At 40.7% G+C, this 72089-nt stretch overlaps 1 long non-coding RNA gene across 1 annotated transcript; it reads right to left on the minus strand.

The window, feature by feature from the left end:
- Nucleotides 1-13585: 13585 nt before the first annotated feature.
- On the minus strand, nt 13586-51110 carry LOC130680404 (uncharacterized). The gene is made up of 3 exons (XR_008993401.1): nt 50925-51110; nt 42694-42775; nt 13586-13762 (listed from the first exon to the last, which is right to left on the minus strand). It is a non-coding gene; the product is annotated as an uncharacterized LOC130680404 (long non-coding RNA).
- Nucleotides 51111-72089: the final 20979 nt, after the last annotated feature.

Consider the following 72089-nt stretch of genomic DNA (forward strand, 5'->3'; position numbering starts at 1 on the left):
TTGTTTATGTCTCTGATGAGCATTCTCCTGTCTGCAGGCACATTGTCAATTGTCTATAAAACAACTCTATCTTTTGGACTTCAAATGACTGTTGGCAGTCTCCAGGGAGACCAAGGGCATAAGAGTGATTTGTGAATGACTGCACACAGGTAAGACATTACCACTATCATTCATGATGTTCTCTTAGGAATATTAACAGAAATACCCTGTAGACTTTCCAGACATCACGGAAGGTGTTTTTTTCTCCAGAGAAGGAGTGGAACACTGAAATACCAATTATAATCAGACTTTTCACAGTAAGTAAAATATCTGTGTATTTAATACCTAATGAGATATCTAAGTACATAACTCCTGATTTTTAAAAACACACTTGAGGAACTTGAAGAGATCTATTTGCTATCTGACCTTATATTTTAAAACCATGCATCAAAATATTTAGAAAGGAGATTGCAGGTAAGATGAGAACAGAGATGGGTGGTGGCCTTCCGTTCTGCATAAGTCAAGACATTAATATTGGAAGGAGAGAATGATGGTTCATATGACTGTGGCGAAAGAAGGAAGCGGTGAATTTGAATCTCCATGTTGACAGGTGAGGACATTTTATGGACCCAGTGGTAAAGCGGAGTGTTACTGGTGAACCAAAGAAACACTCTTCCGAAGGGTCCTGTTAAGTGATATTCCATGTAAATCCTGTGGCAGGACAGAGGCATTCATACTCTTCATTAACATTCCCCTTTGGTCTCAGTTTGCATCTCTCTATCCATTTTCTAGCTCTGAATGGAAGTTTCCTGGGAAACCTTTTCTATGAATGGAATGTGTGAGGTTTGTCCCATGAGAAAAAAATAAAAACACCCAACAAGAAACCACCACCCCAAAGTCCTTCCCCTGAAATGTCGCGGGCAGGAGTGGGTCATGCCTATCTTTTTTCAAGGCCAGGTGGAGATTTCAACGTGCTGGTTTTCAGTAATCCTAGGAACGTGGCTCCCTCCATTTAACGGCAGAACTTCCTTTCTTACAGATTGAAAAAATGAAAAGGGGTTTAAGTTACTTGGGTAAAAAGAACTATGCAGAGCTGGCTCAGCCACAGATAAGCATCAGCTCTTCCTGATCTACTCTATTGTCAGCTAAGTAATGGCTCAGTTTCTGCTTTGGTCTCTTTGGGCCAAACAGAAGAGAGAGTGAACTTTATCCACAGGCTCCTGTTACCAGCAGACACCCCCTGCTACAGAGGGGGGCTCTGCAGGACACAGCACATTCACCATCTAAAAGACGGGGGACAGCCAGCAATTACACACAGTATTGATAGACCCTGTTCTGGTAAACCTTGAGTTTTTGTCTGTGCCTTGTTGTCTAATTTAAGAAAAAAAAAGACAATGAGATACAGAAAATGAGAATACAGCTACCAAGCTGTGCTATAACAGAAAAATACTTGGAGGGTGGGCTGGGGACAACCAGTGACTAAATCTTTTATATGAAACTATTTTTCTGTAGCAGCTTCCTTACTAACTTAAGCATTCTATTCCTGAACTGCGGGAAGCATGGTTGTTGTTTTTTTGTTTTTAACAGCTTTATTGAGATATAACTTACAAACCATAAAATTCACCTGTGTGTGTCAGTCAGTGATTTTTATCTTCCTTATGGGTTTGTGCAACCATCACCATGATCTAATTTTAGAAGGTTTTCATGTGTCCAGAAGGACCTTTTTACTGTCACTCGCCCACCCTTCTCCCCCCACCGGCCCTCAGCAACACTGAATCTACTTTCTGTCTCTGTAGATTCATCTGTTGGATCTTTCCTACAGAAACATACAATGCATGCTCTTTGTGACTGCCTTCTTTCCCTTAGTGTAATGTTTTCAAGGTTCATCCATGCTGTAAAGGTACTTCCTTTCATTTTATTGCCAAATGCTGTTCCCCCTCTGTGGCTGTAGTGCATTTTATTTATCCATTCATCAGTTGATTGACGTTTGCATTATTCCTACTTTGGGGCTGTTGTGAATAATGCTGTGAATATACATGCACAAGTTTTGAAGTTGCCCTGTTTTCATTTCTGGTTGGTATTTACCTAGGAGTATGGTATGGTCATAAGGTAACTTTATGTTTCATGTTTTGAGGAACTCTCAAACTGTCTTCCAAAATCTTTGAGCCATTTTACATCTCTACTAGCTATGTGTGAGGGTGAAACCTGTCTTTTTGCGGTTTCCTCCTGTTTATAGGATTCTAAAGCTCTGTGAAAGATTACACAGATTATGCTGTAGCAGGCAGTTCATTTTGACACTTATTTAAGAAGCCTCCTTTTTCACCTCAAACTACAAACATTTCTGTTGTCTAATGAGCAGGTGCTACTGACTAATGAAGCAGGAACACTGATTTCTTATTTATTTGTAATCATCTCCAATAATAATTACAGAAGAATCTTCATGCATTTAGCTCTCTGTGTATGTGTGTTCTAGAACACTAACATTCCTTTCTTCTCTTTCAAATTCACATTCTTCACAGCTTTGCTATTTACTGATTTGTACCTTGATTACAGGTCATAAATGCCTGTTTAAAAAACAGGTCCATATCTGGATTTCAAGACGTATCTGTTATTTCTTACTGATTCATAGCAATTGGATTCTTCATTCATAGAAACATTTAGGCCAAGATATAAAACAGCTATTTTAAACCATCTAAGTTCCCAGAATTGAAGCATTTGTATCCTTCATTTATACCTGACCTGCAAGTGTTAGGTATGAAATGAATTTTAGTGACTCAAATGTTCCTCTATTTGCAAAAGTCTTACCTTACAAACATACTGTGTAATGTTTATAAGATAAACCTGATTTTAAGAGAAATAAATTTGTCCATAAACCTAGGCTTTTTTCTCTATTGTGCTTACTTAATGTGAAGGATATTTCATGAATTAATTTTTTCTTGTTGTGGACGTTCATTGGCATTTTCTCTTTACTTTCAGCATTTGCAAATAAGTTATGGACCCAGCTAATTTGCACAGACCAATTTGGAGCAGTATCCTTGCTGAATAGTGAGCTTTCTCCTTCTCTAGATACTCTCACCTCTGCCACTTGAAACCAAGGCTTTTAATGACATGTGCTGAAGGACAAGGCTTGATTTCAGGTTTCCCTTTGGTCTGTTTCATATCCATTTGCTGACCCTGAATTATGCAGATAATATATTTTAGTAATCTGGGCCCCTGTGCCAGACCTTAGCTGTCATACCACATTATAACCGATGGTTCAAATGCTTCTTTCACATAAGGACTGCTTGTTTCCCAGGGATCCCTCTAAGATGTACATGGCTAGCTAAAAATACTGCTGAATCCCATTCTCAAGTAGAGTTTCAAGGTTAACATGAAAACTGTTATCACTTGCTTATGCTGCATAAAAATCTGTTTTATCTTTGTAACCATCCTTTTATTAAAAAACATTGCAGTTCCTCTGCTACACTAGTGTTTGCTCAGATACCAAGCAGACTATAGTTTGCTGGCAAGAAAACCAATTGTGATTATTTATACGCTAGTATGCGTTTGGTTCCATCTAGAATTACAAACAATTAATTTATGATAATCAAATGTAACAGCAAAAAGAATTCCTATCCCACTGGTCTATATTTCGAGCAACAGAGAAACACAGGTAATTTTGATAATTCCTTGTGTGTCCAGTGAAGTAATTTCCCTATTACTGGCTTCTTGCAACAATTTATAATTAAATCAAAGAGAAAAAACACTGGTAGCCAACACTGTGTCACTTTTATTTCAAGTACAATTCCCAAAATTTCACACGTGGTCACTTGGGCATTGAAAAAGTACAAAGATTACAGAGCAGAAATGAGGCCGTGAGGGGTTATGTTCACTTTCCTGCCTCAGCAAAGTAAATTCCAAAAAATATGGTTAAGGAAATTTCTCTGTGTATATTATATATGTTTATATTTATTTATGTACAATCTATGTCACTCATTAATGATTTGCAAACAAAAATTTATCCAGTTCCTTCTTTTCCATGTCTACATATATGCCCTTTTGAAAAGTTACCAGCAGAAAGGATAAGCATTAACAGTGTGACAAATTTAAAGGGATTAAGAGACACAAACTTCCAGCTATAAAACAAATAAGACAGGAGGATGCAATCTTCAGCATGGAGAACAGTTAAAAATATCGTAGCAACTTCATATGGTGACAAAAGGGAACTAGATTTATGGCGGTGATCACTTTGTAATGTACATAAATGTTGAATCGCTTTGTTGTACACCTGAAACTAATATTAAATGTCAACTACACTTCAATTAAAAAAACAAAACAAAACAGTGTTTTACAGCAAATGGGTTAAGACTTTAGGAAACCGTCTTTTAAGGCTGCAAATGAATGCCTGCTTTTCACTTGGAAGAGCAATGATCTTTCCATCACCTAGAAATACTGAGCCACTCCACAGAGTGTCTACTGGGGTGCACTCCTGTCCTCATTATAACGTGGCCTGCGGCTTGGAGCTAAACATTTTTCTGGAACATAATGAGCTGTGTACTGTAATGAAGGTGTTTGAAATTGATTTGACTGTTACTTAGTATAAAAAGTCCCAGATCAAAGACCCTAGCCAGCCCACAGACACACAGGTGTTCCCAGACAAAGGACCTTGTATGATGGTCAACAGGCAAATGGAGAGGTGTGGTGGCCTAAGCTCAGTGAAGGAATCTATCAAGCAGTTACCTGATTGTTTTTCTTTTAAGTTACCGTACGTCACTCACAAACTGCCATACGGCACTAGATGGTTCTGAGGATCATTTTGACAAATATTATAAAACCTGAATTAATTTCTGTCTTGTTTCCTAGTATTTTTGCATTCCTCCTGTGTCATAGTCATGGACGACCTCCCAAGCTAATTTGTAAAATGAATTTTACTGAATGCCATTTAGTCTTATTGCCATAGTTACAAACCAAGAAATCGAAGATTGCTAGGCTGAGCTGAAAATAGCTGACTTGATACAAGGAAGAAGACTAATTCTTATGCAAAGCTCTATACTCACAGGCAATCTCTGATTCAAAGGACAATGGAAAATTTGATCCTTGAAAACCCAACCTTCTGATGCCTTTCATTCTCCAACCCAGAGCAGCCAGAGGTTTGAATGAAATGTGTGCAAACTAAAGGTGAGGCCTGCTTTGCGGCCTGCGGTTTTAGCTGCTGTGTTACTATTGCAGTGAGTTCATGGTGCAACTGGCTTGATATTTTCACAGGCAATACTGGGCATTTTATAACCACTTGCAGATTATAAAGCTAGGAATCCATGTCATGTTTTAAATTTAAGAAAGTCTTAAATTATCTCTGAACATTACTATTTACAAATGACAAATCTTTGTATGTCTAGCTATCTTCTATTGCTCCGTAATCATAAAGTAAACTCATAACCTGGGTTAACACATGCACTTCATCAGGATAGGATATCTGAAAAGAAATTGAGCTGCTAAACACCAAAAGACCTATCTTTGGAGGTATATGTGTACCAAGATTACACACTCCTGTGCATATATAGAATATAAAGAGATAAAATATTATCAATGTAATTAAAATAAATACATTTGAAGGAGAGTTGTGTGATTGTTTGATAAGTGATCAGCTTTAAAGATTTTTCTCAACACGAGGCTACTTAAATATTTGAGGTACTAAAAATCCATTCTGTGTGCTAATGATTTGTCCACATCTAGTTTGCATTGTTCTTGGTCCTTAAAAATGATCAAGTCAGTTTCTTTGGACATCTGTGTCATTTCCTTGGGCCTCTGTTCCCTCACCTGTAAAATGAGGGGATTAAACCTCTGTGATGTTTATCAGGCAGAAAATCCTGATTTAATTATTCTTTAATTTCCACTAATTTAACCTGCAGTTTACCCAATTTAATGTAGATTATTTAGGCATTGGTGTCTTTGAATATAATTTTATGGTATTTGATCAACAATTCAAAAACAAACCTAGTCACTTAAAGATTCTGAGTAAATAGGAAGCACAGCATGTATTGAGGGAGTCAGCACAATGAGGTCCAGGGCACTTGCCAGGGCAGGAAGCCAGTAAGCCAGAGGCTGTATAGCCACTGCTACATAGTGCTTGCTGGCTGCTGGGGGATCTTCTGTGCACTCCCTTTTATATGCAAATATCGCTGGAGACCTTCAGGATTCCTGGGGAGCTGCTTGTTGAATGTGGGAGGGAGAGAGGATACCATGGTATTCTCTTTCTATACCCACCCCACCAAAAGAGGGTGTGTGCGCAGACTGCCCTCACACATGTAGCATAAGGAGGTTCCAAGTGAGGGTTTTGCAAAGGACATTCTAAGGGACCTTCTGTTATTTTTGAAAGTGTGGGAAATTCTTGGTTAATCAAAGGAAACAGGCTTCCTTACTGCAGGACTTCTCTGGGTTTTTAAAATGCCAGGCTGCCCAGACTGTAAGTCCCCAAACCACCCTATGTGGAAAATCCTGGAGATTCCAATAAAATTGCAGTTTGACTGAGTCTGAGACACTCTTGATAAGCTGAAAGTTGAATAACTGCCATGGAAGCTGTGTAGCTGGCTGCAGGCACAGTGGCTGGGACGCTGCTCAGTGGTTAGGGACCAATAGAACTGAAAGTCCCAGAGCCCAGGATACGCCACAGCACACACCTCCCAGGTCTGAGTCTTCATCCACCCAAGTACAGTCAATAAACCACTACGTGCACATAAGGGCATATTCGTCTGTTTATTACAGGAGAGGGATTATGTTGTGGGCTTTTTCTGAAAATCCTATTGAACACAACCTTATTAGCTTTTTGCTCACAGCAAAAAAAGAGTATTTCTTTTGCACTCTGTAAACTATAAAACATTTATTTAACTTCACTGAGAATGCGGTTACCACTAGCTGCATTCTTGTGAACATACATCATCACCTCCTATGCAGACCAATTGGACCACAGGCAAATATAACCCGAGGAAGTTCTGTTCATGTTAGCATCAGACCTACCGAGTTTTTGTTTATGCCATCTTCTATAATTCACCATAAAAAACGAGGTAGACATGGCTTGTTAAAGACAATGTAGACACATTTGAAATGTGAATGATCTGTGGCTGATGAATACTCAAAGGTTAGGGTTAAATTAATCTCCTCGATGTTTGTGAGAAGAACAGAGTATGATAAGAGTGGACAATCTGAACCAGACAAAAAGACAAGAGGAGCACCTTTGGACGAGCAGACTTGTGTGGGATCGCGGGTCGCAGAGGCTCTCGGAGCTCGTGCTGTCCTTCAGCTAGTGGGGGGCAGGCACACGGCAGCTGCTCGAGGGTACTCAGTACAGCTATGGATTGAAGACGAAGATGGCAGGCTGCTCCCTGTGAACTTTTTATCCAGAAAGGTTAACTCGATTTATGGAAATCGTTATCAAAATGTTGTTACTTAAGTCTCAGGTTCTGAGAGGCTTTGGATAGCATGGAAACTTTAATAGTCTGAGGAGAGCAATGTGTTAGGATTAATGACGTCTATGTTACTAATGTTTGGAATACTCCCACAGTTTAACTTTATGTGTTAGGTAGGTGCTACTTAAAAACAACAAATTATGTACTTCTATCTTTATTTCTAATTGTCTCTGTAGACATGTCTCTGTACATATCTATTACTTATCATCTATTTATCTGTTTTCCTAAATAGAGGAGCTGATCCACTTCCTTTGGGTTTGTTGAAGATAAAAGCAGGCACGATGCACACTACACCTAAAATATAAGTCAAATATGTTTTGAAGAAGTAAAAAAGCATCAAACTAAACAGGCATACCCGTCTTTAAAAATGTAGAAATCGTGGTTGTGAATGAATGTGGCTGAACAGGTCCTCTCTGTCCAGCCTACCTTTTTCTCTCTCTTTGACAGATATTAAAACAGAGATTGGGCTCCTATGTATGGCTTTCTGAGACAACCTCCAAGTGTTTTGGGGGAGATTCACTTGCGTCCCCCAGGCCTGGCTCACAGTAATCACGAGTTAAAGGAAGAGATTTTGAGCAGTGAATGTAAGGAAGATGGGAATGAAGCACATCAAGGATCTTGGCAGGCTTCTCTGCACTGTTGCCTTTGCAGGGTGTTACCTCCCATCCCTGAGCACTTAGTAGGTATGCGATAGATACCAGCGTAGTCTGGAAAAGCCAACTTCATAATGAGGTCAAAGATGATCTGGATTCAGCTATTTAATCTTTGTCAAAGCCTTTATTCCTGCATTTTTCTTTTCCTTAGAGCAAGCCATGAAAAGGCACAGTCTTACAAACACCTTACCATATGATGCTATGGTCTGGAATTTTCTAAAACATTTCCAGTTAAGAAATGTTGAAAGAATTATTACCCATAAAAAAATCAGTAGAAGTATACAGAACATTGTTTGAAAAGATGACTAATGAGCAAAACCAAATCTTTACCTCTTAATAAGTAATATAAAATGTTAAAAATACACCGTGCATTACCCAATGCAGGATCCAGACATGCCTTACGTTGACATTTGGCATTATTTTGACTTAAAAGAAAATAACTAAGAAAAAATTTTAAGCTCCTCTAAATGGCTCAAGCTGATGAACGAGTAATTTAAAAATGAGGCCAGGAAAAATAATGCCCCAGGAGGAAGACGAGAATGGAAGGAAATGAGCTTTGATTTTTTTTTTCCTTTAAAATGAGGCCAGCAAACCTAGCAAAAACCTTGGAGTGAGGCATATGGACAGGGCAGGAGTATCACAGTGAAACCTTGCTGAGCTTCCTCCTGAGGACCCTGCCATTGTACCACTCGACCTTCCTCTGTCCACATATCTTTAATATTCTAGACTCATTTAATCAGAGTCTTTCATTTGACAGTTTTTTGAATACTGCCTACGGTAGAACCCTTTCATCTGAACCATTGGGGACTGACAGTCGGTCAGTTAATTAAAAGTCAAAGCAGGGAATTACCCAAAAGAATCTTTCTTAACTTAAATATTTTATTTTAATCTGACATATAGAAACATAAATTCATTTACTAATCTTTGATATTGACCCATGGGGTGTTCATTGGCGTTCTGGGTAGCTTTTCTCATCTAACCTATACCATAATGCATGGTATGCATTTCCATTATCAGGGCTTGTTTTAAATGGAGCAAGAACTCATATATACATGCAAAGTAATTTTTTCCTCATTGTTCATATTCATGAACTTAAGGTCATTTTTTTCCTTATCAAGAAAAGAGTGAACTTAAAGCCCACAATGAACTTAAGATCGTTTTTTTCCTTTTCAAGAAAAAAGACCTTGTATCAACTTTATCCAAAGCATACATTTTATTTTCACAAGAACTGCAGCGACTTTTCTTGCCCCACTTTTATTTATTTAATAATCATAACAAATAAATTATAATTATTGGTAATTGTAGATTAATGATACCAAAATAAAAAATTATAATTATTAATTAATGATAAATAATGATAATAACTAAGGCATGCAATTGGCACAATTAGGTGCAGAGGGAACAAGTATACAGAAGTCCAGGAGGATCACCACCTGGATGGAGTATGCAGTATGTGCTGGCATGAGTCACTCGAGAGAACTTGGACTATGGTTGTGACAGGTGTGAGGGACTGAGAATACCAAGGGGAATGAGATACTATTGTGGCTTAGTGCAAGAGCCAGTTAAACATTGTATATTCAGAGACCTACAGAGCAGTACAAGAGTAAAGCATATTAATTTTGTCTACTCAAAAAGCTTTCCCTGATTAACATAGTTCACATTAACCCCTTTCTTCTCATATATTGTTACTTCAAATATGCACTGTATGAATGATGAGGAAGTGAATACACAGACAAAGGGGTCATGCACTTCTGTTAGATTTATGCTTATTAGCAAACTGTACATTAAAATTGTCCATTGCAAACACTGGGTATTACTGAAATACTCTGCTTTGGTAGAGCCGTTTCTGTTAGCAATGGGTACGTGAATCGCGTCTAAAAGAGTAGGGTGAGGGAAAAGCCATCTAGTAGACCACTTTAATGTGGAACTGGGAATGTTCTTAAAAATCTCTGACAGAGTGACTGCAAGTCTTTGATGTTTCCAACTACACTAAGTTTCACCAGACTACACTTGGCTCCAGAATATCTGTTCTATCAATGGTATGCTTGAATTGATGATTTTCTTTTTGATGACATTTCTAGGCCATAATAATGACTAATCGGGGAGGCAATCAATGGAATGTGCACAGCACATTTGATTCGGGAAGATTAGAGTAATTGCATAATGTAACCAGGGTACTTGTGACATTTAAAACGTTTAATTGAATTAAACCTATGGTGGTTCCATCTACTGGTTACTCTTATGGCCCAAACACCTATACTGACAAGCTAAAAATAGATTTGATCATAAAGACTAGACATCATTGTTGAGAAGCAAATCATGTTAATAGAAAATTTCTAAATCAGTAAGGTGAAAATATAACTTTTTTTTTTAGGTAGGATGCATTTGTTGGATAGCAAAATAGGTGAGAAAGAAACAAAATCTCCTTGGAATTTTTGTAACATTAGGACCTTATGTATAAAGCATTTCAATGTCTGTTATTCTTACAGTAAAGTTTTCTTTGGCAAAGGTTACCGTGCTAGTTAAAGATCGCACAACAGTGTCTTCAATAAATGGGAAATAAGACAGAAATTCAAATATTATTTGAAAATATTAGCACTTAGAAAAATAAGAGGAAATTACACCAGTTGCAGGGAAAAATAATCGTTCAACACAATACATGGTGGTTTTATTATGGAAAAAAAAAAGATATGTGATAAAAACTTTCAAATCGTTCACTGTCCCCCTGGTTGTCCGAAGGAACCTCTGTCCTTGATAGGACAAAGGCCAGCAGTTGGTGATGAACAATAACAAATGTCTGCACATGTATTTTTAGTGGCAAGCATACACATTAAAACTTGAACAAATCATTGCTAAGGCTTCAGTTCAGTTGTTGTACTTTGGAACAATAATATATGGATGTGTTGGAAGCCAGAGAATTAAACTTCGCTATTTGTTTTTGGAGGCACATTTTAATTTTGTACTTAAAAATAATGACTTCCATTTTCACACACATTCCCTATTGCCAGTTGTAAAATGTCTGTTACTATGTTTTGATTTCTGTGTGCTGTGAGAAAAATTCCCAGATGAGAAAAAGCTTCAGTAAGGCATTATTCCATAAGATGGAGAGTGCTGGACCTGGGTGTGCTAGGCTGGGAGCCAACATGATTAATAATTTTTATAGAGAAGATCCATTTTTCTCTGATATGTATATCTAAGCAATTCCAAGAAGGGGTCTTTTATCTAAAGGTTTATTTAAATGCAAAAAAGGATTGGTTGAAAAATGACTGCCCTTCTTTTTTGAAATAATAATAGATAACATTTATTGAGTGCTTAATGTGTACCAAGTTTTATAAATGTTACTTCTTTGACAGAGTGGCTACAAGTCTTTGATATTTCCAACTGTACTAGATAATCAATTTAGCTCTCTGAGATAGGTTTTGTTCTTATTTCTGTTAAAAATAACTTTCAAAAGGGTAAAATCATGGCTATCATATGGATATAAAAAAGAGTATATGTGAAAGATTTTATCCTACTTATTAATCAGTGAGAAAACCAGGCAGATGTTACAACTGATTCAGAAGAAAATCCCAAGAACAAACACATGTGTAGATCAGAGCTATTGAGGTGAATGTAAACATGGAGGCAAAACAATTATTTCACAGCAGAGTGAAGGAAGTTCATGGAACTTCTGTTTAACTGAACAGAATTTGCATGTTTACAGATGAAATCTATTTTGCATTGCTGTCAGTTATGTATGACTTACAGAGTTGTAAAATAGCTCCCTGGATGGACAGCCTCTAGATGTGCATAGCTTTCTACTTAAGCACGATTTTCTCCCACATCCCCATTTTGTAGATGGCAAAGCCAAGGTTCAGCGAGGACAGGTTTTTGCGCGGGTGATATTTATTAGTAGGGAAAGTCACTGTATGGTGGGAAGGAGGATGAGGTAGCAGGGGGGTTATGTGAGTGGTGTGGGATATGTAAACGAGCAAAGCCACTGAAAGATGCTTGCTCCTCCAGGACCATGTGGAGAAATGAAAAAGATGAGGACTGCTGAATGCTTCTCTGTGACTCAGCTGAAGTTTGGGCAGACGAGGTAAAGCACCCAAAGAAAATGCCTGTTCCTACCCCGCACAGATGCCTGGCAGTGGCACCCCCCCATCCAATCACATGACTTTCTAATAAAGAAAAAAGCACAGACTATACCAGTGGTGCTTTAAGCCATGCTCATTTTCTTCCTCATAGTTTCTCCCAGTATGGGAGGAGTCTGGGAGGGTCTGTGATGCCCATAGAGAGCCTGTAGGTGGGAGAGCCTCTGGGTATGGTGCAGGCCACACTGCTCGCTCCTCTGACTCCAGTGCAAGTCAAGATGATAGCACACTGTGTAGGTAACACGATTGTCATCACTGCCGAAGGGAAGCTGGGTGGGACAGAGATATGGCAGGGGCTCATTTTCCTGGGGCTCTTAGTAGGTTGTCTCAGGCTGGAGCAAGTGCTTCGATGGCTCTCATTCCTGCTGCTCAGCAGAATCTAGGAGGGTTAAGCCAACTCAGAAGAGGTAGTAAGAATAAAATAGCATAAATGACATACTGATGAACACAACACACTAAGAAGTGACAAAGCCCACAGTCAGCCACCAGTTTGTCTAACTCCAGACCTTGTTCCTAACTTCCCCACCACCCACACCGCTAACGCTGTGTGGCTGCCAGAGGCCCGCAGGGACTTCTGACTGCTCCGGGGAATGAGGTGTGCGTCAGCCTCCAGTGTCTTTTTTGCTGAGTCATTTGGTACGACGGACAGTGACTCTGATTGGTGACTATGATTGGTGAGAGGCCATCGTCTGTGGGATCGGCACTGACCATGATGGGCGATAGTCTCTGTTGTGTGCATTTACTAGGGGAGAGGGAGTTTTCATACTTAACAGCAAAGGGACTTCATGTAGAACATAAAGCAAAAGCAGATTTCTATGCCATGAGGCCAGGAAGGGTCCAGAATGGCATCATCAGACACCATCCACACTGTCTTGGGTCTTTCACACCACTTCACCCTTAGCATCACTTGGGAAATGTACGGGGTCCAAAAACGGCATTGAGTTGGAAGTCTTGGATATTGTCCCGGATCTTGAACATCATTTGCTTTTCTGTGTCTCCATTTTTCTCATTAATAATACAAGGATAATAGCATTTGCTCTATATAGCTTCTGTGCAATTGTTTCCATGAGAGACTTTCAGATGGGGAAAGTGTTTCACATATAAGAAGTGATGCTGTTGTCAGCCACAGAAATGTCTATAACCAAGCAGAGGGCAGAGTAAAGCTAAGGTAATCTGAGTATCAGATAATTCAGAGTGATCCTGCAAAAAAGAACCCTCCTGTCCAAGTGTGTTAGTTAGGATTCTTTCCATCGCGAGTGACCAAAACCCTAATTCAAATGGTTTCAAGCCAAAAAAGGGCTTTGTTTATTTATTTGGTTAGGATAGGACGGAGAAGCACAGGGGTGGAAGCAGTCTTTGGTTCTAAACCCACCTGGGCTGGGATCGGAGTCCCCTGCATTGATGCCATGTGGGTTGAAGCAGGGGAGGAGAATATCCACATGGTACTCTTGCCAGAAGAGCAAATGCTGGTAAGGCCAAAGTGGAGACATTCAGGGAGCATCTGTGACCCAAGTGAGCTTGTGTTGTCCGAGTTGATTAGCTGTGGCAGTCAACACTATAAAATAGGAAAAGTCCAGCAATTAAAAATTCATTCTTATTTTGCTGTGGAGACGGTAGAGAGATTGAGGTCTAGAAAAGAGGTCACTTCGAATTAGAGTAAAAGTTCCATCAGAAATATTTCTTGGGCTTATGGAATGACTAATCTGATTTTTAAAAAAATGTATTTGTCTAGTAAAATAATGGATTCTATAAATAGTGATATAAATGTGTCATTTACTGTTCTATCCTTGATATTCTGAACTATGGAATTTAGGTTAAAAACAATATGGACTCAATTTATCCTTTTTTTGAGAGAGAGATTTTCATGATGCTGGCTGTTTTATTCATTCATTCAATAATTATTTATGGAGATCTATGTACAAGGCACTGTATATTCGGGGAAAAATAATTCAGCCCTGGTCTTGCTATATTTTAGTATGTGTTTTCCTGATTTAAAAAAATGATATGAATTACATAAATAGTCAATTCACAGAGGATTAAATTTAGTTAGTATATGGAAAGTTGCTTAAACTCAATAGTAAATAGAGATACAAAAATTTAAATAAGATTCTCTTTTGGCTCATGAAATTGCCAAAAAACAAAAACTCTTTGATAATATGAAGGGAGGCAATGGTGAAATGAATTATATAGTCAATGTAGAGGGAAATTTAGTAATCTGTTGAAATTTAAAATATACACAAGGACTCACATAAAAGAATGCTTATTCTATTGTGATATTGTTTGTAATAGAAGAAAAGCTGTAAACAAGCTAAGATTCTATCAAAGGAAGAAAGATCAAAATGGTCAAATAGGCTACAGGAAATCCAGACGTAGGAATGTTACACAGCCCTGAAAAAGAATGAGGTATATATGCAAGCATATTGAGAGCGATAAAATACACTCACATTTAGTCTATATAGATGATAGTGTATCTATATACAAATGTGTTTCTAAGTGCATAGAAAAAAATATGAAGATATATATATCCAACCTATAATAGTGTTTCCCCTTTGCCCCCAGAAGATGCAGGAATGCAATTGGCTGATGAAGTAGAGTGCGGGGGGCTTGCTGATTATCTGCTTTGTTTGAAGAGCTTATAAGAATATTCTCCTCTACTACTTGTTTAATTAAAATCCAATTTGTTTTTAAATTGAGAAGACACATACAGCTTTAAGTACAATTCATATGGAGTTTCTATAGCAACCAGTTTATTATTGACTATCTATATAAAGGACTTTACACTTTGATGCAATTTTATTCCTTTCATAAATGTATTTAATTAAATATCATATAATTTTTATATCTCTGTCAGACCTATGTGACATAGGTTTGAAAAATCTGTTCTCTCCAATATAGTAGCCACAGATGACTGTTCAAACTTAAATTTAGATTAATTAAAATAATGTAGAACTAAATATTTATTTTCTCAGTTTCACTAGCCATATTTTATGTGCTTTGAAGCGGCATGTGATTAGGGGCTACTATATTGGACAACACAAATATAGAACATTTCCATCATTACAGAAAGTTCTATTGGATGGTGTTGGTCTGAACGATTTCATTTTTCAGGTTCTCTCCCTTCTTTTGAAACTGTGGGTTGCTTTGGAAAACATAAAATATATTAACTCTGACCAGTGAAATGGAAAAATCCATATATTTACATCTCACATCATCTAGCATTTCTAAAGTTAACCAGTGCTAAAGTAAATTGTTTTGAAAACTCTTGAAAAACTTAGAATTTGTAGATGCTCAGATTTCCAGTGTTGTTTGAGTCAAACCTTTCTTGAAAGTTGCCCCAGACTCCCGTAAGAGAGAAGAAGTCTGTGGTGCTCTGTGTGGATGAGGTGTAGTATTAGGGCTCACTTTGTGTCAGGATGGAGCTAGCCAACCTTTTGTACTTCATAAATATGGAAAGCACCAGCCCTCTGTGGGAGAGACTTGTCATCTTTGCTCTTGTAGTTAACACTAGGGAAAATGCAAATTTTCTGTGAATTGATTCATGTGTACTCTCCCACTGGAGCTTTGGGGTTTGTTATTTTTTATTATTGTGCATTTTCTAGGAGATTCTGTCTTTGCTGTGTTGTAACTCTTGTGAGTGCTGAGTGCAAATTCCTGGGTTAATATGTTCAACTCCAAGAGAGTCTGCAGGATAATGAGTGTAACCATGACTGATACGGTCATGTCAAGAAAGCAGTGCCCACTGCAGGGAGGAAGAGATTTGATACAGAATAAGGGACTAACATAGCCATTGCATGGGCGGGGAATTGGGAGGGGCATGGGTTAGGAAGGTTACTTTCGGGGAAATTTCAGGAAAGCCACCACCAGAGGTCTTGGTTATCTTCAGCTCCTGGAAAATGCTGGCAAACACCGGAGCCACCTTATCCCCTCATGTCCACACACCTGCCAGGAACTGCTATTGGGGAAATAGGGCTCCTTCACTTACTCATCCCTCCAAATTTTGTGTAACTGCCTGACAGTAACAGAATCGAGCTGGAGCCCCACTGGTTGGAAGTCTGGAAAATGTAATTTCCAAGCCTTCTGTTCCTGAGGGATAGGCCAGGGCTGCGGAGGCAGGGAAGACGCAGAGTGCCACAAACATCCAGGCGGCACAGCTCCCGCCTGACTGCCACTGCGGGCGTGGAAGTGGGAGCCCAGCAGTCATTTCTTCTGGAACGTATATTTCTGTGATCTGTTCAGTGTTTATGAAGACTAAAGATGAGAGTTTAGAGAATCAGAGAATTTTGAAGGCTCTCAAGGGTCGTTGTAGTTCAGCTGATTCCCAAACTTGCTGCCTGTCAGTGCCACTGAGAACAGTTCTATAAAAATCCAGATTGTTAGGCTTCCTTCAGAACTACTGAAGTGGAATCTTCACGGTGGGGGGTAGGGGTGGGGATCACCAGGAACGGAGGGTGCTGATCAGGTACCAGTTTGCATACCAGCATTTGGAAGACCGGTTAACACATTTTTTTTCTCCCATTTTCTGGAAGGCCATGCAGATTTGACTTAGAATGATGAGAATCTATCCTCTGCTACAGCTGTAAGTTTGGGTTTTAGAATAGAAAAGTCAGATGTAGTATATAGTCATATTCTTGGGGCTCCCAAAGGCTGTAAGTCCTGAGGTCAAATCATTAACCTGAATGTGGTCCCTGAGACAATGAAGACACCCCCAGAAATGAAATGTTGATTTCAAATGTTGACCCGAAGTGTTGGTCAAGTTTCATTTTGCTGGGAGAAGAAAAGGAGATCAAGTATTTTGAAACTGCTTATATCAGTAGTAACTATGTTTTCTCCATTGTTAAAAGGCTGACTGTAAATAAGTACTGTTGCGGTCGTTGCAAATAAAAGACAAGCGAAGCATGTACTGGGCTGATTACACTATCTTTTATTATTAGAATATGTATTATGCTAAGGCCAATTCTAAAACATAACTTGGGTCTGTGGAGGGTGCTCAGGAAGTTAGGAGCAAGCAAGTGTTGGTTGCACAGTATGGTAGGCACAGTAAAAATCCTTTTGTTTGTGTGATTAATTGGATGTTCCCTGGGAGCATGAAATATGAACTGATTTCTAATTTTTGTAAGGACTCTGGGTAATTTGTAGGGTGGCTGGAATATACGATTTGCTGTATTTCTCATAACTAAGGGGTAAGGGAGAGTGGTTGGTAAAGAAAACAAGGGATTGGTTCTGCCATATACTGTTTTACAGTTTAAATAAATTTGCAGAGCAAATGTGTGCTGGTTGGGAAATCTTGTACCCTCATCTTGGGCCACAGATTTTAAAAGTGAATTTTTGCCAGAAGAATGAAACTCTGTAAAAGTCATTCAGCCAGGTAAATTCTGAAGTCAGAAGTGCTGGAGCAATAAACTTGATAAATGATGCTATTTACAATTGGTGAAACTTCCTTTTTTGAATCTGTATTAAGAATGGAAAATCTGTGAACTTTAAACATACTTAAAATTGGCTGGCTTTGTAGCATGGGCTTTGAGCCACTGGAGTTTGAGGGTTTAAAAAATGCTCATTTCCTTCAGTGTCAAATAAAAGAAAATTCTAGACAGTGATGTAAACATGCATACATGAAGTGAAAGAGTTTGAACTCTTTACATGAGCAAAAAATGGTGGACATAAGCTAACACTGGAGCTACATGGAACATGGGGCTGTCTTGCCAATGGGGTTCAGTCCTGGGCAAGTTTGCTATGGATTCAATGTGACCAAAGAAAATGACAGCAAATGTTCTTTAGGGTAAAAAGGTTTATTACCCAGCTTGTTCTCCCAGCGGGAGGTTGAGCACTAGCGTCCTTACCTCCACCCAGAGCACTGGGCCGAGCTCTCTATATAGCACAATAATAGCTTATTGCCTAAAGGTGTGGAAGCGGTAGCCTAGCAACAGGCCAGTTACATCATCAGGTGCTTTAAGTTCAGTGAGGATCCTGGCCATAGGAACCCCAACTTCCCCACAGGGGGGAAGCAAACTGAAGATTAATCAAACTGGCAAAATTGTCTGATTTCAGATTTAGATTTCCATACCCACCATGTATCAAAGTTTGATTTTTAGATCTACTGCCTGCTAGAGGCATGGAAGAGTAAAATTTTGGCTAAGTGGCAGGAGAAAACAATTGGATTAACTGAGATAGTCTTCACGACTATAGTTGTAAAAATGCAATGTGACTTTTTTAAATAGGTGAAGGGGAAAAAATTAGTAAGAATGTTTGGTATCTTGATCTGGGTGGTGGTTACATGAGTATTGTGGGGAAAATTGAAGCTCCTGTGGCCAGGATCCTCACCTGAACCTAAACCACTTGATGATGTAACTGGCCTACTGCTAGGCTAATATTTCCACACCCATAGGCAATAAGCTTTTATTGACTGAATCTCTATACAAAGAGCTCTACTCAGTGCCCAGGGTGGAGGCAGAGACAAGGAGGATTACAGACCTACAAACTGTTGGATGCAGACATAATTCTATTGCTTCGTTGCTGGGAGAACAAACTGGTAATAAACCCTTTCACCCTAAGAATGTTCCATTGTCATTCCTCGGTCTCATTGAGTCCATAGTGAACTTGTCCAGGGCTGAAACCCATTGGCAAGACAAGTGTACCCACATGTCACAATTCGAGTTGCACACTAAGATTTGTGCATTTTATTGTAATTACCTAAAAACAAAAGTCATCTCAACTCCCCCCTTCCCAAAATCTTAGTATTAACTTTAACAAGTGGTTCTTGATTTTGGGGAGAGCCAATAACAGAATCTGAAAATCTTATGCACATTTTATTCATAAAAGTAAAGGTGTTTCATAAAATTCCACACATGATTCAGTAAGTTCACGGAAGTTCTCTGTTGTAAGTGGTTAGAAAATAAACAATCTTATTGTTAAGATGAAATTTAGCATTCAGCATTGTCCTGCCAGGGAGTGGGATTCTCCCTCTGTGAAAAATGATGAAAAGAGATGCTCTCAAATTAGGTGGGAGTGAAATATTTGTGTTCCAAATTCATATACTTCTGCTATTTTTAAAAATCAGAGTGTTTATCCCTATTCAAGATACAGAGTATTATTGAAGTTACCAGAGTTTGGACTTTGGGCTTAGGGAAACTCTGAAGTTGCAAATTGGCACCACAGGGTCTACTCCTATCAACCTCAGGTGGTGGTTCTTAAACGTGAATGTGCCTGAGAACTAACTGAGGAGGTTATTTCAGTTACAGAGTGTGACTCCATAGGTCGAGTGGATCCAACAGTCTGTGTTTTCACAGGTGCTCCAGGCAAGTTTCATGCTCCTCTGACCACATTCTGAGTAACTGAGTTGAGCCGGATGAATATTGGTCCTTTTTTCCCTCTGTACTCTCCTCTGTCTTTTAATTTGCCTCTAGTACTCTATTTATTTCTTTTCTACTTTAATGTATCTCTAAATGTTTGTAAGTGTAATTTTTCTTTTTCGTTATGCTTTCTTTATTCTCTATTGTCATCTTTGATTTTCTCTCCCTTCATTTTCTTTTCTCCTCTCTCTGATTTTTACCTTAACAGAGCTGTTCTATAAAATTTCTTATAAATTATACTTACTAAATACATGCCAGTTTAATGGTCTTTCCTTAATTTAAAACACAGATGGGTGAAACATTTTACATTTCTCTTTCTTTAAATATGAGAAAAGTGAAATTAGGTTGGCTTTTACGTGTTCATTTATTTGTTGTCTTTCTTTTCTCTTACAGAAATTTTTATGTCTCGAGGGATTACTGAAGAGGGAAACCAGGAAGAGCTCAAAATGCCTCTGAAGCAGGATTAAGGCTGGGCTACAGTCCTTTATAATTTGTTCCAGAGGAAGCTGGGCACATCTGCTGACAATTGACAGACTTCACTCCCTTTTCTTATCAAACAAAGAGTAAGAAAGTAGATTTGTTTCCTTTGAAACATCTGTAAACATTTTCATAGGAAATCAGATTACTGTCTTGTAAAAAAAAAAAAAAATCAGTTGACTCTAGTCTGTTTACAAAAAATCGGTACATAACAGACTGCCAATAAGAATTGGATGGAAAACTTCTGGCAAAATGTTTTTTCTGGTGTTTTGAATATGTGCCAAGTATTTGCTATGGATTTAATATATGCTGTCATATTTGACATATTTGCATACATGACATTTGAAGGAGACAGATGTAAAAGAAAGTGAGATTTGAAATACATCTGTATTAGTATATATTAACACCCACTCAAATGTCATCCTCATACACTTATGGACCCCAGGTTGGGAAGCTGCAAGGCCTAGTGGTTAGAACTTGGAGTCAAGTGAACCTGAGTTCAAATTCTAGGTCAGCCACTATGTAATGTGAGACCGGAGCAAGTTACTAGCCTCTCCCAGCTTCAGCTATTTCATCTGGGTAATGAGGGTGATGATAATCATGCCTCCATCACTGGCTTGTTTTGAGGACCCAGTGAGATGTGCGGATAAAGCATTTAGCCCTCTGCCTGGCACATCGCAGTATTAGATGTCTGAAGCTTTTATTATTCTTCCTGAACACAGAACCTTTGTTGGTTCCTAGAAAGTATGCTAAGGAAAGGAAACTATCAGCTTTTAAAATAATACCATTGCTTCTTATTTAAAAAAATTGTTTTTTAATAAAAATTTTTAATTAAAAGAATCATGTAATTAATAATGTTTATAATGCCTAGAATGCCTAAGCAAAACTATCAAGTAACTGTCTTTTTTTAACCAGAATATATACAAATGCAACCAAACTGTGTAAGTTCCACCAAGAATGCATATCTTTTAGTGGAAAGTACATGGACTCCAAAATTGCCACTCGCCATGTGGTCTTGGGTAAGTCACTCAAATTCTCTGAGCATCAAAATGAGAATGAAATCCTGTGTTGTAAGGTGGTTGCAGAGATGGAGACAGTAGGTGAAAGGTCTAGCAAACGGAAGTTGGAAATAGATAACTCTTGGTACCTTTTGCCAAAATCCCTGTAGCTCACAGCCCTTGGGGCCTCCCATTGAGAACCATGGGGCCTGAATGTCATGGGTGGACAGCTGATCCAAGCCAGACCAGTCAAACTCTCTCTTCTAGTCATTTATAATTGGGACACAGAGACTCTAGTTAGTTGCTCTTGGGCTCTGGAGGTGAAAGGTTAGTGGTCAGACAGGGATATGCTGGGCATTTTTTACCATTGCGGCCAGTTTTCACTAGTACAAAAAAAAACCATTGGGTAGAAAAAGGGCAAATCCAGGCAGTGCTCAGAGAAAAACAGCAATAAGAGCTTGTGAGCTGGAATCTAAGGAGAATCCTATTGTTTCTGGAACACCCACTTCTTGGAAGTAGTGCTTTACCAGGCCCTGCTCTGATACCTGCCTTTGGGTATTACAAGTACTTCCCCAACAGTGTTTTTGCTCAACTAGTATAGGTATGTTCTTTGTTGTTCTCATGATTAATTTCTGGAAGCAAGCACACCAAATGCTGGTTTTCCTTTGATTTACTTTAAAAGTTTCGTGAACTCATAATCAGGGCTGAAAAGGCATTAGTAATGTTATGCCATCACTACCACCCCCTCCCATTATACAGCATTTACAGGTGTGGAAACCAAGGCACAGAAGCATGTTTGCATGGCATATCTAGCGTTCGAATCCAAGTGTTCCAGCTACTGAACTACACGGCACAAGAACAGGTTTGTGTGGGGGTAGGAGAGGGAGGCAGGGGTTTACATTATTTTAAACTGAGACTTTTTTATATGACCTGCCCATATGAGTTTCAAGCTTTTAAACAGAGATGGAGTGCTTCATTTGAGATCAGTAGCCTCTCTATTGTCCTTGGTGAGATTGGCCAGTGGTTAGTTGAGCATGTTATCTTACATGGAAATACTCTGTGGCAATATATTTAGGATGTTTTAAATATAAATGGAATTAATTAATGAGGTTTAGCGTTTTTGATGAATGAATAAAGAAAGGCCCCTTACATGAAATGTTTTCAGTAATCAGGATTGGAATCACTGAGGAGTCTCTTTTCTTTAAGATTTCCAAACATTGGAGGCAAATTCCATACGAGAGCATCCTGTTTACCATGAAACCTAAAAACACAATTGAGTTGAGAAGTATTCATTCTTTAGGTGTGAAGAGGCTCAATTTTCTTGCATTTAAAGAACTAGACTGAAAATATTCCTGGCTATCTGGACATTTTGCTCTCTTTAACATTTGTTTTATTATTTTACTTTCTATTGTAAGGTTGAGAAACAACAGTGACATCCTGATGATATGGCAATATGGGTCTACTTTACTAAGCCTGGGAGATGACACCATGTATAGAAGAGGTAGGTGGGGTGTGGGAATGGAGTTCTAAGGGTCCTGAGCCCATTCCAGTCATGTCTGACCACTTTGGAAATGATTTCTCTGGTGACGTCCACAACCTGTGCTGACCTTTTAAATTGTATTTCTCTACTGAATTAGATTGAATTCCAAAAATCCTCATTGCTTATCTCTTGTCTTGAAAGAATAATGTTGGTAAGGGTTGGGGACTGAGCAATGTTCTATAGAAATGAACAATACATATTCTCCACTGTCAAGAGATTTATAACCTGGAAATTTACTCAGTGATGTTTCTGATCTAAACTTTTTTATGACCAGTGGTCCTCAACCTTGGATGCACTTGAGAATCACCTGGGGAGCTTTAAGGATGCCCAATGCCCCAGCTATGCTCCAGACAAATTAAGTCATAGTCTCTGGAAGTAATAGCCAAGCCCAGGAGTTTTCAGTGTTCTCCATATGATTTCAGTGGGCAGCTAATGAGTATTTCTTGACTGGGTGAAGTTAGGTCAAGACACCAACCTTATTAACTTTGGAGCAGTTGGGCAAAGCCAGGAATAGAGGGAGCCCACAGCCTGTCACCTCTGGCCATAAGCATCCTCCAAGCTTTTAAAATAACACTTTTGATATAGTATAACATGCAGAAGTTTGAATAACACAGAACTGCTTTGTTTCAACCTTATAATGGCACTGTAAGATGACCAACATCTATTTTCAGATTTTATAGATGGAATATTTAAAGCTTTGAGAACTGAAAATTGACTTCACTAAAATCACTGGGGAATTTACAAAGCCGATGTTTGGACCATACTTTTCTCACATGGCAGCTTCCTAGGTGTAGTACTATGCAGAATGTGAAGAGTTCTGTGGAGTGATGAGAATAAAACACTATAGGAACCCAGGGAAGCAGTCATTGATTCTGTCTAGTGTGACCAGGGAAGGCTTCCTGGATAATTTGTCATTTGAGTGGACCTTCAAGAATGTGTGGATTTCCAGAGGTAAAAATGCATGTTATCTTACATTTATATAATAAATAGTAATCTTATTTGGCTAGAAAATAAAACCTTAGGAGCTTATCTATTCTGGATCAATAGTAGAATCATTTGGGAGGTTTTTAAAAATATACTGATGCCAGCACCCCTCCCTAAGCCATTCAATCAGAGTACTGGGTGAGGACCCACTAGGGTAGTATGGGAGGAAACAGTGGAAAATAAACCTGGTTTGGGGTTAGATTGCAGAGAATGTAGAATGTGGGGCTTATCTGATTTATTACTTAGGTAATAGTAGGCCAGGGAATGCTTTCAAGCAGGTCAGTGATAAAGCAATCAACTTTGGAACTCTGTCCAACTCCCTGTTATCTTCTGTTTTGTTACTTATGTAGACAATATCAAGAATTTCCAATGGAAGGAGTTTTAAAGCCAGGAGCATATCAGGATTCCCTGCGAGGGCTGTTCAATTACACCCTCTTCCCTGGTTCTGGGACTATGCCAGAGTTTTGAGGAGGCCTGCATAGTTTCATAAACTATATTCAAAGACGGCCCCTTCTCTGGCCTGCCCCCACTTTAACATGTCCAATTAGGGAACATAGAATGTGAAGTTAGGGAACAACTTGCAAGACCACCCTCACCAGTTGTCTACACCTTGGACACCAATTTCAAATTTAGAGATTCCGCAAGACCTCCCTGCATTTTGATAATTCACTAGAAGGATTCATGGAATTCATCTATCACTCACAGCTCTGGTTCACTACAGTGAAAGATAAAAATAAGCTGAGGGGAGAGAAGCATGAGGCCCAGTCCAGGAGAGTTCCAGCATGGAGCTTCCCTTTTCCTCTCCCAGTGGAATGCTGAGGGAGGGGAACTTCCCTGTTGGGGCCTCTGGAGGGTGGAACAAATACCTACTGATTTTCTGTCTTCCTGCTTCTTGGCTCTGATGTGACCCAGTTTCAAAAATTGCACAGCAGTATAAATAAAGCACCAGCTTTCTCATAGACAGATTCAAAAGGGTGGCTTCAGTGATGTAGGTTAAATGGAAGTTTTTACCCAGAATTTCCTGCCTGGCCTCGGCCTATTTGCATACCAATGGATGTTTACCATGGCGGAGTCTCTAGTCAATCTGGGGTAGTGGGTGGAAAGCGGCGGCCATTCTCTCCTCCCCTCCATTCCTGATGTGTAATTGGTCTGGTGCCCACCAGTCACCAGGGATCCACCCCTGGAGTTCTTCCCAGAAGGGGTGAGCAGGGGCAGTGGGTGTGCCCTGAGGCTGGAGGGGCGGATGCTGCCGACTTGCAGGTTGCGGGCCAGAGAGGAAGGGCTTGGGAGCGCGCCAGGGTGAGCCGAGTGAGAGGGGGCAGAAAGCGCCAAGTGAGAGATTGAGCTGTGAGCAACAAGCCCCTTTCTCCCAACCTGCCCTTTCCCTTGTCATCCTTCGGTTTCTTCAGACTCAGAAAGAACCTGCCCTGGGTGGGCAATCCCCTTACTTTCAGAGCTACAAGGGAACCAAAGAGAACTGAAGGGAACTCAGAGTTTGAAGCTTGGGAAAGTGACTCCGTAAAGCTGTTGTGAGCTCAGGAGGTCACATTCCAAACCACACATGTCAATACTGAACCTGAAAAGGTAAACTGTAGACTTTGAAAGCTGAGTTCCAAGATAGAACACTGCTCATAGCCCAGGTTGGTTGCTGGATAGGTGACATATGCTAGATCCAAACAGCAGTACAAAGGCTTTGAAAATGGAACTGAACCAAAATTTTCAGAAAGCAGGTCATAACTTGAGCTTTGAATCTAGCCAAGTTGACTGTCTAGAAAACAAAGACTTCAACATTTAACATAGAATTTAGGTAAGATCAGGAATCTTATACTATAGTATTTGAAATTAAAAATTCCGCTAAAAATTATTTGGCACAGAAACAGCCAGGAAAATCTCAACTCTAGTGAGAAAAGGCAGTCAATAGATGTCAATGCCAAGGTAACACAGATGTTGGAATTACCTGACATAGACTTTGAAGCAGCTGTAATAAAAATGTAATAAAAATGTAATAAAAATAAAAAAGTTCACAGAAAAATCAGTGAACTTGAAGATAGATAAAATTATACAATCAGAACAGAAGAAAGAAATAGTATTTTAGAAGAATCATATTACCCAAGTTTAAGATTTACTCTAAAGATTCAGCATACAGATAATGTGGTATATATAAGGCAATAGGCTAGTGGAACAAAATAGGGAGTCTAGAAATAGACACATGCACAAATATGTCTAAATTTATGTTTGATAGAGGTGCTAAAGCAAATCAGTAGAGAAGACACAGCCTTTTGGTTTTGGACATACATATCCGAAAAAAAGCACTTTTATAAATCCCACATATTATTAAAAAATTAACAAGTGGAACAAACATGTAAATATAAAATATAAAACTATATAATGTTTGAAAGACAACATTAGAAATCTTTATGGCCTGGGATTAGACAAAGATTTCTTAAATATAATACCAAAAACAAATCCAGAGAAGAAAAAAACTGTTTAATTGGAATCTACCAAAATTAAAGTATTTTCCTCTATAAAATAACAGTGTTAAGAGAGTGAAAAGGCAAAGTACAGCCTGGGAGGAATTATTTGCAAATCACGTAGCCAACAAACAGCCTGCATCAAGAGTGTATAAAGAACTCTCAAGACTCAACATTAAGAAAACAACCCAGTTTAAGAGTGGGTCTGAGACTTGAAGAAGCACTTCACTGCAGAAGAAATATGGATGATAACTAAAACACATGAAAAGATATCTACCATCACTAGCCATTGGGAAAATGTAAGTTGAAATCATGGCACACCTGTTACAATGAAATTAAAAAATATACCTACTGATAATATCAAGTGCTAGTGAGGATGTGAAATAATAGGATATAAAAATGGTACAGCTATTCTGGAAAAGAGTTTAGCAGTTCCTTGTAAAGTTAAACATACACTTACCATCTGAGTCCTACATATCCAGCAGTCTACTCTTAGATGATTTCCCATGAACTGAAAACTAATGTTCACACAAAAACCTGTATGTGGATATTTATAGATGCTCTGTTTGTAGTCATTAATAACTGGAAACAAGTCAAATGTCCTTCAGTGGCGAATGGATAAACACACCATGATACATCATATAACGGAACACTGATAACTCAGCAATAAAAACAAAGGAACAATTGATGCAAATACAACTTGGATGGATTTCAAAGGCATTTTGCGTGGTGAACAAAGTTCACCTCAGAGATTATACACTGTATGATTCCATTTGTATGACATTCTCAAAAAGGCAACACAATAATGATAGACAACAGAACAGTGGTGTGTGTGTGTTAGGGTGGAGAGAATGTGACTGTGTAAAAGGCTAGCATGGAGAGGTTTTTTGGGTGATGGGATTGTTCTGTATCCTATAGCTTTTATTTTCATCACATAGGTTAAGTCACCGTAATGATGATTCCATAGTCAGAGTTTATCCTAGAAACAGGGCATAGGTTTTCTTATCTTCCAAAAATTAGATAAATGGATGGAAACCCACAGGCTTCAGGAAAATGCTCTTTTTCTATTAGGAAATTATTGTCCATGATATCTTAGGACAGAGGTCAACAATCTACAGCCCTCAGGCCAAATCCTGCATTCCACCAGTCTTTTTTAAGTCCAAGAGCTAAGAATGGTTTTTATACATTTAAATGGTAGGTAAAAAATCAAAACAAAAATATTGCATAGCACATGAAAAGTCTATGACATTCATATTTCAGTGCCCATAAGTAAAGTTTTATTAGGACATAGCCATGCTCATTCATTTACATACTGTCTATGGCTGCTTTTGAGCTATTATGGCAGCTTTGAGTAGTTGCAACAGAAACTTGTGTGGCCCATACAGCTTAAAATATTTATTGTTTAGCCCTTTGTGGAAAAAGTTTGCCAGTAATTGTTTTAGAATATTCCTTAGATAACATGCTTATTTTATTTACTAGAAATACCCCATGTAAATTATTAACTTTTGACAATTTTTTGAACAATTTTTTATAAAATTAAGGTTTACCTTTAAAATTCATAGTATTTCAGATATTGTCCCTTTTTTTCCCATCTTCAGGATTTCAGAGCTGATACGATTAAGCAAAGAAAGTTTAAAAGCACCAAAAAATGGGGAATCCATTATCATTTTTATTATCTGTGGGTGTTTATGGAATCTCTATATTAGTGGTTAATTATAGCAGCTCATTCCTGGGTGATGGGCTGTGAAACCAGAAGTTGTCAGAGATAAACACTGAAGAGTCTGATTTACTTGTTCATGAGTATACCATAAAATCCTCAGTTAAATCACATTTTATGACTATGGCCTCCAAGTTTTTAAATATAGCCTTTTGATTACTTCATAGTTGTAAAGGCTGGCTTTCTTTTTCCTGTGTGGCAGTGAGTAATTTATAATGTCTGTTAAGTGAACAGTATTTACCAAGTGCTATCAAACAAGATAAAGATATACTTCACTGTGTTTTTATAGTAGTGTAGATAGCTAGAGAAAATACATCTACTACTTAGGATTTTACTACATGGTATTTGGTTTCTAGGAAGTGCAAATCTGAAACAATTTTACTGCTATCCTACCTCTATTCATTCTTTGCTTAGTGTGTTTTTTAAGGCCATTTTGAATATCCTCTTTGAAAAGAAAAAAAGTGATATTATGAAATATGGTTTTCTTTAAATGCAGCTTAAAGGACTGTATTCTATGTGTTGGGGAGTTTATTTGCTGATCACATGAGGTATATTGAATCATGCCTTGACTTAGGTTCACCATGTGAGACTGTGTAACATAACAACTTGCATAAAAACTTGTATATTCATGGTCATTTCATAATTAAATGTAAAAATGAATGTGGAATTTATTGCAAAAATATGAAAGTATTAATTATAATTTATAGTTTCCCAAACATGTTGACATACATTACGGCAGTTGATTATAATAGCACAATATGAAATATACAAGGCAGGTTTAATCATCTTTATCTTACAAAGGAGGAAAATGAGGCTCACATTGGCTGAGCGACTTCCCTAATGGCACAGTTTATGAATGAGGGATTGAAGATTAGAACGGAGATATTCTAATTCCTCATCTGGAGACTATTCTGCTGTACCATGCCTGCCACCTTATTCCTTGTTAAGAAAAGGACTTGTTTGTCCTATAAATGGTAATGTTCTTTCCAAACCAAGGAATGACTTCCATAAGTTAAAAGTCAGGAGTGCAATTATTTTATTTTATTTAAGCGTTAGTATTCCCTTCATCCCTATGCTTCTCAATCTCTAGATCTCAGCTGTATAATGAGATTGATCTATATCTATATCTATGTGTATAATACATATATTTTTATATAATTTCCTGTCTGAACTTGGTGGAGGAAATATTAAATGAAAGTGTCATAGGGGAAGCGGAAACACGTAACTCCCATTGTGATGTTAGCACAAACTGCTTGGGGGGTTGATATTCATGCTGTGTGGTTAGGACTGTTTCTGTATTGATCTATGTTTTAGCAACGCTAAACTTCAGACAGTACAAACACGACTAAAGTTTTGCTTAATATCAGAGGCAAGGTAGATTTTCACGACTGACTCATGTAATGAACATTTTAGAATGTATTAAGGTGGCAAGTTATAATTTTTCACCTACCAACCTGTGAACATTAGATGCAGGCATACCTCAGAGATACTGTGGGCTCAGTTCCATGCCACCGCAGTATAACTAATATCCCAATAAATTAAGTCAAATGAATTGTTTTGGTTTCCCAGTGCATATAAAAGCCATGTTTACATAATGTTGTAGTCCATGAAGTGTGCAATAGGATGATGTCTAAAGAAACAGTGGACATATGTATAGTGTGTGGGTGGGCACGGGGAGGTCTGTGTAACACAGAGAAGATAAGTAGTGATTTTACAGCATCTTACTACGTTGATGGACAGTGACTGTGAAGGGGTATGTGGGGGGGACTTGGTGAAGGGGGGAGCCTAGTAAACATAATGTCCTTCATGTAATTGTAGATTAATGATACCAAAAAAAGAAACAGTGGACATGCCTTAATTAAAAATACCTTATTGCTGAGAAATGCTTACCATCATCTGAGCTTTCAGTGAGTTGTCATCTGCTGGCATGGGGTCTTGCTTCAATGCTGATGGTTGCTTACTAATCAGGGTGGTGGCTGCTGAAGGGTGGGCGGCTGTGGCAATTTCTTAAAATAAGACAGTGATGAAGTTGTAACCCAATCAGTTAACTCTTCCTTTCACAAACGATTTCCTTGTAGCATGTTATGCTGTTTGATAGCAATTTACCCACAGAACTTCTTTCAAAAGTGGAGTCAGTTCCCTCCAACCCTGTTGCTGCTTTATCCACTCAATTTATGTAATATTCTAAGTCCTTGACCTGCAGTCAATGTAATTAATATACATTTTCACGTAGTTACCTTTTTTTTTCCTTTGGTGACAAGTACACCTAAAATCTACTCTTTTAGCATATTTCCAGTGTTCAATAAAGTATTAATAACTATAGTCTTCATGTATGCACATTAGATCTCTGGAGTCTGGACATATTCATCCTATGTAACTTTTGACCAACATCTCCCCACTTCTCTGACCTCCTTAGACCTCCTGGTAAACAATGTTCTACTCTTTGCCTCTGTCACTTAAACCTATTTTTTTTTTTTTTTTAAGATTCCAGATATAAGTGAGAACATACAGTGTCTGTCTTTCTCTCTCTGGCTTACTTCGCTTCCATAATGTCCTCCAGATTCATCCATATGATTGCAAATGTCAGGATTTCCTTCTTTCTCATGGCTGAATAACATTCCATTGTGTTACATATCCACATCTCCTTTATCCATCCATCTATTGACAGACACTTAAGTTGTTTTCATGTCTTGATATTATGAATAACACTTCAATGAACTTGAGAGTATAGATGATTCTTTGATACACTGATTTCATTTCTTTCAGGTAAATACCCAGCAGTGAGATTGCTGGATCATATGGTAATTCTGTTTTTAATTTTTTAAGGAATCTTCATACTGTTTTCCATAGAGGCTGCACCATTTTGCATTCCCACCAACAGTGCACAAGGGTGCCCTTTTCTTCACATCCTCGCCAACACTTGTTATCATTGTCTATTTCATAATAGTCAGTCTGACAGGTATGAGGTGATATCTCATTGTGGTTTTGATTTGTACGTCCCTAATGATAGGATGTTGAGCACCATCTTTCTCATTTATCTCCTTCCAATCTCCTCCACTCACTTTTCTCCTGTTTCCTAAACTATGCAAAATGTACCTCAATTTCAGAGCCTTTTCATGTAACAGTTCTTCTTGGAATGTGTTTTACCTATATGTTCATGTATGTTTTTCTCACTTTATTCACTTCTTTGACCTTATTGAAAAGGACTTCCTTGACCACACTTTAAAAAATCAATCTCTCATCTCTCTCTTTCTCTTCCTACTTTGTTTTATTTTCTTCTTTAGCACTTAGCACTGCTTGGCATCATATAGTTATTGTCAGTCTTCCCTTACTAGAATGTATGTTTGACAAAAACAGCCTGTTTACTACTGGGCTAGTGACACAGTAGCTTCTTAATAAATAAGTGTTGAATAACTAAATGAATGAATGAATCTGCATACTCTCCTCAGAGGCTTTGGTAGTCTGGCCATTGGTACCACATATTCCACATTGTGAAACAGCTTTAGTCTGGGTTCCCTCCAAAGCAGAGCTGCAAATAAAGATTGTGTGTAGATAGATTATTGGAATGTGATCTTGGGAGAAAGATGAGGGATGGAGGAACTAAGCAGTGAAAGAGGGAAAGCCATTATAGGACAACTGAACCACTGCCCCCAGCCTCTGATGGGGCAGTCCCACAGGACCATCTGAGTAAGACCCTTCCCATCTGGTTTAGGTGGGTCCTCTGGGGCATCAGTTCCCCTGAACTTCTGGGTTGCTTACTTATGAGTGCCAAGAGACTAACAACCAGAGTTTCACTTGATGACATCAGAGAAGCCCTGAGGTAGGAAGCCAGAAGTACACGGCACTGGCCAAGGTGAGGGGCTGCCAAGTTGCTTATGTACAAAGTTGGACAAAATCCAGAACTAGTTGCTATAGCAATGGCTGGAATAAGAGATAAGACCTGGAGGCTATGAAGTGATACACAGCGGGCATTCAATACAGCCCCTTTCCTCAGGTCCACCATGCTCTACAAACATCCCTTCAAGTTGTAATCTATCTACACACAATCTTTATCTGCAGCTCTGCTTTGGAGGGAACCCAGACTAAAGCTGTTTCACAATGTGGAATATGTGGTACCAATGGCCAGACTACCAAAGCCTCTGAGGAGAGTATGCAGATACCAGGCACAGTATCTGCAGAGACTCTCTGCTCTTTCATGCCCATTCTGGATTTCCTTTGCTTTTGACCAGCAGTGTGGCTGATCTAGATTGTTTTCCTGTGGGCTGAGCCAGAACTTCATCCCTGAGAGTGTGAGACCTTGGCTGCCACGGCCTTGTCAGGCTGCGATCACTGAAGTGTCCGTGCACAGTCATTACCGGACGTCGTCCCAGAACAGCATCTTTGTTGCCTTCTATTGAATCTTAAAATTAGTGTCACACCTTTTTAGGTTTTGTTCTAACAGTATACCCTACCTCTAAGTACCACTATTTATATCATCCAACTTTTACAGCATTATAAACAACTACGGATCTACAGTAACAGGCACCAAGTGTTTATTTCTTGCTCACACATCTTTAGATCTGCTGGCGCCAGTTGGGACAGTTCTGCTCCGTGCATATTATTCTGGGACCTGCAAGTGAAGGGGCAGATAAGTGAGGTATTTTTTTTTTTTTTCTCATGGGAATGTCTGAAGCACAAGAGGGCAGATTTCAAGTTTCTGCTTGTGTCGTGTCTACAATATCCCAACTGGCAAACCAAGTCATGTGGCCAAGTTGAAAAATCAGTGTGAGAGAGGAGAGTCTGCCTGCCATGAGGACCAGCATGGATAATACCACACCACCGATACCAATAGTTCAGTCTACCACAGGGAGTAAAACAGAACAGGAGAGAAAGTCAGTGTAAGAATTTGTTCCTGAGTTAGGCTCAGCTACAGGCAGTTGGTGAGATTCCACAGGACCTCCTGAGCAATGCTGAAAGATGCTTAAACCATCTGTCAGGGGAAAGAAAGGGACAGGTCTCTATAGTCCCTTCTGGGTTGCACGTGTGTGAGGGCTGAGCAGGTCCCAGGGATGCTCCTTGCCGTGGTGGTACAGAGGCTCTTGGGCAGGAGGGAGCAGGCCAGTGTGTAGCCCTGCAGCAGCACGCTGTCACCTTTCACCTGTGTGGACTAGTCACATCATAAAGATTTGAAATGCACAGGGGCTTTTTGTTACTAGGCCACACCAGTATCTTTAATACTGGTGCATCTTTCCTGACCCCCTAGCCCCACATACCAGCGAACACTTAATTCTGGGTCTCATTTCAGTAGAATCTGGCTCCTAATGATGCTTTAATCTGATATATTAAATGCTGGTTGGCTGAGGCTTTGGGTGTTACCCTTCAGATATTTGTATTTTAAGAACGGGCACATTGCAGTGTGTGCTTCTGACTAGGGTCGATTTACAATCCTGCCTGAAACAACTGAAAAAATCCACAGAATATATCAGATGACAGTTTACAAAGCATTGGCTATCAAGCAAGGAAGGTACAGTGATACACTAGGGGAAAGAAACAGATGAGAGAAGTCTTACAATTGGCCCAACTCGCTGCCTGGAAAGAATTTAAAGGACACAGTGCCTGCCATGGAAACACATGTAGAGCCTGGTAGTCTTGTTTGGAGGAGACAGAGAGAGAAGTCCAGGGAGACCAAATCAGGTAGAGTTTGCAGGACAGAGTATGAGGTAGGAGAGAGCACTGCACAAAAAGAGACAGCTTTGGAGAACTGTTGAAGGTCCAACTTAATTCTTGAGCTGAGTATTAATCAGTGCAGGGAAAGAACCATGTGCAAGGAGCAGAGGGAAAATCTCAAGTACTCATGCAGGGCAAACGTGTATAGCTCCTCTTGCCACCAGCCAAAGTAGAAAATTTCATAATTCATGGGGCTTCAAGGTTGAGTACTTAGAAGAGGTTTGCCTTAGTAAAGGGACAAAAATTTTTCTAAACACTGCTCTATCTGGTCCTGCCCAAAATAGCTTAAAAGCAAGATCTGAAATGATTACAGTGTTTCTTAGAACAAAGCTGATGAGCATTTATGGGAAAACAAATGTTGTCTAACAACTAAAAACATGAAATTCTCAATTTATAGTATCCAGTCAAAAGTTACCAGGCAAGGAAAAAAAGCAAGAACATACAATCCATAATGAAGAGAAAAATCAGTCAATGAAACTTGGCTCAGATATGACAGAGATACTGGACTTACAGGCAAGGACTTTAAAGTCCTCTCTTCTCTATATTCAAAAGTTAAGGCCTGGAAGGTATATAAAAGACCAAAACTGAACTTCTAAATGAAAACTAGAATGTGTGAGATGAAAATTCTACTGGATATGATTAATGGAAGATAAACTTGCAGAAGGAAAGATTAATGAACTTGAACAAATTGTAACAGAGAGTATAGAAAATGGAGTGGAGAGGAAACAGGATGGAATAAAACTGAGCTATGAAACGACTTCAAGCCTCTGGCTCCTGCAGGGGGCATGGCTTCCCTGGTGCCCACCTTCGATGGTGTAGGTGCCTCCTACTGCAGGGAGCCCCTGAGGCAGGGCAGGCCTTCCTCACACCCGGCTCCTGCAGTAAGTGGCAGTCAGACGCTCTCTGTGGCCAGCAGCCTCTCCCCACTCCCTCTCAGTTCTATCATGGAGTAACTCTAATGACACATTTCCCCATGAACAGCGTTCCTTGGATGTTGGATTTCTATCGATTTTTACTGGTGTGTGCCGTAGTGACTAGTCTGTCATTGATGAGCCACACCATGCCTTCTACACCAAGGTCTGGATTACAGCCCTCGAGCAGGGGCGCGTCTTCCTTGAGTGCTCTGTGTCAGCCCTAGGGGTTGTGGTTGCTCCTAATATCTGTGATTCCTATTTTATTTAGACTTCGCTTCTTATAAGCCAGTACCTCATCCTCCAGTCCCCTGTTTAGTTCATCATTCTTTATATTAAACTTCCCTGTTTAAATTTCTATTTCCTCATTAGACCTTGACTAACATAGTTTCTAACTCATTCTCTGAGTCTAGAGTTGCTCTGATACCAAATGCCAAATAAAGACATTATAAGAAAACTACAAAATAACATCCCTCATGAATATAAATGCAAACTCTAATAAAAATTTTAGGAAATCACATATGTACAATATATGTAAAAAAGCGATACATTATGATGAGTAGAATTTATCCAAGGAATGAAAGGCCAGTCAACATTAAAAAAATTTCAAACTAAAAATGAAAAAAATCATGTGATAATCTAATTCAATAAATGCAGAAAAAGGAATTATCTAAATCTACCATCTCATACAGAAAATTCTCTAAGCAAACCAGAAATGTAAGCAAAATCCCTCTATGCTAAAACCATAGAGGCATCTTTGTTGAAAAATTTACAGCTAACATCATACTTAATTGTGAAAGACTGAGTGATTTCCCCTTTGATATCACTGACAAGACAAGGATGTCCACTCTTACCAGTTCTATTCAACATGTACCTGAAACTGGTCAGTGCATTCAGGCCAGGAAAAGAAACAAAAGGCATCTACATAGGAAATAAATAAATAAGCTATTCTTTATGTTCAGATGACATCTCAGTCTATGTGGAAAATCTGATGGAGGGGACCCAAAAGCTACTGGAGCTAATAATTGAGTCTAGCAAGATTGCAGAATACAAGACCAATATAGAAAATCAATTATATTTCTACATACTAGCAATGAACATCCAGAAATTGAAATTAGAAATACCATTTACAGTGGCATGAAAATATGAGGTAGTCAGGGATAAATCTGACAAAAGATATGAAAGACCTGTACCAAAATCTACAAAATATTGCTGAGGGAAAATGAAAGAAGATACACATAACTGGAGAGCTATACCACGTTCATCATTGGGAGACTCAATATTGTTAAGATGACTATCTATCCAAATTGATCTATTATCTAAATGCAATGCCAACCAAATCCCAGCAGGCTTTTTTATAGAAATTCACAGACCAATTTAAAATTCATGTGGAAATGCAAAGGATCTAGAATAGCAAGAACAACTTGGAAAATATCATTATGGAAATGCACATTACTTTTTTCAAAGAGGGGTTTCAAAAGGGCACATGGAATCTTTTCAGTGTTGGGTATGTTCATTATCTTAATGGTAGTGGTGGTTTGACAGATGCATACATATATTAAAATTTAACAGTTTATACACTTAAATATGCATAGCTTTTTGTATTTCGATTATGCCTCAATAAATCTACTTTTAGAAAGGAAGAGGTACATTAAGAAGTCTTTAAGATATGTTTAAGAGGCAGAGAAACTTCTAAAGATAGAAACTAGACACTGAGGCATATATGCGGGGTATGAGGAAGATGGAGATGCCTATTTTGGCCTCTTTGAATTGTGTCCTTTTATGGCTAATATCAATGTGGCTAGTCCTTTTGTGCTACCATTGATCACTTCTAGCCTTTTCCTTCCCATCTCCTCAGTTGTACTCATGAAAGAAAAAAAAAAAGTGGCAGGCCTGGGCAGGCTTGATGGATGAAAGGTGTGGATCATCATCGTCTTCTTGATGGAGATAAATGTGCTACTTTGTTCTTGTTCTTGAAGTCCCACTATGTGTACACCTCAGGTGAACACTAACCACTTTAGAGATTGACTTTAGGAGGAGAAAGCCTTGATGGATCATAAATATGCTTCATAGGAGGTCTCACACTAGCTTCTTTTCTTTTCCTCCCTTTGTCCCTCCATCCCTCTGTTCTTTGGTTCCCCCTTCTTCTCTTTCATCATTTCTTCCACCTTCCTTTATTTCTTTTTTCCTATAGTATAGCTTCATCATCTTTTCCTGAAAAGTCATGGACAGACTGGGGAATGAGAATGACTGTCTCTGTTTTTTAATTACTTTATTTAAAAATAACTTGTTCATGGATGAAATGTACTCAGCCATCAGTAGTGCAGATGCTTTTAAGGTAATAAACTAAAGATGAAAACTCAGACACTATGGAAGGAAGAAGTTGCCTCAGCATAAAAAGAACAGTTATGATGGATATTTGATGTTCAAGGTCAAGATTGTTGCTTGGTTTGAGTGAAAAACTAACCACAACAACACATTTTTTTAGCCTTTTTTCTTGCTTAGATTAAGAAAAGCAAACAAGTTCACTAAAAACTCCAAAAGGGAATAGTGAATGCAGCCTGAACCAATTCTAGGAAATCTGAACTTGAAATAACTTAAGTTCTGTCGCAGCATTAATATTTAGTATCTATGTAGCACTATATTGCCCAGAGGTTCATTATCATCCAAGTTATGCTCCTTCACAACTTTTAAGATTCCATGTATTCGTAGTCAAAATTCAAGTATCTTTGTTTAGTAACCAGTATTTCATTTTACTGATGATATTTTGATACTTGTAGAGAAAAAAACATCGTAGCCTCCTGAGCTATTTCTTAATAGGATTATGGGCTCTACTCCTATAGTTTAAGAAGCTGTATTTTTATGTCCATGCCACAGCTGTGCTAAGGCTTAAAATAAGAATTTAGCAACATGCTGACTCACCAAAGAGATTTTACAGTAGACACTGACTTGTAAGGAATTTGCACTCTGGTAAAATTAAATAGTAAATGAGTAAATGGATGTTTAGCATTGCCAGTGTTTCTGCCATAGGGCCTTGCATTTTATTCTGTATTAAGCACAGAAAGGTTGATTTGAGGCCCTGAGCAGTTCTATGAAGATGAAAGTCACCATCACTGACATTATTCATGAAAAAATATGAAAGGTCATCTGTCTCTCTTAAGGCTCATTTGGTGCAGTCTTAATGAGTGACAGATGAGCTGCAAGGGATTTGTAGCAGAGGGGCTGGGCCCTGTGAAAATTTGAATGGTGGCCTCTTCTCTGAAACACAGCCAAACATTTTCCCAGTCTTTCCCCATCATCCCACTGATGGTCCTCAGACCCTCTCATTTCCTTTGTTTCCTGGCATTTAAGAAATGTTATTTCTCTCAAGACTCTCTGCTAAGCCTTTTATTTCCACATTTTTTTTTTTGGTCACTTGAGGTAAATGATGGCTTCCTAAGGTTAAATGTATCCAAAAGACTATTGGTTAGGCCATGGTTTTGTTCATGTGCCCTTTTATGTAATCTACCTTGGTCTAACCTCTTAGCTGGATTAGCTGATTAGTCTCCCCTGTGTATATTTCTTGCTTTCTTTCATTCATGTCTTTTCCTAACACCTCCAGTCTGTTCTATATAAGGTCACCTGGCTCAGCCACACAGCCTTGTTTCCTATACATTTCCAAGGAATCTTGATTTACCTTCCTCCTCTAGTTTATTCTCTGTTTACTTGTAGAGGGACAGAGATGGGAAAGAGAGAGTCTTACATGGGACGGTCAAGAACTCTGCAAGATCAAGTCATTGTAAAGGGAGAGGAATCTGAAAACTGAGAAACCTGCCTGGAGGTGGCAGTGCTTTGACTGGGGGATCACGAGGGGGTGTGAACGGGGAAGGCAAGGTCCCTGAGAGGGGCCAAAGGGCCTCAGATCACTGAGATTGAAAGAAAGGAGTTGGGCATGGGATGTGCATTCAAAATAAATGACATTTAAGCATGAACCTGATTCATATGTCAGGTTCATATCAGGCTACCAGTGAAATGAGGCTTGAGCCTGATTTCATTTAAGCATGAACCTGATTCATATGTCAGATTCATATCAGGCTACCAGTGAAATGAGGCTTGAGAGACTGAGGTAGACTCATGGATACAATGCAGGCATGGAGAGCTGGCTTTCTGTCAGCTGCCAGTCCTCAACAGGGTTACTTGCTTCGGGCGGGCATGCTGCTAATTGCTGAATGTGGATGACTCACCTGCTCGTGGTGGGCAGGATCTAAAGCTCTTATTAGGGGGTTCTGGGTCTCTGGCTACCCCACTTTGGCTCAACCTCTCACACGGTGGAGGGAAGCCAACATGGTGAGACCAGAGTAAGCAGAGCCCGCTCATTGGCACTTGACAGCCTTTAGCAGCCAGAAATCAAATCCAGACGCCATGACACCATCTGAAGGAAGTCAAACTTACTGGGTTTGAAAGACTCATGGAACTGTTGAAACTAGATGGTTCCAGAAGCGAGTTATAGAACTCAACATTTTTTTTCTTTTTGACTGAATGGATTCTTTTTCTTTTTATAAGAAAAAGGTCCAACTGACTGCACCCATAGCTATCTTTGCTCAGTGCATTTCTGTAAATATATACATACATGTGTGCACATTCTTGTGAGGGTGCTCATTTTTGTGTGGGCAGGCGCAGGCATCTCATGTGCAAGGTTGTATATATCATATTCATAGAACAGCTGCCTTTCAGGACTTCCTTTTCGGTTCAGTCACACCAGGGATGCATTTCTGTGATCCTCCTTAGAGAAACATTTGGCCCTGCCAGGGTCCGTACACTGATCTAGCTCTTCTTGTTGCCTGTCCTGGTTCACCTTCTAGCACCTAAGGGTCTAGGTCTTCACGCTCTAGTGCCAAAGTGAAAGCGAGTGCATGGCAGAGCAGGGCTCAACCAGAGGGAGACCGCCCCAAACAGCACAGAAACTACGACACGGGATCCGTGTGCTTTCCACACTGTCTTCATGATCCTTCCAGTATTCTCGTTCTTTCTCTTCCTCCTTCTCTCTCTTTCTCCTACATTCCCCCCACCCCCACATGCCCCTTCCCAGTTGAGTACTCTCAGGGTGTTCATTTCTGCTAGGTTGTCCTAGGTAATACCTATAGGGTAGGTATTCAACCTCTTTGCAAATTGTGGATAGATACAGACAGATTCATAGATACTAATGAGACAGGAACTGTGGGTGTAGTCAGAGTAGGGTGAGGGCCTTCCGGGGGGGAAAAGCAGGGCAGAGTATTTTCAGTCAGAGCAATGTAACTACATGCAAGGAAACCTCCCCTGCTAAAACTCTATGTTTAACATTGAGCTCTAGAATCATTCTTAAGTAAAATTAATGTTCCCCAGATAAAGAAGAGTAGCGCATGTTTTATTATGCTAACCATTTATAATCATGTGTAAAGTTCTCTTTAGCATACTAAAAGGCCCAGGCCCATGTGCTGTCTTTCTCCTTCAGATCTGATGAAGTGATTTTGCAAACTGAGCAACTAATTTAGCAAGTAAGCCCAGGCATTAACAACACAGTAAAAAGCAGGGAGGATTCCACCTTAAAGATAAGATTGCATTTTAATACCCAAGAAGTTAAGACGTTAAAAATTCTTCACTTACTCTTTAGCAAACAATACCTCAGCCTACCCTGGGGGCTGAGCAGGTGGCCTTGTTTCATTTGACCCCAGACCAAGATGCTCTTATCCCACGGAGAAATCATCAGAGGAAGTTGCTTGTGTTAAGTTAATTCTAAATATTCAGAGACCACTTAACAAGTCCACACCCCTAAGCTCTTTTCACAGTCCCGAATATCCTCAACTGCCTATAAAAGTCCTAGACAATGCACCACCACGGACTCTCTTGTACCCTCCTGGCGTGAGCCCGGAGCTCTGTCCTTTCACTGTATCTCTAAATAAAAGCCTGTACCTTGCTCTCCTACCTTCACTGTTTGTGAAGCTCATTCTTTGGCTCCGCAAACAAGAACCCCGACATCACTAACAGATGAAACATTTGCTTTTCCAGATAATATATTAGCATAACTGTAGATGCAATGTCTTAATCAAAGACTAGTTCAAAGACAGACCTTTTCTAAAACCTGGCACAGTTGCATATTGTGGCTGGGGAGAGCAGATGTTTGAGGCAGACAGACTCTCCGGGTCCTCTGAGATCCCACCAACAGAAGCTCAGTTGTGCATTAAGCTCAGTTGTCCATGACTGAAGTCAGGCTGGTAGACTTGCTTGATCAAGGAGATTATGCTGTTTTTGAACTATACAGGACCTATCGCCCTCGCTGGGTGAATCAGCATTGACGCTCAGAAATCCATCAGGGTATCTCCTTGCAGTATAAATCAATAAAGGAAGATCATGGAATTAAACCATGTACAACCAAAAAGTTCAAGTTTCTTTCATGGGAGAGCCATTCTAGGTTGTGATCATAATGGGGTATTAAGTTGCTTTATGGTGTATGCTGGGATATTTTTCATTCTCCTTGCCAGATTAGGCAGCTGTCTTTACCAATAAATCTTGCAAAGTTCGCCACTTTGGAGGAGTCATCTGGTTCAAAGTAGAACTGTGCTTATAACCCCAGGAAAAAAATTTTAAAATCTCTGCTCTCTCTTAAATAGCCTCAGAGCAAGACATGTCAAAAATCTTACTTTGTATTCCACACTCCACATTCTTGCAGTAAAAACGTCCCCCTTAAGAGCTAACTCAAATCTTTTGCCACAGTCTAAGCCATTTTCCGAGCATGGCTAAAGTGAGAATTCACAATGTAAAATCCTTTCTCCAGCTTGAGGGGAGCTGTTATGTCTACTGAGACTTGAGCAGGGTCTCCTCATAAATGACTTCTAAAGAAGGGACAGACAGAGAATAAATATGCGCAGTATTCCTTTGGACTTTTCTGGCTTCTGAGAAGTGAGGATATATTTTATAATAAAATAAGGCAATGAAGATGTTCCTCAGGAGACCCTGGTGATGCACCTGTGTGACAGGGCAGGATGGGGTGCGGGGTGGGGGTGGTCTTCCTCCAGAGCAGAAGGAGAGAGCAGTGCTGGGTGACCATGAGTTCTGCTCCACTTGGCCACTGTCTGGGGATCCCTAGCCTCATCCTGGCCTGAGCATTAACCTCAATCCTGCTTTTTCCACAACGGCTTCCTCTCCCAGCTTCCTCTGCTGGCATTGTGCTCCAAAGCTCCGCAATGAGGAGGCAGCCTGCCACCGGGAGCCTGGCGACAGCCCTAGGTGAGCTGATTAGCTTTTAAGAGCAGACCTCCACCAGACAGGCAGGAGTCTAAAGAGTAAATAGAGGTGCTGGCCCTGGAATTTTTTTAAAGGCCCCCGAGGGGTTTCTTCACCGGTGTTTGAATTTCTATAGAAAAGCTCTGTGAACTCTTAAATTAAACCAAGTTGACCCCTTTCACACCCCGAGTTATTTGCAGTTCACAGGTCTTTGGAGAGTTCTAGTTTGCATACAGTTGAAAATGGGTCCCCTTTGGTAAAGGTAACCTCCTGTGGGGCTATTTGCATCAACACTACCTTGCTTTCCTGTCGCGTGGGAGGAAGATCTGAAATGGAAGCCGAAAGATGTGATCTAGTCGTACACAGGCCTTTGTGTTTCGGCACAGGGAAGGCGCCGGTAGGAATAACCTAGGAAAAGCCAGCTACTAGAAAGCAAATAAACGAGTTCCCTCTGTAATTAAATGCATTCTTCAGAATAACAACTGAGTCGTAGGAAGGAAGCCAGGTGACACCCTCCTCCCCAACCGAAACCGATGGCCTTTGCAGCTTTAACAACCCCGATCAGTCAAGAAGGCTGGCAGTGATTATAGCGCCCAGTTCCCGTTTTGCTCCATACCGGAGGAGTAATTAGGTTTAATAGCTTTCAGTGCCTGCAATCTGGTTTGCGTCAAACTCAAATCCGCTGCTAGTTCAGGTTTGCCGATCAGCACCTTGGATTTAGCCCTGGCCCTCTCGTACAAAACCGCGGTTAAGTTTGGTATCACGGCAAGTGTTAGATGGATGAAACCCACACAAACCTCATTTCCTGTGGCGGAAAATGTGCCCCTCTTTCCCAAGACTGGTAAACTCGGCTGATGTTTAGGGGAAACTTTGTGTGGCTTATTTATCAAGTAAAGGAGGATGGCTCTCTAGGCAAGCCTGATTTAATCACAGTGACTGAAAGCTGGATTCCACAGTACAAGTACAATAGACGTTGTAATCTAGAAGCAGGGGGAAGGTGGTAGAAGAAGGGCCAGACTTATATTCAGGAAAAAAATTTGGCTGATATTATACTTCACCCCTCTGCTCCTTTCTCTGCAGCTCGTTTGGAAGCTCACCATTCTCTCTTCTGGGTAGGAAAGTATAGTTGGTGCTGGAGCAGGGTAGGGACCTGGGACGAGCATCACCAACTTTTCCTGCCTGTGATGAAAAATGCCAAGATATAAACAGTATAGTAAGAACAGGAGGGACTCCATCTTCAGGCTAAGATTCCATTTTAAAAACCAGGGAGTTAGGAGGTAAGATTCCTAACATATTCTTTGGTAATCAGAAAATAACCCACCCTATCTTAAGGCAGGACAAGCAGTCCTAACCGACTTGTTCCCAGTGCTTGAGGGAAACCACTATCTTGGAGAGGAACTGGGTCAATAAATTCCTTGTGTTGAGTGTTAAGTTTATTCTACAGAATTATCTAGAGGACTGACTGGATAGTGACATGATGTCTCTCACTGGAGACAGACATCATGAGACCACATGTCAAGACTATACCCCTCACTCCCTGCCATCCTTTGTTTCATTCTTGAAAGCCTTAAAAGACAGAATCCTAAGCCCTTAAGTGCACTTCCTCTCTGCGGTTGCTTGCACTCCCCTTTCTTTGAGTGTGTACTTTTTAAATAAAGCCTTGTCACTGTCCAATTTACTGTCTACTGTCTCTGTGCTCTTCCAGGGGTAAGTGTCTTTGTCACTTTGCTATTTTATTCTAGTTTCCAGACTTAACCACAAGTCTTCACTCCTTCTGTCTTACTTCAGACAATTAGGGAAGGGCTACTGAGATCTCTGATTTGGGCTTGCAAGTTCCTGTCACTTGAGTGACCCAGACAGGACTGCAGCTGTATGATCATGCTCTTAGTAGCCTGCCTGGAAATCTCCTTTCTTTGCCTTTAGGAAATTCTCAGAATATAATCTCACTCCATCCAGTGCTCTGCAGCTCCCCCAAATCCAGGGGTGGTAGGGGCTTAGTTCCCATGCCATGCAGATTCAAGTGGATACTGGACACCAGGTGATCTGATTTAGGAGTTGGCAAGGGATCTGTGCTATGTCGAGCAGGAGTTCAATGATCTTCCCTTTCCTTCCTTTGTTCTTCCTTGCTCTCTGCTGCCTGCAAGGCAGGTGCTATTCCCTGCTACTCTCGCTTTTTATGAATTCCTTCCTTACCTACACTCGTCTGACCTGCTTGAGAAATCTTTCTCTTTCAGAGTCAAGAACTCTGCCCCATCCAGGTTGAGGTTTCTCCTAGTGCTTTACCTAGTGCACAAGGAGAGAGCTCCCCAGAGGCAGATGCCTGACAACAGAGTAGCTGTTGGTAGTGATAGTGCTGGAGTGTGATTGGAGTGGGGAGAAGGCCAGTAAGCAAGAGGATTTCAGAAGAGAAAGGAGCCATCAATCACGTCTTTAAGTCATTTACACCTTACTTGGAAAATATGACAAAGACCCATGAAAAAGACAGGAAAACCCATTCATGCAGAAGATTGTGTCATCAGCACTTGATACATGGTAAGCACTCAACATGTGTGAGATGAAAGAATAAGTGGGTAGAATAAAAGATGGCTGGCTGGCTAGTACTTTAGTAGGAGAAGAGGTTGTCATCACTGAGGCATTCTGCTGGAAATGAAATTAACTGTCCATCTCTTGCTTGGAAGAAAACCATGGGCTGTATTTCTTAGTAGTATAGCCAAATCTGAATACATTTAATATGTGAACAGATTAGGTAGTAGGTGGTGACTAAGCCCCTTTATTCCTATGCAGTAAAATTATACTTAATTTAAGCTTCAGGCAAAAATAATTCTATGCATGTGATACAGAAATTAAATTATAAAATGTAGAAATTGTCAAGTGCCAGTTTTGTGTAGTCTAAGGGCATGCACAGGGAGAACAAGGTGTGTTGGCAACAGAGAAAGAAGTGACTAAGAGGACTGGCACCGAGCCCTAAAGATAGGAGGAAAAAATAAAAAGTCTGTATTACATTAGGTTGGAGGTACTTGTATGGGAATCAACATTTTTCTGGGCCTGGACTCAGTCTTTGAAGATCTAGGTCACTGTTGCTCTCTCTGGGAAACCTTCCTAAGTGTGTAGTCATTCCTTTCTCTGCAATTCCCCAGAGCTTCTTACTGTATTGCAATCAATTATTTGCCTCCCTTTGCAAGAGTAAAAATCCAGCACATGTCAGTAGTCAACAACTGTTTGGTCATTATAGATCATGAGCTAGTTTCCTTCAAATAAACCATCTTATGGAATCCTTGCAACAAGTCTTTAATTCTCATCATATATATGAGGACCTCAGCCTAAAAGGGCCTGTGATGTGTGTGGTAAGAGTTATAGGCAGACTTCAAACCAGAGGTTTCCAGACACCAGGTCCACTGTTCTTTGTTCCATAGCAATTCCATTCTCTAGAGCAGTGCTTTCCAGTGGGATCATAATGTAAGCCATATGTGAAATTTAAACATTTTCAGTAGCCACATTAAAAAAAAATAAAGGAAACAGGTCAAATTAAATTTTTGTAATAATGTTTTTATTTGAGAATAAGTTTTAGGTTTACAGAAAAGTTGTGAACATAGTACAGACATTCCTGTTACCCCAAACACGATTTCCCTTAGTGCTAACATCTTACAGTAGTATGGTGTACTTGTCACAACTAATAAATCCATAATGATACATTATTATTGACTAACATCCATACTTTATTCAGATTTCCTTCATTTTTACCTAATGTCCTTTTTCTGTTCTGGGATCCCACCAAGCCATCTATCATATCTCCTTAGATTCCTTTGATATGATAGCGTCTCAGATTTTCTTTGATTTGATGATTTTGACAGTTTTAAGGATACTGCTCAGGAATTTTGTAGAAGGTCCCTGAATTCAAGTTTGTCTGATGTTTTTCTCATGATCATACAAAGGTTTGTGATATTGTGATTTGTAATAAATATATACTTGGTCTTTGTCCCTGTCTCTGGCACAGAGCTCCTAAAACCCTTAGTATTTCATGGGTGATAAGAGCAATAAAGTTATCTTGCTATTCATAACAAACCCCTTTTAACCACATCTGGGTTTATGTTAATGAGGCATTTTTGGAAAGCACTTAAGGATGGGGGCTTGTTGCCAGAGGAACCAACCATGTGTTTGGAGGATTGGAACATTTAGTCCCACCATCTGAACTCCAGGGAGGGGAGAGGGGCTGGAGATTGAACCAATTGTTAATCACCAGTGATTTAATCAGTCATCCTATGTAATGAGCCTCCACAAAACCCCCGAAGGAGGTGGTTCAGAGAGCTTCCAGGCTATGAACCAGAATGCTTCCACATACAGGGCCACAAACTCCACAGGGAGAAGCATCTGTTCATGCCTGCCCTTTAATATACTTTGTAATAAACTGGTAGTCTAGTTAGTGCAATGTTTCTCTGAGTTCTTTGAGCTGCTCTAGCAAATTAATTGAAACCAAGCAGGGGGTCGTTGGAAATCCCAGTCAAAAGCACAGGTGACAACCCAGACTTTGGGTTGGTATCTGAAATGGAATGGCCAAGGGGTCAGTCTTGCAGGTCTGGGACCTTAACCTGTGGAATCTGATGCAGTCTTCATGTATATAGTATTGGAACTGAGTTCATTGCTTGCAGTAGTGGTAAAAACACATAGGTCATAGAGGTTATGAATGTTGGGGGGGAAGACCACGGCATTATACTGGTTTTCTCATTACATTGTATCAAGGGTACATGACTTACCATCGTTGATGCTAACCTTGATCCCCTGGCCGAAGATGTGTTTGTCAGGTGTCCCCACTGTAAAGTACTTTCCCACCTTTTACACACTGTACTCTTTGAAAGGAAGACTTGAGGAAGGAATATCTACATAAATTGTTTGGAATTCTGTGTGGGAGATTTATCTATTCCCCTTCATTTATTTGTTTACTGAAAGTAAATAAATGCACCATTTATTTCTATACAGTCATAACTATTTTAATAACATTAATTTAGATATATATGTATTTTATTTAACCCCACAGATGAAAAATGTTACCATTTCAATCCATAATCAATATAAAACATTATTTACAAGGTGTTGTTCATTTTGTTTCCACAAAAAGTCTTCGAAGTCTGACAGGTGATTTACACTTACAATACACATCAATTTGGATGTTAAATTTTCATCAGAGATACTTGATCTATATTTATTTAGACTTAGAATTTGATGTTGAAAAACTAGGTTCACATAGCAAGTACCTAAACATACCTAAACATTGTCCAATAGTTGAAGCAGATATCAAAAAGGCATTTTCCTTTAGTGTTTGTATCCATTTAACAAAATTGGTTAATCTTTTTTGGAACTGACTTCACAGGAATTCAAAACTACATTCCAATGAAGTAAACTCACTAAGTCTAGTGTCAACCTCAGTATGACTGCCATCAAATTCAAAGTGGTATTTTATAAATGAAAAGTATCTGTAAATGTATCACCCTTAACAAAGTATTATTCAGCATTAGTTTTGGCAGCAATCTATACAGTACTGTTGGTTCTATGTAAATTATAATTGTTATCTTTAACATGGTGACTCAGAACTAATTGCCAAATAATTACCATTGAGTTTTATTATGAAAAGTTCCTATTTCAACATAAGTTCCCACACTGTCTTGCTAGGTCACAAATTAGTTTTTACTTTCCTGGGAGCATCACAGTTAGCTCATTTACATGCAGTGTCATATGAGTGAGAAAACATAAATCACACTGTCATTTTTTTTGTGACATGAATCATACTGCCGTATTTTTGGTCTTTGATTATTGAATATTTGGCAAGCATTTCTTTTGTTTCAAGAAAATCGTGAATTAGAGTTAACATTATAGTAAATTTTTGTAAAACTCTTCTGCAGCTCAGCCAATAAGCATTTGCAGAGAATACAAGATAGTCTTCTGTTTCTTTCAACAGTTTCATGAATGGATGATTTTTCATAGCATTTGCTTATATACTGAATAATTTTAAGAACTCTATCCATGACACTTTTAGTGGAATTTGCCTTAAAAATAATCACAGATTTCAATATGTATCACATATTGGTATAAAACAGTAAACAGTCTCTTTTATTAGTAGTAATAATAATTATTTTGTTAGTATTAATACTAATTGTTAATAAATAATGTGAGTATTAATAGTCCCATAAATTCAGATTTTTTGATCTAATGTATCTAAAGCAATGTCTGTCATAATAGGAAGTAAATCTTTTTTCCATATTTTAGCTAAAGTTCTTTGATACTTTCAAAAGATTTCAAATAGCTCTGCCAATTCCCATTTTAGGCTGGGAATTGGTGTTTCTCTATAATTTAGAAACCCTTTGAGACAAAAGATAACCAAAGTATTAACCAGTCTGTGACTTACACAACTCAACCCAAACTAATGAAAAATACTTGCAATTTTTCCAATTTTGAATCAATTATTCTCTAATATTAGCAAGATTTTGGCTTCTATGTGCTGTTGTTTGGTGGCATAACATTTTTTACAACATCTTTTAAATTTTTCTTCATAATTTTCCTATAAAATTTCAATAACTGAGATAACTTATTTTTACCATGTTTCCATCTAAAAATGGTGTTCTATTTTGTTAAGTATCCAAACCAGTGTAACAAAGTCAGCTCCTACTGAAAAATCATTTAACATTAAATGATAATCAGCGAACATTAAATCCGATTTCAGTAAATGATTTTCACTGAATGCTTCTGACTATTCACATTTCTTACCCATTCACAATTCTTTTTGCTGAAAATGTCAGTTAACTTTGCCTACTTAATTTTGTATAACTTTTTTAATGCAACAAAGAAGCAGTTTTTCAATTTGCTCTGCTGTAGCAAATTGTAATTGCCATTCTTTGTAAAAACTCCATCTTCTTCCAGTGTCTTTTTTTTACATTATATTAGGGTCATAACACTGGCTTCTAATTTCCACTTGATTCGGCATGAGTAGTATGTCTTCATTTTAAATTAAAAACCTTGCCCATACATTCTTTTGTACTAGAAAAATAATTTAGTTCTGTTATTACAATAAGCCTTTCAGTTTAATTATTACGTATGAGTTCCATAGCTACCCTGCAACTTCTGCTGTCTATATATAATATTCAAATAAACATATTACAATGTTACATTTGTGCATAGGAAAAAAAACATTAAAACTGAATCAAGCCATTGACACCTATTAGATTGGTCATGCATTTATGTGTATGCTAGAAATGACGCATGGGCCAGAAATACATACTATAATACAGTAATTATCTTACATAATGCAGGGGGTGAAGTAAAATGTAATCTGCTAAAACAATAAAGTAAGGTTTATTGGGAACATAGTTTATATTGCTTTAATTTTTTAATTTAAATTAATTAAAGTTAAATAAAATTAAAAATTCAATATAGTTACACAGAGTGTATTGTAAGTGTTCACTAGCCACATGTGGCTAGTGAATACCATTATTAACAGAGCAGCTCTAAAAGCCACAATCTACATGGTCTGACATTTATTTCAAGGTCAAGGTTTAAAGAGAAGAAAGCCCTTAATCCCTTAACTAGAGGGAAAAAATGAGTAGAGATAATTTATAGGAGTTTTCTTCCTCAGTATGCTTCGTGTAGTTTTGTTCCATGGGAAAAGTAAGAGAAAAGCAGAATTAGAAAAAAAGAGGCTGTAAAGTATATGTCCATAAAGTAGTTAGTAGCTGATTCAACTCATAGGAAGTAAATTTTCCTATATTTTATGCCAGATCTCAACCTAAGGCAGGAGGGATCTGATGCAGACACGCTTCCTTGGGTTTAGGATGTAAAAGAGAAATTTGTCTTGCCCTGTGAATGAATGACGATGACAAAGAGAAAGATTTTGACCCACCCACTATTCCAAAGGATCTTGTAAAGATCAGAGCTAGGCAATGATGGGATGCACTGCCTTAGTTGGGCTCAGGGTCTCTGCCACTGGATGTGTTCAACTATAGGCTGAGTACAGAATCTTGGATGTTCCAGTATTACATGGAGGAATGGACCTGGGGGACCCAGAAAGTTCACTCCAATCTTGACATTTTGCAAGTCAAAGTCAGAAAGGCATTAACTGGCTTTCTTTTCTTTTAGATTCAGATGCTTACTAGGTGTTCGAACTTACCTGTATTCCTTTTTTTTGGTCTGTGAAGTGGGTGGTGTTTTTGTATTTCATCCCAAATCCTAACTAGCAGAACTGTTCTGGTCATATAGATAAGCAAAATCCTTTGACAATTTCCCTATTGACTAATGCATGACTCACTTTGAGTCTATTTATGGACTTGATACCCTTCTCACTCCCAGAGCAGATTGGAAGCAGCTCACGGTAAAAACAATATACTTACATACTTTAGAAAGCAGGGCGAAATAAAGATTGTGTTAGGGTAGCAGAGTTATTTCCAAAGAGAGAAGAATCCATCTCCCCTGTGTCATTTTTATAAGATTGATTGGTGACTTGAGCCCAAGGTGTTTAAATTTAAATCAATTGTCTGTTAATGACACAGATGAGATTATCTTACTTTAAAAACGTAGTTGCATATTGAATTGTCTGAACACTGTAAGAACTCACCCATCCTTGAAGCACTATTTCTGAATGTCAATGAATAGCCAAAGTCAAAACAGAGGAAAGCAACATGACAAATTTCAAATTAACTTTTCCCAAATGCACAGTGTTTTCACATATTTAATGGATTTGATACACAGCTGCTCTAAGCAAGAATGTGCTTTATTAGAAAACCACATCAACTGACCTAATATAATTAAAATTGTTTGCTGCTACCATGTGAGTAATATGTTTTTAATTCATTGATTTACTTTAAGGCTCTTAAGCTATTATTTAAGAAATAACATTTCAAAGTGGTGTTTTACATTTAGAATTCACTCCCCTTTTATCCTTCCATCATCAATGTTGGCCTAGATAACCGTTGATGCAGTACTTATCATAATCTCTCTTTTCCATTATTTCTTCTATCCTTTATCTCCACAAAAGAATCTACCTTGGAGAAGACCTTGATACTGGGGCTCATCACCCCAGTCAGGAACCATGGAGGACTGCCACCTGTTAGTCTTCACCTCTAATCCATGGATGGTCCTCCTGACCACATGCTTTGTAGCTGTTACCACCTAGAGAGGGACACACACACATCTCTACAAGTTGAGGCAGAGACAGTGAGGAACTGAAGGCACAGAGAGAGAAAAGACAAGGCATCGCCTTAGAGTGGCTGAGTCCTCAGAGGGAGATGGGTGGCAGAACCAGTGAGTGGGCACAATGGACAAAGCAATAATAGCCTAGACTCTTCACCTGTCCTCCGTTTGTTCCAGGGAGCAGTGGCTGCAGAGATGGCTCAATGTCTGTCCAGGAATTCTTTCCCACTGGGCACTGCCTGCATGTGATTCTTCCCAGCATCCAGATTCGTTTGCTCTTTATCCTTCAGGCAAGACCCTAACTACTCAACTGATACTTTTCATTCAAGAATTCCTGCCTTTGCTCTACATTTCTAACCACCCTTCATGTCCCTTGCTGTCCACTTCCTTCTTACGAAGAGGGAAGTGGCCTTCTAACCTTCCTCACCTACTCAGATTTCTCACTCTCCCTTTTCTTTTACTTGCTCTCACATTGCTAATTTAACTCTGTAGTGGTTTCTTCTTGGATTCCCATGTGAATTTATCAGTTTTATACAGGCCATTATGCAGGTTAATAAGTTTGAAAGCTGATCCCAAGAGTTCAGTAAAATACATTTTTTGGTGTAGGCTGAGAAGTTGAAAATAATCAGATCAGATAAATGCATTGGATAGAGAAAGAAGTGATGTGCAGGATCAAGGGGAGATACAGTCAAGAGAGAAAAATATTGAATTACATTGGGGTACACCAGAGTAAGTTGCTAAGGAGTGCTTATATATCTGTGTAGGGTTGGGGACTAAGCCAAGGCAGATGAGTGATTTAGGTGAACGTTTTAAGAGTTCATTTTCTTTTGTTTATATTCAACAAATATTCACTGAATTTTCATCTGTGTCAGCACTCTCCTGGACAAATGACAGTGCATATGATAGACACAGCCCTACCCTATGGTGCTTACTTTTTCATAAAAGGGACAGGCATTAAATAAATGGGCTACAAATAAAGTTCGTAATTGCAGAGTTATCCACTCAGCATATTAAAAGTCATTTTTGAAGGGCCTGCATTCATAAGATGGCGAACTTCCTGCTTCTCTTCCAGGTCCTCGGTTCCCGCTGGTGCCACCTGAAGCCCAATCACCTCTCTCCCCGCTCCCGATCCCAGCACCTAGCCAATAGCCACCAGCCCCGTAGAAGTGACACCACAATCACCCCATGCCCCTTCCTATATAACCCAGCACCTTTCCCCAATAAAGCGGAATTCTCCGGTGAATTGCTGCTGTGTATCGCTCCTTTCCTTTCAGTGGTGCCGAAACCCAGGAGACGGGACACCCCAACTGGGCCCCATCTTCCCCCGACACCAGCAGCAGCTCGCCCTCGTCCTCTCTTTCCGGCACTGGCTCCTCACACTCACCACTCCTCTTTGGCCTTTGGGTAAGTTTTCCCCTGGAGCGGGCCGCTCTCCCCCGAGCTATCGCAGTGCCATTGACCGTGATCGTCCGGCAAGGCCCTGACGCTCGGGGACGAGGAGGGAGCTCTCCCCGCCTCAGGCCTTCACGGCTGCGGCGGACCCTCAGGCCCCCCTCCAACAGCCATAAACAAGGTGACTCCTTTGCGGATGAGAACGCTCCCTTTCCCCCCCTCTCCTTCCATTCCTTCCGCCAAAAATTCCTAGTACTAGGTTCCTCGTGACTCCGGCACTCTGCCTTCTTAGAGAAGTCTGGGTGACGACCCACACTTCCTAAGAAACCGACTCGTATACGAGTTTCCGCAGATCCCCAAGGATCATCGGGGACGCCCTTTGTCTCCTTGCCGTCTGCTCCCAGTCCGAGGGTCTCCGTTCGTCTTCCCCTGTTTGTCTCCTTCTCTGCCCTTTAGCCATGGGAGCCTCCTCATCCCTCCCTGAAAGCTCACCTCTTGAATGCCTGCTCAAGCATCTAGCCACCCTCTCCCTGACGCCTGATATAAAACCAAAACTTCTCCGTAAATACTGCTCCCAAGATTGGCTGACATACCCCCTAGACAATAACAACCAATGGCCCGCAGGGGAAACTCTTGATCCTGACATCACTCGCGATCTCTTTAACTACTGCCGGCGCCTGAAAAAATGGAAGAAGATTCCCTATATTGAAGCTTTTCGCCTCCTAGCTCAAAATCCCAGCCTCTGCACACCCTGCTCCCCGCCCCAAGTTCTCCTAGCCTGCAAGCCGTCTCCCTCCCCTCCACACACTCCCAGTCCCTCCTCGATTACCTTTGACCCAGCCGACGAACCTCCGCCATACAGGCTTCCCCCTTCAGCCCCTCCCCCCCTACAACCCCTCTGCCCTCTTCCGCCGCCGCCGCCTCCCCCTCCTCTCCTACAACAACCCCTCCCCCTTCCTCCACCACCATCTCCTCCCCCACCTCACCCCCCTTGCAGTTCAAGCCTGAGCCTTTCAGCCCCCCTCTAACTAAGTCCCAGGAGCCTCCTCTGTCTTTGCCCCCATCACCTGTTTCTCCCCCACAGACTGAGCCAGAACCCTTCAGTCCCCCACCGCCGTGGGTCTCCGCTCTCGAGATATCTTCGCCTGCTGCTTAATAGCAGGTCTGAAAAGGGCAGCTCGTAAAAGAGTCAATTTTCAAAAGCTCCCTCCGAGTTCTTAGACAGACTCACCCAAGCCCTTTTACAGTTACCAGCCTGGACCCAGAAACGCCTGACGGGAGACATGTCCTTATGACATACTTCCTAGCTCAAAGCTACCCCAACATTAAAGCTAAACTCAAAAAGTTAGAACAGGGCCCTGCTACCCCACAGACTGAGATCCTAACAGTGGCCTTTAAAGTCTTCCATAACCAGGAGGAGGAGAAAGAACGCCGTAAACAAAAGGCTGATCAGGAAAATTTCCAAATGTTGGCCCAGCTGATAAAACCACAACCTGGGCGCTCCTCTACAAACAAGCCCTCCCCGGAGCTTGTTTCAAGTGTGGACAAGAGGGACATTGGTCAAGGGTGTGCCCCTCCCCCAGATCTCCTACCACCCCATGCCCCAGATGCCACAAAAAGGGCCACTGGGGGTCTGATTGCCCAGCCACCTGAAGGGGAGGCTGGACGAACAACCCCCATCCTAAGCCCGCCATAGTGGGGCTGGCAGAAGAAGATTGACGGGGCCCGGGGGCTTCTCGCCCGACCATTTCCATCACCAAACAGGAGCCCAGGGTTACCTTAATAGTAGACGGTCGCCCCATCTCCTTCCTCCTAGACACAGGAGCCACCTTCTCGGTCCTGCAGGAATACTGGGGCCCTACCACGCCTGCCATTACTCCTATAGTCGGGGTAGGAGGTAAACAGATTTTCCCATTAAACCCCCCCCCTTTTATGCACAATCCAGGACAATCCCATACCTTTCTCCCACTCCTTCCTGGTTATGCCCCAGTGTCCCATCCCCTCACTAGGATGGGACATCCTTTCTCTCCTCCATGTTTCCATAACTATATCCACTCCCACAGCCCCCAGTACTCCCTTTCTGATGGCCCTCATAGCCGACGACCCCCCTCTACCCAATGAAAGCTCCAGTTCCGCCCTCATACACCCTGTAAATCCCAAAGTTTGGGACATTACAAGCCCCTCCGTGGCTCTGTGTCCTCCTGCCTCTATCAAATTACATGACCCCTCTCAGTATGTCTGTCAGGCCCAGTACCCCCTAACCACTTCAGCCCTCATAGGTCTCCAACCCATCATTCAAGATCTTTTAAACAAAAATTACCGCAGACCCACTCACTCTCTGTTTAATACCCCCATATTAGCTGTTAAAAATACCAACAGATCTTTCCGCCTCATCCAAGACCTTCGCCTCATCAACATGGCCATCGTCCCTATCCATCCCTTAGTCCCAAATCCATACACCCTTTTATCGCAGATCCCTGCCTCGGCCTCCCACTTCTCAGTCCTAGATCTCAAGGATGCATTTTTTTTTCTATCCCTCTGGACCCCTCCTCCCAAGATTTTTTCACCTTCACCTGGACGGACCCATACACAGGACATTCTGAACAACTCACTTGGACAGTTTTGCCACAAGGCTTCCGAGTCCACCTTATTACAATACGTGGACGATCTTCTACTCTGCACTCCCTCATGGGAACAGTCTCAACTTGACACTGCCTCCCTACTTAACCTTCTAGCTTCCAGAGGTTACCAGGTATCCCCTGTCAAAGCTCAAATCTCTTCCCCTTCTGTCACTTACCTCGGATTTCTTCTATCTCAACAAAGAAAGTCCATTACCTTAGACAGAAAACGACTCCTCTCTGACCTGCCTGTTCCCAAAACCAAGACAGAAATCCTTTCCTTTCTAGGCCTGGCTGGGTATTTTAGAGCATGGATCCTTAACTTCTCCCTGTTGGCAAGACCCCTATACGACCTCAGCAAGGGCCCCCCTGAAGAACCGTTATCCTCCTCACCCCGACACTCCTTCATTAAGCTCCGTGGAGCCCTTGTGGAAGCCCCAGCTCTCCATCTTCCTGATTTGTCGAAGCCCTTCTCATTATACATTCATGAGAGGTCCAGTCAAGCTCTAGGAGTCCTAGGCCAACATTATGGCCCATCCTTTGCCCCAGTAGCTTATCTTTCCAAGCAATTAGACCCCACAGTTCGGGGATTGGCCCCCTGCCTACGGGCATTAGCCGCTGGACAGCTCTTGCAGAAGGAAGCTCATAAACTGACATTCGGGGCACCCCTTACCATTCTGTCCCCACATCACCTAAAGAATCTCTTAACCTACAAAAGTTTACAGATTCTCCCTCCATCCAGACTCCTGACCTTACTGTCCTCTTTCCTCCAAAATCCCGTTCACCCCCTTTGCCATCCATACCCGAATCATGACTTTTCCCTCCTTTACTGCTCCCTTGCTCTCTCTCGCTTTTTTTCCTCATTCCTATTGTCTTCCCCGCCACCCCAGCCTCCTTTGTATGGCGATTCAAAGTCAGACAGACTTACACCCAGCATCAAACAAAAATTACTACCCTCATTGCCACATCAGACTGCCCTCTGAAAGGCTGCTCCGAGCCTTTATACCTCCACTTTCCTCCCTCCACCGAAGTGTTCACTAGCAGCTACCTTTATTCTCCCTACCTCTGCTTCCTCTATGACCAAAAACAAGCCTGTTGCAGGTGATGGCCAGACACCTACGGAGATGTCCCTACTGGTCTTGTGCCATTCACTACATGAGTAACTCCCGGTACCCACAGTATTACTCCTCCAACCCATTCTCTTCAATACTAACAAACCCCTTCCTCACCTGGCTGTGGCCCATTGCAGGCCCTATAATAATCATTCTCCTCGCCTGTCTCTTCTTACCTTGTATAGTAAAGTTTATCAAATCCCAAGTCGGTAAAATCTCTAATCAAACTTTCAGCCAGCTTTTAGCCACAGAAGATCCCTCACCCTCACATAACCTCCTCACCACACGCTGAGATGGACCCCTCTCTCCGCTGGAAACTCTTCCTGGAAACAGTGGCTGCAGACGCCTGGCTTCTGGCACCCGTATCCTCTTGGCACTATTGGAATCAACAAGTCCTCGACCTATGGTTACAGGGAACCTTCATTGATTTCCAACCTGAAGAAGCCCACATCTACTCGTCCTTACTGTGGGGAGTCCTATCAACCCTTTCCTCCCAGTCCTCAAGCCCTCACTCCCTTCTCAGCCCCCGTTCAGCAGGAAGCAGTCAGAGAGAAAGCAACGTCCACAACCCCATAGAGGAGAAAGGGGGGAATGAAGGGCCCCCACCCATAAGATGGCGAACTTCCTGCTTCTCTTCCGGGTCCTCGGTTCCCGCCGGCACCACCTGAACCCCAATCACCCCTTGCCCCCCTAATCCCAGCACCTAGCCAATAGTCACCAGCCCCATAGAAGTAACACCACAATCACCCCATGCCCCTTCCTATATAACCCAGCACCTTTCCCTAATAAAGCGGAATTCTCCGGTGAATTGCCGCTGTGTGTCTCTTCTTTCCTTTCAATTTTGACCACTTGAAAGACGGCATCCATCTCAAAGAACCCCACCTCTCTCCAAAGGACATACAAAGGTGTCTGTTGCTTTCAGTTATTAATATTAAGATACCACAGTAAACCTGCTCAGTGGGTATATAAATATATATATGTGTGTGTATATATGTATATATTTCAACATACATTACCATTTTAAATTATTTGGTTACCAATTCATTTCTTGGAAGATATAGTAGTATTTGGGGTGAAAAATTGTAATCAGATGGTCCTGGTATGAATCCTAACTCTACCTAGCTATGTTGCCTTGAGCATGTTATTTAACCTTTCTGACTCTATTCACTGATTTGAAAGTGACAGCAACCTATCTGACAGTATTCTAAATACTCATTGAAATCATTTATGAAAAATGCCCAGGAGGAAAGCAGCACTTAATGTAATGAATGAATTTTTCGCAAAACAGTCACAGTGCTTAGACACATAACCAAATTTTTCATTTAGCAGAAGCACTTAAGAGTACCTTTCTCTAAAATGTTTGGCTTGAAACTGAGTTGTGAAAAAGAGAAAATGTGGAACCATGGGTCTTTGTTAACGAAAAGAGTTGTGCTGATACAGTGAAAAAATTTTAATACAGCCAAGGCAACAGAATTTTAAGTGGCTACTCTTGACTTGTCAAAGATGAGTAACACATTTTTTTCAGACCCACGAAATTTAAAATCATTTGGAGGGGGTGTAAGACAAATGTGCTCAAAATAAAAAAATTTCTTATATCCTTTATGTGGGCTGCCACTTCTGTCCCTCTAGCTTCCTCCCCACGACAACCTCAGAGAATGGAGGAGTGACATAATCTATCACTTAGCTATTGCTGCCTAATGAACCACCCCAAAGTCGGTGATTTAACCTAACAGTCATTTCTGCCCGCTCACGTGTCTGCTGTCCAACTGGGGGTCTGCTGATATAGGTGGCGCTCGGCCAGACAGTTAATGCTTCAAGCCAAGGGGCCAGCTGGACCTGACCGTTTGATAGGAGTTGTGCTCAGTTTTTTTGCACATATAGTCATTTTTGGGCAGAGGGTGATGGGACAGCAGCTACTCAGCTAGAGATCTTTTCCATGGCAGTTGCAGAGACATGAGAGGGAAAGCAGAAGCACTATCTTCTGCCCACAGGCCGTGCTGGCTTAAACGAATCACATAACCAGATCCAAAGTCAAGAGACAAGGAAATACCATCTGTTTCTAGGGAACAAGAGACTGCATTCTCACCTGGCAGAGACCAGGGATTCTCTCCTAAAGTAGAACAGGAGTTATATATGTGACAAGTACACGCACATCTAATTTTTAAGAACTTTCACTATATAGGTCGATAGGAAGGAAAGAAAATAGTAAGGAAGAATTATTGAATCATGAGTTTCTCCATGAGGCACATACTCACATATACCTTACAGAGTTTTGAAAGATTCCCTTGCTCCGTTGTTAAGCACCACTGGATAATATTTTGAACATTTCAAAATAAACTGTTTCAGTGGAGCTGAAATGTACTAATTTTGAATACTTAGCCATCTGGAGCATTAGATGTTTAATTACAGTTGGAAACTCATGAATGAGCAGTATGAGGCAGTTTTTCTTTCCAGTGGATCCCGATTGTCTTTGTCTTTTTTCTCAGGAGAGGAAACAAGAAGGAATATGCCAGTGATCTTATTGTGCTATTTCTTGGGCTTTATTCTTTTCTCCTCTTTTTATGTAAGCTCATATTAAAAACATTGTCAAACCATGCCCAGATCCCTGTCTCTTCCCATAAAACATCACCCACAAATGCAAGTCTATCTGTTACTTAAAATAACAACAGTCATAGAAAAATACCTAATTTTATTATGTCAATTGCATTTAAGGTCACTCTCCTCAAAGCTTACCAGTTACACATTTCCTTTGGGGCATATTCCTCTCTGTTCAAATCTACTTAACACTAAAGAACTATCTGCATTTGTTAAAAATAAATAAATGATGGTTCTACTTTCAATATGAGAAGCAAAGGTAGTGTATAGCTTTTGAGCTAAAAAATTGAGAGGTTTTTAGAAAATCAATCAGGTGTGATACTATATTTAAACTCTTATAGCATTCATAAAATTACAGATCTGAGAAATCTCATTTTCCCATTCTGTCCTGACTGTCCTAAAGGGCAGGAAAAGCCAACCAGGTAAACACTATTTAACCTAAGGTTAAGATCAGGCCTGGCCAGGCAGTACTGAACTTGGGGATGTAGTTAAGACCCTTCACCACCATTGAAGAGCTTGCAGTCTGGCTGGAAAGCAGAGAGACAGGCATGACATAGACGACTGCAGATCCCGCAGTGTATTATATGCTACATTTCCCAGTATTAAAGGTAACCTCCCTTTCTTCACCCTGTTTTAATTAGGTCTCATCTCACTGTCTGTTGTTATCTCCTACCACACCTTGCTTGCATCTGTCTTTCCGAGCATCTGTTACAGCCTGTGAGTCTGTATTTTTGTTGTATACCTGTTTATTGCCTGTTAAGGCCATTAGATCCTAAGCTCTCATGGCAGGTGCCTTGTCTGATACACACCCTGTGCTTAGCATAGGGATCAGCCTTTATAAATACTGTTGAATAGAGAAGGGAATGAGTGAAAGAATAAATGAATAAATATCAGTGCTTGAGTACAATTAGAGGATTTTAGTTTTATTTGGTGTGTTATATGGAAGGCACATCATTTAGAGTTTTTGTGTTTTCGAGGTAGTATGTTGGATGGAAGAAAAGAGGGCAGTCGGGGAGGTCGATGTGTCCACCAACCATCTCTCCTACCCAGTGTCTCTGTGCTGGGTCAGCTCTAGAGATGTGAGTCTGCACTGCAAGGAGGAGAGAAGGAGATGGCGGCCTCCTGGTAATAATAGGGCCCCTGTTACTGAGCACACAGTCATGAGAGCAGCTATGAGCTACAGAGCACTTTCAGTGTGCTGGGTCCCGGGGTAAGTGCTTTTGCTCCATAATCTCTCATTCTGAACAACAACTGAAAAGAGGTAGATGTTATTACTGAGCCCATTTTACACTGAGGCATAAGGATCAGGAGAGGCTAAATAGCACTGAAGTGTCTCCGCTGGGATTTGCACCCAGTTCTGTCTGTAAGCGTGTGTGTTCTCAGCCCAAGCTTCTCTCAAGGAAAAGAGAAAGGTAATACAACTAGGAGTTCTTTCTGATGGATTTAATTTGATTCCTTTTCTTAAGTGTGCATGAAAACAACTTTGGGACAGGCATTAATTCATTCATTAATTCAGTTCAGTAGTTATTGAACTTCTAGGCACTTTGAGATAAAAAGATTCATTTACCTAGTCAGCAAATACTTCCTGAGCACCCATTATATGCCCCCCCACCCCCCACCCCGCTTAGCATAAGTGCTGCCATTTCAAGGATCTTGCCTCAGCCAATCGGGACCGGATCCTACCTCAGCCAATTGGAGCTTCGGTTCTCTCCTCACCAGTCAGCAGGAAGCCCACCAACCACCCTTAGACCCTGCCAATCCACCAGAGCCACGACCTCTCACGCCACCAACTACCCCTAGACCCAGCCAATCGGCCAAGGCCACACCTCTCACCCCACCAACTGCCCCTAGATCCCCAATAAAACCTTTGTACTTTTGAAACTCGCTCTCTTTGTCTGGCATCTTGCCACTGCGTTGGTGCAGATGAGAGATTGAGCTCGAGCTAGCTCGAATAAAGGCTCTTTGCTTTGGCATCGGTGTTGTCTCCTTGGTGGTCTTCTGGGATTCACAACTTTGGGCACAACAACAGTTCTGGGAGCTTATAATTTGTCAGTTACGAAAGATCCATGTCCTCACGAAGCTTATGTTTTAGATAGGGAGACACACCAACATCACAAGCAAAATCACTAATAAGTCAATTATATTGTGTTTTAAAAGGGTGTAACTGAAATGGAAGAAGCAGAGGTGAAGGGGCCTGGCCCCGGGGACCCAGGAGGCAGGGCGGTCACAGTGCCCCTGTACACAGGGAGTACAGAGGAGGCCTCCGGAAGAAGCTGAGGTTTGAGCAGAGATGTGGAGGAAGTAGGGAGCGAGCCCTTGTCTCTGCAGGAAGAATGTTCCCAGCTGGGGCAAAGGCCTTCGGGTGGGGTCAGGACACTGCTTTCCAGGGGTGAGAAAGCTAAACAAACAGACCAAGTTGTTATAAATCATTGTAGTTGGGGGTAGTAAGTCTCCAAGAGGAGGTGTGTGCTGTGTGTAAGGAGAGCACAGCAGCAAGGGAGTGGCTTGCCCAGAGGCGTCTAAAGGGCCTGGCTGGGGAGGGGATGTTTGCATTCATTTTGTTAAACACCTGAAGCTGGAAGCACAAAAGCTGCTGCTCAGTGAAGCACAGCAGAGTCTAGGAAGCCAGAAGTGCTATGTGCCTGAAGGTGACACGGATGGGTTGGAAGCTTGGATTGGGGTCAGGTTACAAAGAGCCTTGTTTACAGGAAAAGAACATGTCCCTTCTTCAGGGTGATGTGGAGGCTCCAAAGGATTTAACCAGGGGCCAGGAAGGAGGGGGTGTTTGTGTGGATAAAAAAAAAATGAAGCCCCTGGAGAAGGTCAGAAACTTGCAGGGCTACAGAGCTTAACAGGTGGAGCCAGGACTTAAACCCAAGGTGTCTGACCTCTGGACTCGTGATGACACTGGAAGTTCCCCGACAGCTGGAAGGCTGTGGTTGCCAGTTGCTGCAGAACTTTGAGAAGTGGGGTGCTGATCTTGTTCGGGGTGATGCTCTGTGGTTACCTGCCTTGTCTGGAGAAGCAGAATTGCCCTCCTTAGAACTGTACTTTTCCAAGGAACCCAGATGCATGTCCCCAGTTATTTTGCTGTTTGCCACAGGCAAGAGTGGCCCATAATCTTTCTCCCTCTTAATTGCAGATACCAGGTGTCACAGGTACATCAAATGATGTCACTCTCAGACCCGAGTGAGAATGAGACTAAACAATCTCAAATAAAAGTATAACATGAATGTATCGAGTCAGCAAGGATATGTTAGGACCTACTTTACATGTCAAAACAATGACGCTGAGCAAACTGAAGGTGGGTGTTTTAAACTGGAAGTGCACTGAAAATAGCTTAATGGGAGTCACTTGTACAGGATAATCTTACCTGGTTTTCTTCCCTTTTTCTGAAAAGGTAAATGTAGATGCTACTGATAAAACACAGTGTTCTCTGCAGGGATGTTTTCACATCATGATTATTAAAGGAAAATAATGTATTAGCCTGAATTTGGTGTCTTGCTTTGTTAAAGGGAGTGTAAATAGACACACAGTTAAAGGAAGGCCTGCAGTGTTTAGGCCCTCCCTCCTTTTTTCTATCTCCGTTCCTCTCTTTTCCATGTTCTAGGGAGATTTATGAAAGTATCAAACTTCCAGAATAAACTTTTTAAATCTGAGAACACGATCATGTTTGGTGTTGCTTCTGGGAGGATATATCATGGACCTGAGTTCTATTATATTATTTAGGGCAGCTTTAAAAAGCAGATCTCTAAAATAGTCACTCAAGGAACAAAAAGCTGACCTCTTTCTCATGTAAGTTTCAGGCTGGGAACTGGGGTCTAGGCAAGCTCCCTTCCATGCTGCTGCAACACGGCACATTTCGCATGTGCCCTCCAGCGGGCTGCCATCGCAATCCACCTGAATGGGTAAAGAGCACAGAGAAGCACACTTGGATGTTCTTTATGGGGCAGGTCTGGAAGTGACACACATCACTTCTGCTCATATGCCCAGGGGAGTGCTCAGATGCCTACCTGCTTGCAAGGGAGGCTGGGAAATTAGATGTGCTCCCAAACAATGGGTCAGTGTGTCTGGTGGACAGCTAGAGGTCTCTGCCTGTGGATAAAGTGAAGGTTCCTGTGGCCAGGATTCTCACCTGGCCCTGGTTGGCCAGCAGACTACACACGTGTGGGCAATACGTTGCTATTGACTCTATATAAAGAGCTCTGCCCAGTGCTCTGGGCGACATGGTGGCAAGGCTGCAGGAGAGCAGAGCAGAGGCTGGAGTGGTGGCAGTGCTGAGGACAGAGACTGAGACATCTGCGCGGGCAGAGAGGCCCAGAGGCAGAGACCGGCCTGCTGCACGCAGACTCGCTCTGAGTGGATGGGATTCTAGTGATTGACCTGCCACCATGGGAATAAAGTTGGGTATAACCCTTTCACCCCAAGAACATTCTACTGTCATTTCTTTGGTCTCACTGAATCCATAGTGGACTTGTCTGGGGCTGAAACCCACTAGCAAGACACCGCCCTAACTGGTAACACTTGTTTATTTTTATTTTTTAGCTGCTGGTGGGAGAATGATTCCAATACCAAAAAAGCATCCCTCTTTATTTACTACAGGGTCTCTGCCCCAAATAATCACACTCAGGGAAACGCAGGTCTCACAGCTTAGCACTAGCTGGCTCGACTTTCTCACTTTATTAGCTTTCCCATGATTTACACCAGTTGAATGATATTTTTCACTCACATTCAGGGTGGTACCAATTTGCAACTGTTAACCAGTGATTCTCAAATCTTAGCATAATGAAATAAAAAATTTTAACCTTGCATCAGAATCACCTAAAGGGCTTGTTAATTACACAAATGGCTAGGCCTCACTCCCTAGTCTCTGATATAGTACATCTTGCGTGGGACCTGGCGATCTGCATTCCTAACAAATTTCAGCTAATGTTGATTCTGTAATCTAAGTCCACACACTTTGAAACACGCTGCCGGAGACTCAGCTCACTTTTCTCTGCTCTCCAAGGCTCTACTAGCTCTTTCCCCACTATCCCTCTTCCTTACATCAAAACCAGTCTTCTCTGGATCCAAAAGAGCTTGAAGATTCTGCCCACCTTCTTTAAGGCAAAACCGAAGTCCTGTGTGAGCTGGTAAGTGTTTCTCGTTGTGGATAATGTGAAGGTTCCTGTGGCCAGGATTCTCCCCTGGCCCTGGTTGGCTAGCTGACTACACACATGTGGGCAATATGCTGTTATTGACTCTATGTAAAGAGCTCTGCCCAGTGCTCTGGGCGACACGGTGGCATGGTTGCAGGGCTGCAGGAGAGCAGAGCAGAGGCTGGAGTGGTGGCAGCGCCGAGGACAGGGACTGAAGTGGCTGCGGGGGCAGAGGGGCCCAGAGGCAGAGACCGGCTAACCTCATGCAGACTTGCTCTGAGTGGACGGGATTCCAGTGACTAACCTGCCACTGGAATTAAGTTGCGTATAACCTTTTCACCCCAAGGTCGTTCTACTGTCATTTCTTTGGTCACATTGAATTCACAGTGAACTTGTCCGGAGCTGAAACCCACTGGCAAGACACTGGTAAAAGTTTTTATCCTAGAATTGTGGTCTCTGATCAGATTTGATTGGAGGGTTAAGTGGGCTGATTTATTGCAGTTCTTAATGGTACCTTGCACCTTTGCATCCTGCTACCCCAGATGTCTTTTTGGTTTTTGGCTTGGGTTTTCTCCTCGTGTTGTCTAAATTGCTTGTCTGCTGGCTAGCAAATGATATTTAAACAATCTGACTCAGGCTGCAGTGTGTTCCTTTTACCTCTCTTAAAAAATTAGATACAAGTTGGCTTTATTGGGGAAGCTGTGTTTGCTGTTGCAGGTGCCTAACAGGTCTGCGACTTTTAAAAAATGTTTTTAAGTTAGCAACTAACGTTCTTTGGGAAAGTAATAGAATGATATGCATACGGCTGTATTTCTTACGGTTCTGATTATCTTGGCCTTCATACATTATTTGAAATAATGTGCTTGCTTTGCATTCCTGCTGGTTGCCTTTATAACCTGACATCAAGTACACGTTAAAAATGCACTTCTTATGTTCTCTTCAAACAGTCATCTCAGGTTAATGGGAGTCTCCATAACCCACAGTCATGTCTTTTGACCCCACTTGTCTGCTAACTTGGTGACTCACAGAAAAACAGGACAGGTGCTAATCTGCCTGGGGCAAGAAAGTGGGAAATAGATTTGGGACAACAGTTTCAAGTCTTAAAAGTAATTAACTCAGCATGATGTACCTGGAGGGGTCCCAAGTGTCTGTTTGCCCTGCTGAGACAAACATTCTGTCCCTTTCATCAGTGGATCTCAGAATGCTTCACAAACATTAATTAATGTTTATCACACATCCCATCAGCCCCATTTCCAGATGAGGAAAATCAGCAGTAGGAGCCAGCAAAGTCATTTGCTTGCAGCCCGGAGGCTGGGTGCGGCAATTTCAGAGCAGCTACTCATTTTGGTCTCTTTACTTTGGAGTTTTGCTCCTTCCTGTTGATGGAACAGCTAGCGCCCCATCTGGGGACAGTGGCATCAACTTGGCCTATTCAAAGCATGAGAACAACAAAGTCAGAATGTAGGAAAGGTACGTGGTGATGTTTTATATGGATAAAGCGTGAAAGGTGCACATGTATAGAACATGTGTGTATGCTTCCCAACACATATCTAATTGGAGATTGGATTAGTTCTTCGACATCATTCCATAAGAATTTATCTATTGAACTTTGCTCTATGCACAAAGTGGTTGGTTGACTGAGAAATGACTGGGAGTAGGAATGAAGGGTAACCTCTTCTCACTGTCAGGTTATGAGTCAGCTGGGAACGGACTCACCCAAGTCCTCAGGGTGGGGCTACCCTTCAGCTATCCAGGGTGCAAGGAGCTTTTCCTCTCTGCATGGGAGGGGCCACAGCTAAGGAAACCTCACTTCATGTGCTCACCAGGTGCTAGCAGCTGGCATGTCCAAATAGCTCCCTGCGGAGGAGGTGTCTGCCCCAGGCTGTCTGTCTGCTAGCGGAAACTTTGCTCTCATACTAACAGACGGGAGAGCAGCAGGTGGGTGGAGTTCACCTCCTGGAGCTTACCTCCAGCTTGGCCCAGTTATCCCCCTGTGTGCTCTCTGGGACATGAGGGGAAAGGGAAAGAATGGGTATTCTGTGGGACACAGAACTTTTAGATACAGGTCCTATTTAAAAAGGAAACTCCCTCTTAAACATGGTCGCATAATACCATCAAGGCGGCAATTACTGAGTTTTTCTTTTAATAACTAGAATAGTATGCTTGTGGGGGTGCCCAGCTTTTAGGAAACTTAATTATTAATGAAAAAGATGTCTTCTGTGTATGTGTATATAATATATATGTTATATATAGTCGAATATCAAAGAGCAGCCTGAGTTTAGCAAGTGCGATGCTCAGTGTTGTCATCTCCTGAATTATCCAATTCTCAATCCCTTTTACTGCTAGTCCTATCTAATGAGCACACGGCAGCCAAGGCTTACACCACTGGCACTGGGTAGAATTAAGGTAATGAAGGTAGTTCACTGCCATTTTATGTAGTTAAAAAAACAGTGAGCGAAAAGGTTGGGTTTCCTGGCAGTGCTGAGCAGAACTGCTGATTGCTCAGTGTGGCAGCTGCATCGGTCAGCTCAGATCACCAAGTACCATCGCCCGAGTGGCATAAACATCGTTGTATTTCTCATAGTGCTGGAGGCAGGGAAGTCCAAGATGAAGGTACCAGCAGATTCAGTATCTGGTGACAACCTTTGATCTTGGCTGTCTCCTCACATGGCAGAGAGAGAAAAAACTCATGTCTCCCTATCTTCTAATACCATCACATTGGGGTTAGGGCTTCGGCATACTTTCTGTGTGTGTGTGTGTGTGTGTGTGTGTGTGTGTGGAGGGGGGGATAAAATCCAGTCCATGGCAGGAGCCAGTTCTATGCCTTACTTGAGATATGAGCAAACTATGATCTATAGTCTGGATCAAGCCCACCACTTACTTTAGTAAATAAAGTTTTTTCGAAACAGCCATGCTGATATGTTTACATTACATATCAACTATAATTGCTCTTATGCTACAGAGATTCATTCACAATCTTTGTTTAACCCACAAAGCCTGAAATAAACACTACCTGCCTCTTTACAGAAGTGTTTGCTTGCACTGACCTTATATTCTAGGATGGGCCATTTCTGTGGTCGCTGCTTACATGGAAAAAACAGCAAGGGCATAAATTAGATTTGTCCTGTGGGGTACTGTATTTCCTGTGAGCATTTCTAGCTGAATCTTTTATTGGATTCTTTTGGGGTTAGTATGAAGGAGATATTTCAAAGTACCTTTGCAATAGGTTAGAAAAGCTTACTGTTGTGAATGCTTCAAAAAGGTGTCTTATGCCAGGGTTTTCCACATTGTATTCTGAGGAATGCTAGTGTAATTCTTAGATATGAATAGGGTGTTTTTTTTAAAGTGAGTTTGGTAAATAATGGGATAAACAAAATTATACTTTTTCTGAATTCTGTAGAATCTCTCAGATTTAATATGCTTGATCTTTAAAAAGAAAATATAGTATGTAGTGTTTTCCAAATGATTTGAAAAAATTTTAACCAGATTTTTACATTTATATTATTTTTCATATTTAACCAGAGTGGTTTGTGAGGAACAGTGATTTTTGTGGGACAAGTGGGTTGGGAAATGCTTAAGTCAAGTCCTCGCTTTTAGTACAAAACTGCTCTAAATAATTCTGAGTATGATTTGTCTTCCACATTCCATTCAGGCAATTCTGTTCACTTAGTTGCAGCTCTGCTCACCTAGTTGCAGCTCTGCTCACCTAGTTGAAGCACTTAATTTGTGGCTTCAAAGTCTATATTCACACCATCTCAGTGATTAGAACTGTTCATTCTAATTGTTTTAAACACTGTTGCTGTTAAAAACAGCCTCCAAAGACTGCCTCCAGAGGTTGCTCAATTATTTAAGATGCTGATGCAGAAAAGCAATACATCCTTAGGACGACATGCCATTAATTAACATGTCTTCTGGCTTGTCACTGTCCTTCTTCACATTTTATTCCATTGTCAAGTTTGTTTAGTTCATTAATAACCAAGGAAGAGTTTTGCTGCATTTATAACCTGCAGTGTTTGTGGTCTTGGGTCTAAAGAGAAATCATTAGCTCATGATATACAAGAAGCTTAGTTTTTGTTTTCACCTTCCCTTGTGAGTTGGGTGAAGGTGGTGGTGAGATGGGTGTGTGGAGAAGCAGCTTGATGTCCAGTGCAGTGTCTTTGGGCTTTATTAGCAGCTTTATCTTACAATTCACCACTAGGCTGAATTCATGATAAATATGCTTGGGCAAGGTTCTTTGACTGTGTGGTCTTTTTTGTTTGTTTTTCGTAGCTGTAGGTAGTTTTATTACTGATATCTAACCTTTTTCCCTAGTCACAAGTCACTTCTTACCCTTAGAACTGCAGTTCTAAGCCCATGCTGATCAATCTCAAACCACTGATTCATTCAATGACTCTGGGATAAACTCGTTACCCTTCTGCTCTGAGCTAACAGTTCCCCATTCAGGTTTGAATAGATTTTGGAGACATTTATGAGATTGAAAATTAATACTTTGCCTACTTCAATCCATTCAGAACACGTTAGGTAGACATTTAAACTGCTCTCTCGAAGCTCCTTCAACTGGCAATCTGAAAGCCTCACCACCTGGTGCTGTAAGCAAGCAGCTGTGCACTAGGCAGCCTGAGTCCTCGGGCTCAGGAGACAAGGTATAAAATTGACTTGGGAAACAACAGAGAAATGCAGTTGTGCCCTGAGTCAGGAGCTGCTTCCACAGTGTTCCTACAAGTGAGTGTCTGCTTCTGAAAGCGGAGGTCTAATTTGTATTGACTTTCTGGGATATATCTGTAGGTGTCTGCCAGCAGGTGCCTACGTGGATCAAGGCAGCAGTGACCAAAGGCAATGGTTGTTCTTTTTTGCCCCAAGTGCTGTTTGTGAGGAAATGCTAGCATCCTAATCAGGAATAGCATGTGTCTGTAGGAGCCTGATATTTTTCTTATTAGGATTCCCACCTATGCAGAAGGCATAGCGCTTCTGCCCTAGGAAATAAGCTCACCAAACACTCCCCACCAATGCTTCTCTCAACTCCCTGACCTGAAATTCTGTTGGTGGTGTGTTGGAGCTGGTTCCCAAGGGTCAATATTGTGCACGTCTCTTTTTTTTAAAATTTTTAAAAATTTTGTTATCATTAATTTACAATTACACGAAGAACATTATGTTTAGTAGGCTCTCCCCTACCCCAAGTCCCTCCCACAAACCCCATTACAGTCACTGTCCGTCAGCATAGTAAGATGTTGTAGAATCACTACTTGTCTTCTCTGTGTTGCAAAGCCCTCCCCTTTCCCCCACCTCCCACATTATAATGCTAATCATAATACCCCCTTTCTTCTTCTCTGCCCTTATCCCTCCCTACCCTCCCATTCTCCCCAGTCTCTTTCCCTTTGGTAACTGTTAGTCCATTCTTGGGTTCTGTGATTCCGCTGCTGTTTTGTTCCTTCAGTTTTTCTTTTGTTCTTATACTCCACAGATGAGTGAAATCATTTGGTATTTGTCTTTCTCTGCTTGGCTTATTTCACTGAGCATAATACCCTCTACTCCATCCATGTTGTTGCAAATTGTAGGATTTGTTTTCTTCTTATGGCTGAATAATATTCCATTGTGTATATGTACCACATCTTCTTTATCCATTCATCTACTGATGGACACTTAGGTTGCTTCCATTTCTTGGCTATTGTAAATAGTGCTGTGAAAAAAATAGGGGTGCATCTGTCTTTTTCAAACTGGAGTGCTGCATCCTTAGGGTAAATTCCTAGAAGTAGAATTCCTGGGTCAAACGGTAAGTCTATTTTGAGCATTTTGAGGAACCTCCATATTGCTTTCCACAATGGTTGAACTAATTTACATTCCCACCAGCAGTGTAGGAGGGTTCCCCTTTCTCCACAACCTCACCAACATTTGTTGTTTGTCTTTTGGATGGTAGCCTTTCTTACTGATGTGAGGTGATATCTCATTGTGGTTTTAATTTGCATTTCTCTGATAACTAGTGATGTGGAGCATCTTTTCATGTGTCTGTTGGCCATCTGAATTTCTTCTTTGGAGAACTGTCTGTTCAGCTCCTTTGCCCATTTTTTAATTGGATTATGTGCTTTTTGTTTGTTGAGGTGCATGAGCTCTTTATATATCTTGGATGTCAAGCCTTTATCGGATCTGTCATTTACGAATATATTCTCCCATATTGTAGGGTACCTTTTTTGTTCTATTGATGGTGTCCTTTGCTGTACAGAAGCTTTTCAGCTTGATATAGTCCCACTTACTCATTTTTGCTTTTGTTTTCCTTGCTCGAGGAGATATGTTCATGAAGAAGTCGCTAATGTTTATGTCCAAGAGATTTTTGCCTATGTTTTTTTCTAAGAGTTTTATGGTTTCATGACTTACATTCAGGTCTTTGATCCATTTTGAATTGACTTTTGTGTATGGGGTTAGACAGTGATCCAGTTTCATTCTCTTACATGTAGCTGTCCAGTTTTGCCAGCACCATCTGTTGAAGAGACTGTCATTTCCCCATTGTATGTCCATGGCTCCTTTATCAAATATTAATTGACCATATATGTTTGGGTTAATGTCTGGAGTCTCCAATCTGTTCCACTGGTCTGTGGCTCTGCTCTTGTGCCAGTACCAAATTGTCTTGATTACTATGGCTTTGTAGTAGAGCTTGAAGTTGGGGAGTGAGATCCCTGCCACTTTATTCTTCTTTCTCAGGATTGCTTTGGCTATTCGGGGTCTTTGGTGTTTCCATATGAATTTTTGAACTATTTGTTCCAGTTCATTGAAGAATGTTGTTGGTAATTTGATAGGGATTGCATCAAATCTGTATATTGCTTTGAGCAGGAAGGCCATTTTGACAATATTAATTCTTCCTAGCCAGGAGCATGGGATGAGTTTCCATGTGTTAGTGACCTCTTTAATTTCTCTTAAGAGTGTCTTATAGTTTTCAGGGTATAGGTCTTTCACTTCTTTGGTTAGGTTTATTCCTAGGTATTTTATTCTTTTTGATGTAATTGTGAATGGAATTGTTTTCCTGATTTCTCTTTCTATTGGCTCATTGTTAGTGTATAGGAAAGTCACAGATTTCTGTGTGTTAATTTTGTATCCTGCAACTTTGCTGTATTCCGATATCAGTTCTAGTAGTTTCGGAGTGGAGTCTTTAGGGTTTTTTATGTACAATATCATGTCATCTGCAAATAGTGACAGTTTAACTTCTTCTTTACCAATCTGGATTCCTTGTATTTCTTTGTTTTGTCTAATTGCTTTGGCTAGGACCTCCAGTATTATGTTAAATAACAGTGGGGAGAGTGGGCATCCCTGTCTTGTTCCTGATCTCAGAGGAAAAGCTTTCAGCTTCTCGCTGTTCAGTATGATGTTGGCTGTGGGTTTATGGTATATGGCCTTTATTATGTTGAGGTACTTGCCCTCTGTTCCCATTTTGCTGAGAGTTTTTGTCATGAATGGATGTTGAATTTTGTCAAATGCTTTTTCAGCATCTATGGAGATGATCACGTGGTTTTTGTCTTTCTTTTTGTTTATGTGGTGGATGATGTTGATGGATTTTCGAATGTTGTACCATCCTTGCATCCCTGGGATGAATGCCACTTGGTCGTTGTGTTTGATCCTTTTGATATGTTTTTGAATTCGGTTTGCTAATATTTTATTGAGTATTTTTGCATCTACGTTCATCAGGGATATTGCTCTGTAATTTTCTTTTTTGGTGGGGTCTTTGCCTGGTTTTGATATTAGGGTGATGTTGGCTTCATAGAATGAGTTTGGGAGTATTCCCTCCTCTTCTATTTTTTGGAAAACTTTAATGAGAATGGGTATTATATCTTCTCTGTATGTCTGATAAAATTCCGAGGTAAATCCATCTGGCCCGGGGTTTTTTTTCTTGGCTAGTTTTTTGATTACCACTTCAATTTCTTTGGTGGTAATTGGTTTCTTCAGATTTTGTGTTTCTTCCTTGGTCAGTTTTGGAAGGCTGTATTTTTCTAGGAAGTTGTCCATTTCTTCTAGGTTTTCCAGCTTGTTAGCATATAGGTTTTCATAGTATTCTCTAATAATTCTTTGTATTTCTGTGGGGTCTGTCGTGATGTTTCCTTTCTCATTTCTGATTCTGTTGATGTGTGTTGATTCTCTTTTTCTCTTAAGTGTGGCTAGAGGCTTATCTATTTTGTTTATTTTCTCAAAGAACCAGCTCTTGGTTTCATTGATTTTTTTCTATTGTTTTATTCTTCTCAATTTTGTTTATTTCTTCTCTGATCTTTATTATGCCCCTCCTTCTGCTGACTTTAGGCCTCATTTGTTCTTCTTTTTCCAATTTTGATAACTGTAACGTTAGACTATTCATTTGGGATTGTTCTTCCTTCTTTAAATATGCTTGGATTGCTATATACTTTCCTCTTAAGACTGCTTTCACTGCTTCCCACAGAAGTTGGGGCTTTGTGTTGTTGTTGTCATTTATTTCCATATATTGCTGGATCTC

The sequence above is a fragment of the Manis pentadactyla genome, chromosome 13 (genome assembly GCF_030020395.1).
Source record: "Manis pentadactyla isolate mManPen7 chromosome 13, mManPen7.hap1, whole genome shotgun sequence".
In the NCBI taxonomy this organism is placed as follows: Eukaryota; Metazoa; Chordata; class Mammalia; order Pholidota; family Manidae; genus Manis; species Manis pentadactyla.